At 41.3% G+C, this 72,089-nt stretch overlaps 1 protein-coding gene across 1 annotated transcript; it reads left to right on the forward strand.

The window, feature by feature from the left end:
• The first annotated feature begins 6,418 nt into the window (after nucleotides 1-6,418).
• Nucleotides 6,419-40,544, forward strand: LOC123960727 (protein crumbs homolog 1-like). Its single transcript, XM_046035649.1, has 13 exons — nucleotides 6,419-6,623; nucleotides 15,106-15,801; nucleotides 17,761-17,956; nucleotides 19,920-20,059; nucleotides 22,258-22,443; nucleotides 22,525-22,638; nucleotides 27,409-28,362; nucleotides 30,613-31,154; nucleotides 32,166-32,331; nucleotides 33,995-34,856; nucleotides 35,849-35,965; nucleotides 36,133-36,259; nucleotides 37,051-40,544. Exons 1-13 carry the CDS (start codon nucleotides 6,554-6,556, stop codon nucleotides 37,270-37,272), a joined length of 4,392 nt encoding a protein of 1,463 aa, XP_045891605.1. The 5' UTR covers nucleotides 6,419-6,553; the 3' UTR covers nucleotides 37,273-40,544.
• The last annotated feature ends 31,545 nt before the right edge of the window (nucleotides 40,545-72,089 follow it).

A 72,089-nucleotide genomic window follows, 5' to 3' on the forward strand; every position in this document is an offset into this window, starting at 1 on the left:
ACCATACAGTGCAGGTGTAAAGGAGAAGGCAAGTGTTAGCATCCTGTTGGTAGCTATAATTTTCCAGGTGTGAAGTTTATAATTGCTTGTGACTGTATTGTGTATTGTAAGCATGTTTGTTTACCCACAGGCCACTTAGCTTCCAACAGATCCCCCAGAGCACTTCTCCGTATGTACCATACGGGTATGGGTAAGCTGCAAATACTGAGGGACAGATTGGCTTGTTGTCTGTTAATCCGGACAGTATTTGTTTATACATGCGATGACCCCCTGTCATGGTTTGTCTGCAGCCTGGATGAAACTGGATTTATCCGCCCAACTGCTCTGACAGGAATACTCCAAGGATGGAACAGTCATCCAAGTGGTCGTGTGATGAGAATGAATGAATGAAAATGCAGGAATAAGGGGGTAAATCATTTTATGAGGATGAAACTTTGACAGATTAATTTAGACCAAATACATCTTTTTGCATATCAGTAGAAACCATCTTTAGGCCCAACAAATAAAGTCAGAACTTTTTTTTTCTTGCTTTATTGTGTTTTTTTCTACTGAGACATGAAAAATTACATTTGACTTTAGGTTAGCTACATATAAAATATATACCATAGCTTACCATTTTAAAGTCCTTCTCTCCATGCTTGTATTTTTCTCCTTTGTCACGGCTGTTGAGAGAGGATTGCACATGGTCTCCAGTTTAATATATTCTTTCCACAAGTGCATTTTGCTAAGCATGTATCATTCTGGACTTTAAGCACCCATTTGTAGTTTGGATTGAGCAACCACTGAACCGGTATTTGCAAGGCATTTTGTACAGTGCTCAAAGTAGTGGGAAAAAAGCTATTCCATTACTGTTAACAGGGGGAAGAATGGAGGGGTGCATGCTCTTTGGCCTAGCTTCAACGCAGAGACACTGAATACAATGCACAATGTTGATTCGTTTCAAGATTCAGACAACCAACTGAACCCAGCACAATTAGCTATAAACAATCCTTTTCTTACCTTTGTCTAGCTATCCTGTCCTTCGCTACTCATTTGTGTTTTCACACTTCTGACATGTCGTTTCACACAAATGTTTGTTCTTTATCAGGCACTCATAAGCTACACAAAAGTCATTTTATTCTAATTGAGTAGTGTACCACTGGCAGTTCAGCCACGACCAGTTCCAAAAACAATAATGTACTGGATTTATTTTATGCCAACATCAAGGAGGAAAGAAGGTGAGAAAGCCACGGGTCTGGATGGCATTATTTCAAGGTTTCTCAAGCCCTGTGCAGACCAGCTTTATGGGACAGTTGAGCACATTTTCAACCTGAGCCTGAAGGTCAGGAGAGCGCCACAAACATCCAGTGTGGTACCTGTACCAAAGACCCCAAGAACCTCAGCAGCTACAGGGCGGTGGCACTGACATCACACCTGATGTAGACCTCAAAGAGGATGGTCCATCACCTCTTCCTGGTGAGCCCATCAGTCTACATTGTGCCTACCATTCCCCAATCAGCCTGGCATTGGATGAACGTGTGCTGTATAGCATTGAAGGCACTCGAGAATTTGATGGTGTAGTTACCTTTTCTGGGTCTCTCGCACAGCACAACACTTCTGATGACTCAGATTCAGATTGTCTGACAGGAAAAACATCAAATTACAAAGATGACTCACTGTGGTAGAAAAACCAAAAACTCAAATATCAATTCCTATTGAATTTGACAAATAACAAACATTGTCAAATTCACATCCAGCAGTAAACATAAGCAATAGTGTTAGCTCGGCTACCCCTGTCATTTGCATGACCCTTGCTTTGCAGATTGTAGTAGTCCCTCGGGACTGTCCTCAGTAAATCGGAGATGTGGATGGTAATTAAAAGGTCAGTATCAAGGCTACTCTGTTTACAATGGAGACAGACATAAGTTAACTCTTTAACATTCAGGGAAAACATGGCAGCACAGTAAAGAAATTTGCACCTAACTTTTCCTTAACAGAAAGACAGACCAACAGACAACGGTGATACTGTCAGCATTCTCAGGCCTGCTCTTCGTGTGCCCGACCTGGCTGAGACTCTATGTCAGCCTATTTCTCTATTGTGTTGCAGCTTTAATGAAAGCAACAACCAGTCACTGAGGAATGTGGAGCTGTGACTCACTACTTTACACTTTTGCATGTCACTTGTTGAAGGCGCTGAAGGGAGGAGGCCTGTCTCTCCTTAATGCCTCCCCTCCCTCACCCCTTGCCGAGTGTTTAATTAAACTTTTTTGCTGTTATGAACGCAGCAGGTTGTAGCTAAGCCTGATGCTGGGCTCAAGGACTGGGTTTTCAGTTTGGGTTGGGGATGGGGGTGTGTGTGTGTGGGAGTGGGATTCGGGGTGGGGGTGAGTAAGCCATTCGTCTAGCTGCCACAGAGTCCTCAGCCAACCAGATAGGCGCTGGATAAGCTCCCTCGACCTCTTCTCCCAAACATGGGGGTGGAAGTTGAGGGGACTGCGGCAGCAACCCATTGATCCAAAGTTTACACTCATAATAATCCTGGACTGGAGTCCAAGTTTGGCTCAAAGGAAGCTTGTTGGTGGGTGACAGTTAGGAGTTTACATTTTACCAAAAGTGTTTTGTTAAATTTTCACATGAATGTATAAATGTATTAGTGTTGTTAGGTCTTATATAAGTTAAATGTTATAAAATTTTTGCTACTGTTGTTTCATTTATGTACATTTATGTTAGGTCAGACATCCCTCTCTCTCTCTTTTTATTTGGGCAAACAGACATTTTGACAGATTTGCTTGTGTGTCATCTTAAACTGGAAACTCCTGAGACTCCTGTTCGGGAGCAGTTAGACTTGGCGTTGGATGCACTGACTGCATGCTCCATCTCACAAACACTGTTCTCATGGTAGGGTTTCCAGGTTTGATGTTGTAGCCTAGCATAAGTGTGAACAAAACTCAGATAACGCTTTAATGTCATGTGATTAGACATCATTGTTTTGCAGTTGTTGGGAGGTATCCAGTACTTTTAATAGTAAGTAAAAGTAAGCTAGCCCCCTGCTTCCAGTCTCTGTGTTAAGCCAGGCTAACAATGTCCTGGACCTATCTTTGTACTGAATGCAAAGAGATGAAATATATTCTTAAATACTATTAGATAAGACTAAATTCTTTAACATCTTCAAATGCTTTAACATGTCATGTCTCTAAAGACAATCATATTATGGACTGTAGACAAATATTCCCACTTAGCTGACTAATAGTTCCTTGTGTTATCACAGTCCAACAACCTTTATCAAGACACATATAGGCATTCCATGTCTGACCAAAGAAATTTTGGAAAGAAAATTAAATCAAAGAAAAGGTTTCAAAGAGCAAACAAGGTGGTATCCTAGCAACGCATGTATCATAAAATGTACTTTTATGTGTTAATTAACACCAGAAAGTATTATACTTAATTTCTTTCCCCTACCATAGATTATGACAGGAACTGAACCAAATAGTGAAATAAAATAAAGCTTAGTTGAGTGTAGTAAAACAATCATAAAAGAGCCTTCATGCAAGTAATAATATTTAAACACACCTACATACAGTTTTTCCCCCAAAGCAATGCTTACATACTACTTAATTTAAGGCTGAAATGTGGACTAAATGAAAATCACACGTAACATCATGAGTAAAATCTCTAAATGTTAGTAAACACAGCCTCAACACTGCACTGTAGTGTGACAAGCAATACCACAGCCACACATAGTGACACACACCCTAATTATCAGATTTATGCATAGAAATAAATAAGATTGCAATGTAGCAATGTTAATACACTGACTTTACATGTCTGTTTAAGTAGCTTAATTTCACATTTACAACAAAAACAGCGAACATGCAGAGAGAATGCGTACCTTCCAGGGAAGTCCCAACACAAAGGGTACATCCCAAGTCTCTGGGTGCTTTTCGTTATGCTATTGTGTCTCCTCACTTCCTTTCCTCGCGTCTTAGCTCCTCCCACCGAGGATATGAGAGACAGAGGAGCCAAAGGTGCCAAATGAGCAATCCTTTGCATCATTCTTAAGCGACATCAGTTACTCCCCATTCGGGCACCTCTCAAACCTACTGGTACGAATCTCCACAAAACCCCTTATTTAAAAACGATTTCAAAACCTTACAGTATCTTATTATTATCTATTATAGATAAATGTGAAAGTCTCTTATAGGCCTATAAAAGCACTACATATACAAGAGCCCTTTATTCATTTAGATGTGTTTAACATTGTTGATTATTAGTAGTATATAACATTTGTTGATTTTAATCATAATTTAATATCCTTTTTGAATCTTCAAGTTTATGTACAGATTAATTGTGACTTCTTAGACTATTTAGTTACTTGCATTATTATTATCTGCACAATAACACACCAGATAAAGTGTTAGATTTATCACACACAGTGTGACGCTGCATTATATTGCATCTCATCATGTAACTGTGTTCTGTTATATTATCTGTTCACATGTGGATGTGTGGAGGATACAGGGTTCCTAGGAAACACCTGTGTTTCCTCGCTCTCATCATGTAACTGTGTTCTGTTATATTATCTGTTCACATGTGGATGTGTGGAGGATACAGGGTTCCTAGGAAACACCTGTGTTTCCTCGCTCGAAGCTTCTCCAGAAGCCTTCTCTCTTCATTTATGGGATGGGAATATCCTCCATGAAGGCAGATGGGGAATGACTTCCAGGTCACATGTGTATCACTCTCAAGTTTTATATTTGATTTGTTTTCTGATTCACCCTCTAGTTACAAATCTGTGTTCATTGCAAGTCTCAACAACAAAAGGACCACAAACAACTTTCTTGCATTTATTAGGAAGATTTTTCTTTTCATGATCGCTCATTCCCCCATTAACTTTTATTATGGATACAATTAAAGTCAGCAAGAGTTGTGTTAATTGAGCTATGATCAGCTGCCGTCGTGGGACGTCGCTTCACCTGACGCTTCAGAGAAAAGCACATCTCCTTTCTCTAAACACATATTTCCTCATTTCTTCTCTCCTCACATGGCTCCTGTGTGTCTCTCCATGTATCTCCAGTAGGACTGACTAAGACGCAAGGAAAAGAACAGGCAAGGGCAAGGTGACGCAATCAACACACTTGTACCCGAGAGGTACCCTGAATCACACTACATCATGTGGACCTTCCCCGTCCAAGTGAAATCAAAATAAGTTTCCTTAGCGTTGGCAACCAGCTAATGTGAGTATGGGCGGTTGTGGCTCAAGTGGTAGAGGTTGTTTGCTAATCAGAAGGTTGGTGTTCGTTCCCCAGCTCCTGCAGTCTGCATGTTGAAGTGTCCTTGATCAAGATATTAAACCTCCAAATTGTTCCTGATGGCTTTGCTGTCAGCGTTTGTGAATGACTGGTTTCTGTTTCTGATGAGCAGAATGCATATGTGTTGTTTAACTAGAATAGGACACATTACAGTTTAGAATGTTAAAATTTAAGTTCATTGTCACCTATATAAATCTAGCATGCATTGAAATTGAAGATTCACACAGTTGGACAAAATATTATTTCTCCATTATGCCATGGGACCGGTAGCAAAGAAGATACAGGACAATTCATTCAGTAAACAAAATGCATATTGACTGTAAGATGTGCAAGGAAGTCTAAATCTTGACATGTTTATTCAATTAGATTTGTATTTTATTTATAATTTGGTGACAATTTAGTACATTTAGCAAATAAAATCTGTTATTATTTTGCCATTTGAAATTGACCCTAAAACATGTAACAAATATTTGATTTCATTCTTTTCTGTAAAATATTTTTACTTATTTCTTTTAGCAGCCATCTGGAATATCAATTGCAGAAATGTCTAGAAGTGAAGCAATTAGTTGATTTATTGATTAGTGGATTGACAAAAATTTTTCATAATTATTGTTCATTATTTGAAAATGTAAAAGTAACAGCAACACTCTTAATTGTGAGGATATGCTTTTTTTTTTAGTCTTATGTAATAGTAAACTGAATATTCTTCTGTTATGGACAAGCTACAGTATTGTAGCTTGACTTTTTTTGTGTGTTTCCTGACATTTTACAGACCAAGCAATTTATCTGTTAATCAGTAAAATAATCAGCAGTTAAATCAAACATGAAAAGCTGTTAGTTGCAGCCAATATGTCCATGTGATTGATTGGAACCACTCTGGAAAGCCCTGACATGTAAATATAGAAATAATGGTAGTGAACAGTGAATCCAGTTTTAGACTGGTTTAGAGAGAAATAGGCACAGATACAATTGGTGAGTCCACTCCAGTACTCCAGCTCACATCTTCCCCCCCTCACTCTCTGTAAGGATGATTACTCTGCTTTACTCCAGCCCAGCTTGGTCCCCAGAGAGACTCACACACACTCCAAAACACAGGCTCACACACAGCGAGACCCAGAGTCCCATTGGTCAGGCATGGAGGTGCTGGTGCTCTCTCTCAGCAGCTAACTTGGAGCAGCTTGGATGGAGCGCTGCAGCTTGTTGGATGGAGAACCTGTGGACTGACAGCATTGGTCTACACTAACTGGAAACCTCAGTGTTTTACCATGGAGTTTGGAAGAGTTTGGTCCCGATATCAGAGGACAGTGCTGATCACAATGATGATGTTCAAATTGGGTAAGGCTTCAACATGTGCCATCACTGTACAAATGGAAATACATCAGCTTAATATATACATTTCTGCCATGCATCAGATTAGGAAAACCAACTATTCACAATTCCATCCACAACTGTAGCAGCAACCTTTCTTGTGTGTGAAATGTATGTGTGTACATGCATGACCATGTATTGATATGTGTGTTTAGAGTTACTACAGGACCATACTGTAGAAGAAAATGATAGTTTGGTAACGATTTATTTTACAGTTTCTTCCAGGAAATTTTCTGGAATATTAGGAAATTATGGACCCATAAAGTAAATCCATCAAAATCCATCTAACATCTTTTTTTTGTATATTACATTATATTGTAATCATGACAGTGTCAGTAACTTGGAACCAAGTGGAACCAACAAAACATTTAGTAATTGCTAAAGTTGTCTGTGTTTATGTATAGATTAGTCAGACATGCCACCACATTACTAAAATTGACTTCAGTGTTTACAACAGATAATTAACTAATTTAACAGGATCTAAGTAGCTGGTTTCCTTGCGACTTCCTTGTGTGATGAATCTGCAGCTGGTGCAGCACCAGTCTTGCGGTGTGTCTTTTGTGTGTGTGTGTGTGTGTGTCTGGGTGTGTTGGGGGGGGGGGGGGTTTTGGTTGACCTCAGCACCTTATGAAACCCCGTTGACCCATTTTTCCCGCGACCTTCGTTTGTGTGAAGCGTCTGAAACTCGTTTAAACGGTTGCGGACCAGCAGCAGGGATTTGCTGCGGGTGGCATTGTTAAAGATCACCATGGTAACGAGCTGAGCGTCCGGCTGCACTGCTGCACAGCTTTTTTGTCTCAGCTTTGAATGGTGGGAGTGAGGGGTATTAAGGAGCATGGCAAGAGACCTGGCACTCTGAGTTCTTAAGAAATTAAAGAAAAAGACAGCTGCCGAAAAACACAAATGGGAAGCAGGCAAATGTGATGATGGAATCGATGATGGCAGGGATTGCGATGTATGGTTTGCTTAGTTGGACTACTATATTCAAAACTTCATTATAAAAAAGTGCACAAAAAAACATCAACAGCATTTACCAACTAATGTACTAAGAGGAAACAGCCTAGTTGAGCAGTATAGGGATTTGGGTGGAAAAGGGCCCCAAAATAAAAACTGATAGCTTTAATGAAATCAAGCCTAAATAACAGCAACAACAGAAGTTATAGGAAAGAATAGGAAAGCATAAACACATGAAGAACCATCCTCTCTGGGCTTCTTAAGGGCTGCCATCTAAGAGGATTTGTTCTAATAAAAATTAGGAACTGGTGACCCAAAAAGAAGAAAGAGTCAACAGTAAATGTAGCACTTACTGTTGGTTTAGTTTCAAAATCCCTGGGAGGAGCCAGCTGATAATGAACTCCTCAGAATTGAATGACTCATACAGCTAATACCAGAAAAAAAACACACATTTATTTGTATTTCATTGTAACTGTAATGGCCTAGGCCTGCAATTCTTTGGATGTAGGTGGCTTTACGTTATACAAAAACCAAAACAAGGAAAACAAACATTTTGCCCCTAGACAAGACAAAAACATTGCGTTAGAAATGACGCAGCCTTTGCAGCAGCACAGACTGGAGACAAAAGGATGTGCATCTCTCACTCAATGTGTAACTGTGACTAATTCAGAGAGGATTTGTGCATTTTTTTGTTTAAAGCAAAGCAGCCACCTGCTGTGGAGTCTTTGGAACACAAAGCTGAACCCAGGCAGAGCTGCCAGTCTCTTGTGGTGATTCAATAAAATTCCTCTGAGCTCAACTTGTGCGTTTGTCAGGATCTTCCCTTTCTCTGTGATTCATAGCATTGCTGTTCCTCTGCCCTGCAGCGAGCCCCTCTGTTGACTTTGTGTTGCTGTTTTTGTGACTCAGGGTTAATACTTTCTCTTGCCCTCCCCCCTCCAAAAATCCAATCTCATTTATACATTTTTATCTCATTGGACATTATTTTAAGGCATGCAGATGCCTTTAAAAATCTTAAAATAGTCAAAATTGTTTTAGCAACATATATTCTTTCAGCATAACATATTCCTACATGTAGTTAACGCATTCTCATCTCAGTGCATCATTATCGATGGTTTCAGACAGCGTGACAAAGCATAATTAGTTGACACTTAAGGTACCCTTCAGGGTCTGTATGAAACGCCACTGTTTGCTATGCCGCAGAAACACGGCCGATGTGCTAGCAGTGCTAGCGATGTGCAGTCTGTACAAGACGCCCCAGAGCGTCTCATAGAGACACACCCGGGGCGTCTCACACAGACGCTGTAGGGTACCTTTAGCGTCAAATAACAACGCTTTGTCACTTTTTCTGAAAGCGCTGGTATTGGATGCCCTGAGATGAGGACGGTCTGTTCTGACACACAGATTGTTGCAAAAGCACACATTTGTGAACCATAAGCTTTGGGGTGTAAGTTTGGTTATGTTTAGTTTGAGGCTGTTACTTAATTTAAAAAAGTTGTTTCACTTAAATTACAGAAAAAACTTTATTTGCTTAGGTTTTGAGAAATGAAACAGAAATGTGTCTGGATGTTACAAAATTCCATGAAAGGAAAACTAACCAGCATATAGCTTGCCTCTGTGGCTCTTAGACCCAAGTCTGACATAAACTGCAAATTTAAAAAACACAATTGTGTGTGTTCATCCCATTGAAGGGTATTTTGTTAAATTTTGGGTGGAAGTTCAGCGTGTTCTTACTTAATGTGTCAGATATGTGTCTTATAATACTACTTCGTGTTCAAGTGCTTACACATGGAGGGACTTGTTGGGTCTCTGTTAACTTTATCACAAAGAGTACAGTTATTACCTGCTCTATACGAAAAGTGCAATGAGATAAATTTTGTTAAATGTATAAATGTATATGTTTGTATTTTTATATACTTTTTAACATACTTGTTTCTCTGTATAGAACACAATGTAAAAAAACGAAAAAACCTATCCACACTGGCCACAAAATAGTCATACAGATAATGATGAGGGGATTCTTTTAAATTTGTACTGACAAAGGTTTCCTGGAACAAATCCACACTAACTTAATAAAGTTGGGTCAATAAGGAATGAGGTTGGTTTTTCCAGCTTCTATATTTTCTTGATTGGTTTTAAGATACATGTAATATAACAAGAACACCCCCTACTTCCCATCAGAGGAAGTAATTTAATGTTAAACCAATCCACCAATCCCCTTCTGAAGAGAGGTGAGGTCTCTGGAGAGAATCCTGGGATCCTTCTACCTGCTAATAGTCAGCAGCTCTGCTCAGTGTTACTGTTAGTCTGATATGCTGGTACCAGTCACTGCTAGGGATCAACCCTGTTTAGCCATAACCATGATCTATGAATGGGGGTGGGTGAGGTGGGGGTTCTGAGTGTAGGAGGAGCTGTTATCAGCTCCCTGGAATGTGTGAGGGGGAGATTCAGTTTAGATGGAGGAGTGAAGAGTGAGAGACCCTCACTCTCTCTGTCAACCCTCTTCATGATTACAAGAGACTCATGAGATTACAAAAAGTGCGTGGTTTGGACTGAGACATTGGAAAGATGGTATAGCTGAAGCCATTCGACAATGCAACAATCCATAAGCACTTCCGATGGAGTATACTGGCTCCTTAACACTCACAGTACTCACAGAGTCAGTTGGTAGCATTGCTGTAGACTCTTAGTCTCGGTACACTGTTTATATGTCTTCAAATCAAAGAGAACTGTTTCAAAATTTAAGTAGTCATGAAATGGCAACTGTGCCTGTCAAAACAGGAGACTAATAGTGGGATCCAAAAACATACATTGGTAAATGAAATGGAACACTTTTAGTATGAATTTTGCAATTCAGCACAACAGCACTTCTGAGGATTTATCAAGACGGTGGCAAGAGAAGTGAGAGGCAGATGTGAGGAGGAAAACTCAGTGATAAGAGCAGATAAAGGAAGTGATAGCAGATGTATGTCAGAGGAACTGGTGGTGGATGCAGTGGGAAATGATGACTTGCTAGCAGAGGAACAGTGTCTGCCATTTTATCCAAAGTACCCTACAGTATCATGATTCCACGCATATCTAAGTTTAGGTGCTTGTGGTGGAAATCAAGCACCTTGTTGGGGGGACACAGGAGAAGGTGTCAGAATTGACCTGCTTGACATACATGAGATTCCTCAACCTTAGGGTCGAAGAGAAGAATTTTAAAGCCAAACTATGTAACTTTTGAAAGAAAAAAATAGCACAATCTTCATCTTATATAATAAAATCAGTTCCATAGTGACTTGTTTTGGGAGGCAGGTTCAAGTCCAGCAGGGAATAGTCAGTACGAAGTGTGGACTGGAAGCTGGAGAGGTGCCAGTTTACCTTTTGCTGAGGTGACCTTGAGCCCTAGTTGCTAGGAGCGCCTGACCATGTGGCAGCCTCATCACTGTGACAGGCATAATAATGCATGTCCTCTTTGTGCATGTGTGCGCATTTCACAGATTTCACAGATTAATAAAGTTTGTTGTTGCTCATCTACTCGCTCTCAATCAAGTCACCTAAAGAAAATTGAACATGCTGTCATCCCGTTATTGCCACAGATGCCAATGTTTAATTCAAGTTACATAGTCTTGCATTAAAGGTTCAGTGTGTAGGATTTAGTGGCATCTAGTAGGGAGGGCTGTGAACTGCAACCATCTGTCCAGTCTACCACTGCCCCCTAACTTTTCAAAGAGCGTAGGGCAGCTATGGTGGCTGACACAGCACAAAAGGTGTCTCTTCTGAGACAGCAGAGAGTAGCTCGTCAAGAAATGAGGGTTCTTTAGGAAGATATATTAAGAAATTATATTTAGTTAATTATTCAGTAAAACCATGTTATTGTGACTTGGCCAATGACCGATAACATGGAAAATATAAGCCAAGAGTGTGAAACACTGTCACTATTTCTGCACAACAGTCCATTATAAAGCACACAAAAAAAGTTTATACAAACATTGACAAGGGAAACATATTTATTCTCTCTGTGATTATGGACCCTTGCCAAAACTGCCTGCCAGCAGTAATATCTGGCCCGCTGCCAGAATATGGTGCTTTGATAGCGGCAAAAAATATAAATAATTCAATTCAATTTTATTTATAAAGCGCCAAATCACAACAACAGTTATCTCAGAGTGCTTTTCATAAAAGAGCAGGTCTAGACCGTACTCCATGACGTTATTTACAGAAACCCAACAATTCCCACCAAGAGCAGCACTAGGCAACAGAGGGAAGGAAAAACTTCCTTTTAAGAGGCAGAAACCTTGAGCAGAACCATGGCTCAGGGTGGGCGGCCATCTACCTCGACCAGTTGTAGGTAAGAGAGAGAGAGAGAGAGAGGACAAGAGAGAGAGAGGGCAAGAGAGGGACAGTGAGAGAGGGATGGAAAGAGAGAGAGAGGGGAGGGAGGCAGCCTACACAATATACACACACAGAGGTACAGACAGTAAAGGTGATGTTGCTATGGACTAAATGAAAAATGGTACAGATATTTATAGTACAGTTAATGATAACAATCGTAATGTTAATGATTATAATAACAATAATAACAATAGGACTAGTAACAATAATTGTAGCAGAGGGTGTCGAGCAGGAACACGGGGGCAGTACATACTTTGATAGCTTTGCTGAAATAAATCTCAGTCATGGCAGCAACAGTTACTGACATAATCACTTCCTCTTTAGTGGTTTTGCGTACAAAATAAAAGCACGAGAAGCTTGTTTACTGTAATGCAGTATTTGGAATTAAAATGAGCTTTTACTTTGAAAAATTCTGAACAACATTAAAAGAGCTCGTAGCCTGCTTGAAAGAGCTGTCAGAAAACGTGATTTCCCCTAAATGTCCTCTGTCTGGAGAGACTGGGGAAATGCAAAAGCATCTGTAGGTTGATGGATGCAGATCAAACACCAGAAACACAAACAGTGCAGCACATGCTGTGATCTGAGAAATATTCACTGCAGAATTCACTGTTGAAGTGAGAGAAAAAAAAGTTGTCTCAAGGTGGGATCAAACTCTCAACCTTCAGATTAACAGATTAACCTTAGAAACATGACAATGCAACGTGGCGACGTCTATGGAAGGGGGGACCCACGGTTTTGTAGATATAAATGGCTCATTCTAAGGTAATAAAAACATAATGGTTTATTATGTAAGGTCTTTACACACCACTGAAAGCATAGTAATGGATTTTATATTGCATTTCTGTCGATAGATCCTCTGTCGATAGAAATATTACACACTGAACCTTTAAATCTGTGTTACTTTTCTAAAGAGAAAGAAGATTATAAGTCTTCATAACACCCCATTTCACCTGGCAAACAACATTCTGATGGGCATTAGCAGAATTGAGGCAAAACTTTTTTTTGGCCATAAAATAGCACTACATCCTCATGAATGCATTAGCTAATGCATTGTGTAGTCAGAACTTATTGAGATGCTAATGTAAAGGCAATGTTGGTAGGACAATGAATAACCACAACTTATTCAGTAGCAATCCGGCCATCCATCAGATATCTTGAGTATGAAGTTGACATTTTGGTGTGGGGGTAGCTCAACAAGAAAGTTCATAGAGTGTCCCTGACTGGCTGACATCAATTCTTCTGAGGTCCCATCCATACAACTGCATTTTGGTTTAAAAACAGAGACATTTTTCTACATTTGCACCTCTCGTTAAGACTAAAACGGCAAAAACGAAGACGTAAACGGAGAAGGTTGAAAATGCTGCCACGTTTTTAATTTTAAAACTCTGGGTAGTGTTTTAGTGCGGATGGGCAAAAATGGAGGACTTTAGAAACAATGATGCAAACGCTCACGTTTGGTTCTCCGATTGGATCTCATGCAAGTAGAAAAACAATGCTACTTGATATTTTTATTATGTGGTTCTTCGTCTGTATTTCTTTATTCTTTCACCAAATGTTCTGTAACTACAGAATAGACCATCTGCTTCAGCTAAAATGCCTGTGTGGATGGAGACCGTATTCGTCTTAAAACTCTGTTTTTAAACAAAAAAGGAGTAGTGTGGATTGGGCCCGAGTCCTGCTTCTGAAAAAAATTACAGGAAAAAAAACAACTAAACAGTTAGTCATTGCATTTTTCAGATGTGTAATGTCACTATTGTACTACACATTACAACCTGAAGTACCAAACTGTGTACGAACAGTAGTGAGTAATACTTTCATTGACAACAATGACAGCTGCTAGCTAAATCATGTAATAAGTTTACTTTTAACACCATCTGTTGTGACCTTAAGTCCAGAGGAAAGAGGGGATTGTTACTCTTTATCACCAGATTGGTTTCTAAGCACACTTGAAGGTCAGAATTATAGGTAGCCCACTGTCAGAGGGGACAGTGTTTAGCTTATAGAAGTGCTAATCCACAATTGTGTACCTTTATGTTTTTCTGTTGGTAAAAAAAGTACTTACCATTACCTTTATTCTTGGGGACTTGTTCAACAGAATGTAAAAGGATCTGCGAGTTTATCTGTATTGTAGGCGTTTAGTGCTCATACTATTTTGTTTTTGCGCTTTATTTTACACTTACCAAGGTCAAGTGACTTACCAAGGTCACTTGTCAATTAAAAGGTGTACTGTATACTGATGTATTTTTCCTTGGAATAACTATCGATGAAGTTTGATGGCACTCTTGTTTTGTCCGCGCAGCCATTTTTGCTCATGCTTTTAGAAATGTAGCCAAATCCACATCCCGGAGTTTTACTGGCCCTTCATGTAGCCCCTCAGTTCATCATCTGTCTGAAACAAGCCATTTTAACTCCTGTCTCTTTAAGGTGGAGCTGAAGTAGCCTACATCAGAGGGAAAGCCAGAAAAGGCTGTGCGATTAAGATTTACTTTATTTAATCCCCAGAGGGGAAACTCAGTGTTTTCATGTTAGTATACACACAGGTCTGAAAGATACACACATGCACAAACACAACCCATAGCAACACACAGACAGATGTCAGAGTGAGGGGGCTGCCAGTCAGTAGGGTGCCCCGAGCAGTTGGGGGTTCAGGAGCTTGCTCAAGACCTCCTTTGGCAGTGCTCAGGAGTGAACTTGCACCTCTCCAGCTACCAGTCCACGCTCCACAACTCTAGTCCGCCCCAGATGATATATTGGCTTCCTGACATCCAACGATTGTGCTGCTTTTTTCTGTCTTATAGGTTGCGAGCTCAATGATGGAACGACCACTTGGTGTTGTGTTGTAAATGAAGTCTTAAAAAAACAAGAAAAATATTGGATGGTGGGTCCTGGTGGACCATGATGGGGCCAAGTGTCAGTCTGTTGTGTGGCAGTGGACACAGAAGACTTCTCAAGCATATAAATAAAACATACACATTATTACACACAGCACATACTTACAGAAAAAGGAAAAAAATGACAGTATCATGCTTGTATAAAATGTTTTATTGTGTATACGCAGCTTACACAAGAATTAGGTAGACAACATGAATTGAGTAATACCTCTCTTTTGTCTTCCCAGGTCTATTGTGCACAGCAGCAGCAGACAAGTGTTTATCATCTCCCTGCAACAATGGTGCCAAATGTCTTGACTACCTGAGTGACTACATGTGCCTGTGCCCCAAAGGGCCGGTGTGGTACATGGGCAAAAACTGTGATGAGCTGTATGACGCCTGTTTAATGGCACCTTGCACCAACTGCACCAGCAAGCCTGGGACTGACGAGTTCACTTGCCACTGCCCGGACGGCTTTGCAGGGCTCGACTGCACTCAGGATGTAGATGAATGTCAGAGCAACCCCTGCAAAGGCATCCAGTCTCATTGTGTCAACAGAGTCAGTCACTATTCCTGCCACTGCCCCCTTGGATTGGGAGGAGAGGACTGCCAGGATAATGTGACTGTTTGTTCAGAGGAAACATGCCAGAATGGTGGCACCTGTATGGACATCCCTGACATTGGGCACCGGTGCCAGTGTGCTGCTGGGTACCAGGGGAGCAACTGTGAGGAGAACATTGATGAATGCCTATCTGAACCCTGTCAGAATGGAGCCATCTGTAAAGATGGCGTTAATACCTACCAGTGTTTCTGTGTGCCTGGATTTCAAGGCTACCACTGTGACTTGGACATCAATGAGTGTGCCTCACGACCCTGTCAAAACAATGGCACTTGTCTGGATGAGGTGGATCACTACAGGTGTGAGTGCGTTCCAGGCTTCAAAGGTAAGACACTGTGAATGAGTTTTTGGGAGACACTTATGTTATTGAATCAGAGATTCTTGGTTAATGAGCAGACATTTGATGTTAATAGATTTAACCATTTTCAGTTTAGTTTTCAGTCACGTATTAGCTGAGGCTCACAGAGTTTTATTCATTTCAGTGTGAACTGAGAACTAAAACAGAAATTAAATTATGAATCACTGGCATCCTATATTGTATAATTCAGCAACAATACCAACATTCAGTGCCAATACAGTGTATGTGGTAAAGCAGAAAGTAGGAGTGTCCTGTCACAGAGTGGATTTTCTGCTCGCCTTTTTATGAACCGTAACCACAAGCTTTGTTGTGTTTAAGCAGCCAAAAAATAGCCCATAGTTTATTTGCCATAAACATGATCTTTCTGTAATCTTAACCACGCTGTGCTTCAGTCGTTCCCAACCTTTTTGACCTGCAACCTCAGAACACAAAGCTAAGCCTGCTTGGGACACCCCACAGTTCGCATTTATCAGTGGGTTTCAGTCAACTAAATTTTTCCCTCTAAGAATGTTTTTATTGGAAACATTTAAAGAGAACCATATGAGTCAATTTGTCCAATAATACATAACAAAAGATGCCAAACAAAATTAAAATATATATTAGCTTTTCTTTTCTGCCTTCGTATTCTGTTACACATCTCTTTGCCCCACATGTTAATCTTGCAACCCCTTTGCCCTACGCTGATATTGTAGAAAGCATTTTTCTATTAAAATGCTGGCATTGTACATTGAAAAAACAAACAAAAACACTGTCATTGAACATAATCAGGGGTTTTGTAAAATCATTTAATATCAGTGTTTTGGTCTCTACCTGATGGGGGGGAGACTGAGGGAGAGACAGGCACAAATACTGCGTGAGGTGAAAGGGGCAGTTGCATACCACATTAGTTCTGAAGACAACGGGATGTTAGTTACTGTAGTTTGGCCTGTTCCCCAACACAGTCAGTTGGAGCTGCAGCAGTGATTGTGACACACAGCTCATGGATAATAGTAAGGAACTTTAAAACCTTTAACGCCCGATAGCTTATTTGTGTCATCCTACTGCTTCAGTACTTCTTGGCGTAATACCTCAGTCAGATCTGAACTGACATGATACAGTATTTTGGATTTAGTGTGACTTACACTTCCTGAGGATTTCTTAATGTACTGTATCACAATACACATTCATAAACCCGCTCAGAAATCATAGAAAAAAACACTCCTTATGACTCCAGAACTTGCATGAGAATCATCACTATTTTAGGTTTTCAGCAATATCAAGGTAATCCAGTGCATCCATGGGTACCTTACAAACAGGAACTGCTATTAGGTAACAGCATACTTTTAATGGTGCCAGTTGGCAAAAAAACAAATATAGGCTAGGCTAACTCACTGACTCCATGGCAACATTGTACTTCCTGTTTACAGTCCCCAAATTAGGGGAACTGTAGTTCCACAAATTAGAGCATTATTTTGGGAAGTGGATTGGTTTCATTTCTGCCTCATGGACTGACCCACAGTGTCAGACTTGGACAACCCTGTGGTCAAGGGGGTTAATCCTACCCTGTATAAAATTGTTTTGGTGTTCTTTTTGGTGGGCCTGGTGTATGGTCAAAGAATTACTTTCATTCTGTTATACTGTATTTTGGGACAGTAATCATTGACTTGAATTTGATAATTTTAAGGATGATTCCAAAACATCACAAAATCTGTGAATGAAAATACAGAGAAGATAGTATATTGCTTTATTTTGTATCTTTTTATACCAGTAACCAGGTTGCACGGCTTTGTTTAAGTAGCATTAGTCTGTGTAGCTGTTGTCTGTCTGCGTCTGAGCTCTTGGCAGCTCCAGTGTTATTGTGTTGCATCTGTACGTGTGGTAAGATAATTAGGTGTGTTGTCTACTTCACACTTTGGCTCCCTGCCATCCCTGCTCTGTCCCCTGCAGGGATTAACTGTGAGGTTGAGATCGATGAGTGCGAGGTGCATCCCTGCCAGAACGGCGCCACCTGCCGAGACCACATCGCCACATACACATGTGAGTGCATGGCCGGCTTCAAGGGCCAAGACTGCGAGGTCAACATTGATGAATGTGCCAGCATGCCCTGTCTGAATGAGGGCAAGTGCATAGACGGGGTCAACAGGTAGGATTACACTCACACACACGTCTTTATATTGTCTGCACATACCCACACTAATTTTAGTGGAGTTAGAGTGGTTTGGGTTTTTGAAATACAATAAAACCTCATGGCTAAACAGTTACACATACTGTGGACTGTGGTATAAATGAGGTCTGACAAACAGACCTAGATATTTGTGTTTTTGAAATAACAAGATGTGAACCTAGGCAGTTGAGGTTGACAGACTTGTCAGCTGGTGTTGATTAATTACATGAAACTTAATATTAGTAAAATGAAGGAGCTTTGATGCTTGAAAAGGCACAATTGCCAAATTTTGTCTGCAGGCTGAAATGTCTGCTATGACCTGAATTGTTTATTTTATTTGCTTTTGTGAGTGACCAACGTGGTTTATCCTCTGTGGATATTTAAGTTATAATCTAGCAGGAGCCCGGTAAATCAAGTGGTTATAAGCAGTAGGCTATTTGTTCATCTTTAACAGGGGTCAGTTCCTTTTGTTTATCTGCCACTAGCGAAACAGACTAATGAGCGACTCTTTTGGTTTTGTGTGTTTTAATATATAAAATGGTAGTATGTTTAGTCATTTTGCTCACAAGGGAGATGATATCCCCCTCATCCAGCCTCAAATTGCCTACTGGATATATGCAACAACTAAACAACAATACACATGTAAACTGGTATCGTCACCCTCTGTCAGTGTTTCCAATGATAATTTAGTTCAGAATTATTAAGGTCCTCAAAATAAAGGTTTTCAGAATAAAGCTTCCATTAGGCAACAATAATAATCAACAATAATCTTTATCTTTAGTTTTTCATACATTAGACACTAGAATGATGTCTTTGATGAGATGTCTGAATAGGATTAAGGTGAACTTTGGTGGAATCTGATCATATTCCCAGTTATAATCAAGCTTGGACCCATACGTTGAGCTTGACTGGTGGCTGTAAGTAATCTCTTACATATGCGTAACCAAAATACACAATTAGTGTCATTTTCAATCTGACTTTCTATTTTCTTTGTCTGTGTTTATATTCCCTCTCATGTTGAGCCTATAAGGCCGATGTGTCATCCAGCAGTGTGTTGTGTCCTGAGGCTGCATGGCAGACATTAAAGTTGACCAGGGATAAGAATTAATCCACTTACTGTCAGCCATTGTGATGAGTCATTAGATGGCTGGAGGTGGTAAGAATACCTGGTAGTAACACCGATTGGAACAGCAGGGAGTGAGGAAGATGGGGGAGTGAAGGATCTTAGGGACAAATCAATCAATTAATCAAACAATCAAACAATCAGATAATGAGTCAATCAATCCATTTTATTTGAGTGTTTTAAATCACCGTGCTTTAAAAGGTCAAGTACATTGAAGAGCAAATACAGGTTCTGTTTATATTCTATTGTGTGAATCAACTGAAATAATCTTGAATGTCTTTGTTTTTTAATGTTAGCAAAGTTTAGATAGATATTGTTGTGTAACTGACACAATTACACTACACACTAGTTCCACTATGACTCTTCTCTACCACTGACAAATTGTGCTATGTTGCATCATATCATAGGTAAAGATTTCAGTGATTTTATAACTAAAGTAAATCAAGTGCAACTCACCTCACCAGAGACATGTTGTTTTCTGCTTCTGGCCCCATTCCACTTGCTCTTAGTCAGGAAGCCTAATGACGATGTCTTTACTGACTTTACTTTTTGGGAAATGAAGGGAAATTCAACACGTCATTATCCTGTAATTGCCACTTGTGGCCACAGTGGCTGCTGCTCACCAAAATATAATAGCCTTGCATTACAGTTTTGTTGACTATACAATCTTTTTGAAAAACTGAGCCATTGGTTTAGAAAATTATATTACAGAACGTGCAAAAAATCTAGATAAAATTATCCACCTCATCTTGTTGATACTAGTCTAATTACTATTACTACTAATATACTTGTCTAATTTGTGTCTCTGCTCTTTTCTAGCTATGAGTGTGACTGTGAAGGGACAGGCTTTGTAGGCGACCACTGTGAAGAGGATATTCCTGAATGTGCTTCTGACCCCTGTCAGCATGAAGCCACTTGTTTGGAGGGGATCAACCAATACAAGTGCCTCTGTTGGCCAGGTACACCATTACTCAGAGCACCAACTCTCAGTCACTGCCACAGTCACACATAAACCCACTGTTAAGCATAGGTTATTACATTCTGTTACAGTATACATATCCATTACATTTGACTCACAATGTGAACAATTCTTTTTGTTTTGAAGCAAGAGGGGGCTAAAGAGCAGGGCTGTGCTTTGCACCATTCACTATTTAATGTAGAGCTATATAAAGACAGCAGCATGGCACTTCTTAAATCCTTCAGGGTTGTTATGAATTATGAAAAGTGATGTATAAGCACATTGTGACAGAGAAAGATGCAAACGTCAGCAGTCTTTTCACTGTCATAAATGTGTTTGTGAGAGTGTATGTGTTGTGTGCACATCCTTACGCAGATTTCTCCGGTGGATTTAAAGACTTACAGGATAGGTTCCAAAATTTTCAGATAGGCCTTAATACAATACTCACATATCATAAGTATTGTTTGCTGGAAGAGATATTAGTCACTGTAATTATTCCTTTTGTCCATACTGGCTATAAGCAATTGTGGTCAAGCCCTGGGGACTAAACCCACAGTACTTTTTAATCTTGCTAACTGTTTTCTATGGAAAGTAGCTAAAGTCTGTTTGAACAGTAGCTAAATGACATCACATACTAATTAAAATAATGAATGACATCATAGCTTAAACATTATTATTTTTCACAATCCTATAATTCCATCTATATACATCTGTAAGGCTTTTGTATGGACTCTGGACAGAATAAACACAAAAAGGTCTATCTAAAATGTAGCTAGAATTGTCACTAGGCTCTTTTTGGGAAAAGTGGCTGGGTCTAAATAGTATTAGTAGAGAAGAGTCTCCAGTTATAGTTGAGAAGCCCTTTGCAGTTTCCCCCTGCTCATTTAATCAAATTTCTTCACCTATACTCACTGATATGGTAATGAAAATAAAACCCTCAACCTGTCCAAGGAAGGTTAAAATCAAGGACTATTGGACTTGGTTGAAGATACTTGAAGACGTTTTGCCTCTCCTCTTCAGTTCTAAGTGACTGGGAGGGAGTCCCAGCTATTAACCTCTGTGGGGTTGTTATCAAGGTGATGGATACAGGTTGGTCCGTTAGTACTCCTGGCTGTTGTTACAACTGTTGTTGTGGTTGTTGGAGTTACATGAGGCCAAATGTGAGTGTTTGTTAACTTGCCTGGAAAGCGATGAAAGGCCAGTATTGTAGGTTGGGAATAAGTGGTGTCTCAGCCTTCCTCCCTTGTTCAATGATGGTTTCTCTGTTCAGGTGTGAATATCCCCTTTTACTCCTCTTTCAAGCCACCTGTCCTCCCTATTCAAAATATGTCCATGGCTGTTTGTGTAGTGGTTGTTTATTTTCCCCAATATACAGGTCTGTGCTTTCCTCAGTACATTGGACAGCATACACTAGATTGCTTTTCTTGTGTTTGGGTGTGCAGTGTTTCGGGTTAACTATACTACTATGTCTCAGTGTGTTCTTTAAAAAACGTGTGTTCTTGGGTAAAAAAATAGTGGAGTTTGTTGAAAATCCTCCTGAGTTTCTCTGATACTGATGGAATCACAATGTAGTTATGTTTACTCTTCTTTTCCTTATCATCCGTATTGTTGGTTCTTGGATGTGGTCTCACGTGACTCCGGCAACAGCCGGGAGCACTAACGACCCCACCATCACCTTGATAACAACCCCACAGAGGTTAAATTGCTGGGAGTCCCTACTAGTCAGTCTGAACTAAAAAAGCGTCTTTGATGAGAAAAGAATTGTCTAGTATAGCTGCCCTTGATTTTAGCCTTCCTTGAATAACTATGACCTGGATGACTGAGAATCTTCAGAGACACCTCAACTTTCCTTTAGATATTCTTTGTGTAAAATTTCTGGAGGATGTTTTTAACACAGTGACCCCCTCTATTTTGCAAATTTTAAACTACTCTGTCAGCAGGTTCTATTCCTGAAAATGCCCTTGTTCAACCCCATTTAAAAAGTCTGTCTCTTGATTCTTCTGGTCTTAACAATTTTAGGCCCGTTTCTAAGCTCCCATTTTTAGCTAAGGTTTTACTTTATGAAAGCATCTATCTAAGCTGTGACCCTACAAACAACTATCAGAGGGTGCCCTTCCAGTGGAAGTGGAGAACACATGAGGACGTGTCTTCCAGGGTGCCCTTCCAGGCTCAAATGCATAATCCCATGTGTGTTTTCAGGTTACGAGGGAGAGAATTGCCAGGTTGATATAAATGAGTGTGAGCAGCATCCCTGTGAGAATGATGGTGAGTGTTTCCAGCGCTCAGATATCCTGAGCTACGGGAGGCTGCCTGAACTCAGCAAAGACAATTTCAGCTATGAAGAGGCAGCTGGCTTCATCTGCCACTGTCTGCCAGGATTCACTGGTAAGTTAGCTCACAAAAAAATTAACACATCATGAAGTAATGAGGACATAGTTTATAGACATTAATATGTTCCATTTGCAGGAGACAACTGCTCTGTCGATGTGGACGAGTGTGTGTCTGCTCCATGTCAGCATGGGGGAAGCTGTCAGGATCTGGTCAACTCTTATCAATGTGTGTGTCCAGACGGCTTCACAGGTAGGAGAAACCTCTCATCTGCTCTTCTACTCTTATCTACTGACATAACAAAACAAAATTGAGCTGCTCTTCCCCCAGAGGCACCCAGAGACTTTTATCATGTCCCTTTTCTGTTCATCCTCACTGACTGCAGAAGTCAGTGCAAGGAGAAGCACTACCTGAAATTCACACAGCAGTTGTTGCATGAGCTTGTGGTCAGTGATCCTGTACAGCTTTGACTCTGACTTACTGAGGCTGAACATTACTACAGCTGAAGACATGACTCTGGAGTTCAGACAAACATTACCTGCACTTTCCCAGACTGTTAAAGGATAACAGTGGACAGTGTACCTTGATGCATTGATGATATTGAGTTTTGACTTAAATACTGAGGCTAAATATGGTAGAAAGGGGAACAAAGTGGTAACTGTGTCCCAATACCATACTACATACTAGCAGCAGCAGCCAACCTTGTCAGGTGCCTAGTGGCTATTGTGAGAAATAATTCATGTCATTTTACTAGCAGAAATGTCATTCATTCTCTGGCTGCTTCTCCTATAATTTTCACATATTTTAATTCATCCTCTGATTAATAATCGCTACGTTCAGAAACCTTGTACACTAAATCTAATACGTTTGATTATTTTTATTTGTCGCGAAAATTCACAATACAAGACACAATGGAGCCATCAAGCATTGAGGATGATTCTCTGGACAGTTCTGTTCTCTCTCATTTCTTCCCTCTCTTGTCTTGCATTTGACACCGTAGCTACCTGAAGGGTCTGAGCTGTCTGTGTGCTGTCCTTCACCCTCCTCCTCGTCATCATCATGCCCCTGAATATTACTCTATGGCTCGTTCGTCTTTAGGCCATAAAGTATTGGCTATCTGAGTTATGGACTGATGTTGTGCCTTTGACAGAAAAAAGGCAGAAAATTTAACCTCTTTTGAAAACTTTAATGACAATTAAATGAAAGCTTAGGATTCATATTTATTTTAAAACTAGCAGTTAAACTAAAAGTTTATTTTAAAATTTCATTTTGTAGGACATTTGCTTATCACATGGACTTGGTGTTATTTATACTAGATTAGATTGGACTTTATCACTATGTTTCATTGTTTTTGTACTGATTTGCCTCACTGCAAAAACAAGTTCCTTTTGAGACCCAATTTAGATAGTGAAGTGAAGTGAAGTGAAGCTCTGCAGAAGAAGCCAGTGTAGAGAGATACCCTTTGCGCCAAACAATATAGGGTTAATCTTCTGATCATTCCCCATGGCCAGCCAAGGTATTAATTCCTCATTAGAGGAGATTTGTCACTGCATCACTCAAAACAGGAGGAACTGCACCAAACGATGACCTTGAAATGCACAAGCAAGACTTAGAATTGAGGAATTCAGCCAAAAGCTCTCATCAACAAAATGAGAGGCAAGTGTATAATGGCCATGAGATGAGGAGGCCACGACAGAGCAGAGGATAGGAGGGGATGAGAGGGCATATGGTATGGAGGAGCATAGCAGTAAACAACAAAGCCAATAAAAGGTGCCATATGTCAGCCATCCACCTTGGGCATTAAATCGGGGTCTCCTAAGAAATGTGTCAGGGGGAGGGGAGATTACAGCAAAGCTGCTTATGAGCCTAATTAAAGCCTGATGAAAAACAGATAATACAACATAGTAAGCAAAACAATGGGCATTTTCAAAACAATCTGCACTGCATACTTCGGGTATGCTGCACTGTAAACATGTCACTATTGTGCAACAGCAAGCAAAGATAGAGGAAACTCCATATGGCTCAAACATATGACCCTGTTAACTTTGTATAACAAGTGTGTAAGAGGTTGACTTTCCACATGCATGAGGTGGTCATCACTGTAACTGGCTGTTAAGCCGGTAGAGATGAACCCCTCCTGTTCCCTTCTTATTGCACTTGACCACGCTTAGAGTTAGGAGCCAGACTTTTAATGAGTTTTTTAAGGCTGATGCATTTGAAATATTTGGGTTATAGTTTTTTGTTTGGTCCCAATTTACAAATCTGTGCATTTACACTGTGTCTTCATCACGTCACGACTTTTAACTGTTTTCATGCCAATGTATAAATCCCATAATTGCTGATACATTTGCAGGGTGTTTCAGAATTACATTTGTAAATGTGTTTCTTTTGAAGGGTTAGGTGAAAACCCCCTTTAAAACAACATTAATATCACAGAATACTGTGGGAATAATGTGAGTGCTGACATTTTTGAAGAAGTGAATAAGTTGGACAACTGTTGTTTGAAATGAAGAGAACACATCATTCAGACATAACACAGCTGTATCCAACAGCGTAGGTTTCATTTCAACATTGTGGGGACACATATTAAGTGGGAGTCTGGGGGAAACATTTGAGCATTTAACACTTCCTTTCCTGGATTCTCGTGAATTTTTCTGTACCAATTTCTACCTTTTCTGCATCATGATATTTTGAAAAAAAGTCATAGGCTAGTAAGTATGAGAATAAAGTTGTGATTTAATAAGAATAAAGTCATAATATTTAAACAGTCTGACTGACGCAGACCCTGTTTGGGACTGTGCTGAATGAGACAAGTGCACTGCTCTTCACCGGAGGTAAAAAACTGAAACTAAATGAAAACACTTCTGATCAGGCATAAATCTCACCGCAGATCCATACAAATGTTTACTTCATCAACTCCAGTAAAGTGCATTTTATGCTGCAGTCCAAACTTTCACAGTCTAAGTAAATGTAGACTGCCAGGAAATACTAAAACATGCACATCTTACTCGAAGCGACCTATATTTTGTTTTTTGTTTTACTTTTTTTTTTTTTTAACTTCACTACATACACTGCCTACATAACATATAAAGAACATGGCTCAGAACAAATACAGCCATTTTGTGGCCAACTGACTCCCAACAAAAGTCAGCTACAAAAATACTTTGGACAGCAACTTGAGCGTGGAGCAACATGTAAAGAAAGTAGTCCAGTCGTTTTTTTATTAACTGAGGAATGTCTCAAAAATTAGATCACTTCTGTCCTTCAGTAACAAAGGGTGAATGAGCCCTTGCAGTATTGGCTCCTCAGCTCGGGGACGGCCTTCCACTGAGCATCAGATCAGCTGACTATTTTGGTGCCTTAAATCTCGTCTAAAAACGTACTTTTATAGAAAGGCTTTACCTAACAGCTGAAACTTTGAAAGCGCTTATTGCTTGAAACATGCTCTATAAAATGATAATAAAATTTAATTTAATGCCAAATTGGAATTCAGACAATCGAGTTTGATCTAAGATGTCATTATTGACTATTTGCAATACAATTCCAAAGTTATAACCTTTGAGTCTGCCACTATTTGAGTCTGCCACTAATCTTCTTTCTAAGTCACTGCTAGTAATACCAGATCATACTATGACATACTAGTGTTGAGTCTAATTAAATTGTCTTTGAATTAGTTCAAGTTCAAGTCTTCCTATAGGCAAGAATTCTAATGTGATATTATTAAACACAGTGGTGGATGAGAGTGACTAGCTGATATGCAAACAAAAACAACAATATGGGTTCTATGTATCTGTCCGGTAATGCTCAGGTCTGGCCCACCTGAAGCCTTGAACCTGCAGCACTTCCTGTGAGTTTGTTCTAGCAGCTCTTGCCGCTAGTGGGCATCCACAGGGCAGCACACGGAGCAGGGAGGGGACTGCAGCACTGCATTCCTCTTGTCAAACACTGACAGGAGCCAGCTGGAGGCTGGAGGCTTACCACTCTGCTAGGGCTGGGTTGTAGACAGGAGAGAAGCAGGGGGTGTGAGGGAGGGAAGGAAAGGATTCAGTGTAGGATGGTGGAGGGAAAAAGAGAGGGAGGAGAAGAAAAGGTGGGAAGGGCTGGCTAGTAATCAGTCCGGGCTGGTACAGAGTGGAGGAGTGGAGGCACTTCTGCTTTGTAAGCTAAAGAGAGAGAGAGAGAGAGAGAGAGAGAGAGAGAACCTGGTTGTGTTACTTCTGTCATCCAGCGGTGTGAGGAGTGTGTTGGCTCGGTGGATCATGGGGGGAAGCAGGTTGATGCTGCTGCTGCTGTGGTGCTGCTGTGGGCACTGGTGGCTGACAGGTACAGTATGGTACAATACTTTAATGCTACATTAACAAAGATGAAAGTTGCGAGCTTGTGTATAAGGGTGGAGTCTTGGCACAGAGAGGACAAACAGCTTTAGGCTTCCTTGGGTGTAGAGTATACTAAAGGACTATGTTAATGCAAGTTGACTGCTGCTGTCAGGGCTTACTGCTGAATTTGGTTTGATGAGGCAGCTCTGACTACTGAATCCAGGCAGATTGACTGTAATTCTGGCACAGGGTGTGTGTATGTGTGCGGCACAAGTATGTCTGACGAGCATACAGTGCAATATTTTAATGTCTATCTGATACAGTGAGTATGGCAGACACTGGTTTAATTGTGCTAAGGAAATATATGCAAATGTAATTATTATTATTATTATTATTATAATTATTATTATTGACTATTTCCTCCAATCATTTCCTCATCTGCAAAAGACACAGATGCCTCAACCAAACCTGCCTGTTCATCTGTATGGGAACATGCTTAACTGTGTCTAAGTCATTTACTGCCTTTTGACTTCCTAGGCTCCCAGTACAGTCCCATTGTTGTTTAATTAATTAACCAGATTTATGTGGTTAAGTTATTAGATTAAATATGACTTACATTGTAATCCATGTGAAGAATGTGTTTTGGCTGCTAAGGAGAAGTTAAATCAGTGTGTAGTACACTAAACGTGAATATCTCTCCTTGCAGGCATACACTGTGAGGTGGATATCAACGAGTGTGACAGCAATCCCTGCCAGAATGGCGCCACGTGCGAAAATGCTGCCAACTCCTATAGGTGTCACTGCCCTGTGCCAGAGCCTGGCCAGGAGCCATGGGGCGGGCGAGACTGTGATGTCCTTCTGGTCGGCTGCCAACAGCACCAGTGTCAACACGAAGCAGAGTGCATCCCTGTGCTGACTGATGATGGAGAGCACAGCTACACCTGCCTGTGTCTGCCTGGCTGGACTGGAGAACACTGCAACACCTCCACCACCTTCTCCTTCAACTCCGAGGGCTACGTCCACATGCAGCTGCCCATTTCCAAAAACAGGACCAAACGTGAAACTAAAGACCATAACCATGGGCTCCACATGCAGCTCCGATTCAAGAGCACTCTGCCAGACATGGTGTTGTACTACCGGGGCACTATGGAGCGCTTCATCTCACTGGAGCTTGTTGGAGGCTGCCTTCAGGCCAGGGTGAAGTCAGGGAAAGTACTGCAGGTAATTTACTCTGGCCCGGTCAATGACGGGCAATGGCACCAGGTCACCGTGACCATGGATGAGAGGCTGGTTCTAGTTGTAAAAGGACCCGGCTGTGAGGACGAGTGCCAGGTGAAGAACGAGGGCTACAACTATTTGATCTTCCTCCAACCCAGCTCCTTGCAACAACTGTATGTTGGAGGGGCACCGGAGGAATATTTAGCCCATACGTCCAGCAGAAGGGGATTCATTGGCTGCATGGAAGACCTTCAAGTTGACCATAAGCTGCTTCTACCTCAGGATCTCATCAGAGAGGAGAACCAGGGTTTGGAAATGGGATGCGGCAAAAAAGACTGGTGTCAGGAAAATCCATGCATGCAACGTGGTCAGTGTGTGGACATGTGGGTTCGTGCCAGCTGTCTGTGTAATCGGCCATACTATGGTGAAAGCTGTGAGAAAGGTAAGAGTACTTACAGCATGACTTGTAGGATTTCTTTTTGTGTAATAATCAAAGCTTCTCAAAGTGAGGGTCTCTAAAACTATTAACTGTTGTTATTCTTCTGTTGGTGGAATTCTTACGCTATAGCCATACTTAAGACAATCACACATTTGTATCCCACTCAAAGCACAAACTCAAAGCTGTTTTTGGTGAGTGTGTGACAAATCTAAATGTATGAACAATATCTAAACTCCCTCCTAATGAGCACAATGAACACTGGATGTATTAAAGTCTGAGCTGTTTTACTTCCTCTACCACCAAATTTGTCAGTTTGTTACAAAATTAAAAAAAAAACATATAAATACCCCATGTAAATGTAAATGTGAGAATACAAAAACTATGCCTTCTAGTCTCAATAGTGTTTACATCTCTGTGTTTCTTGTCATTCTCAAATCAGCTCTTGCAAATAAAGAGGCAAGGCAAGTTTATTTATATAGTTTCTTTCAACAGTAAGGCAATTCAAAGTGCTTTAAGACATAGCGTATGTCTTGAAAATGCTTTTCCAGAGTTCCACAGGCTAAGTAGTACCTGCTGACTGAAACTGATCATTCATTTAAAGAAAACTAAAAAAAGGCATAGGCATAGCATAATACTAGTGTGTTGAAGATTCAAGCTATAAGGTTACTTTCTATTGCTCCTCTGTAAAGCTAAGAAGAACTTGCCACGAGAATTTCACTTTCTTAACAGACACCTATTCTGCTTTTCCTTATTTTCTCTGAAAAAAAATGTTGTATGTTCATATTAAATGTGGCCAAAGTTTCAAATAATGAGGTAAACGTACAGAATGTAAAAAAGAATGTGATGACACACAATGTCACAGTCCCCGTGAGCAAAAAGCAGGCTTCAGACTGCTCTGATTTCCAGTGTTTATTTATACTTTCATAGCCATCTGACATCAACTTGCCTCAGAAGTGTGGAGATATGTCTAGCTATGCTAGACTACTCTGCTCAGAACTACTCTTTAAGTTAAGTTTTTGGAGGTTGTTCAGTGGGGAAAGTTCTTTTTCAGTTGTGAAGGAAAGTCAGTTCCTTGATGGACGGATAGCTTTATTTGCCAAAGTTACCGCTAATGTTTACTAACCATAACTACTGTTAGCTCATTTAGCTGTGCAGCAGGGCAATCAAATTAGCTAGCTAACTGGGAGCTTGTAGCAACACTCACTTGGGGCTCTGAGCTCCCAGTAGGGGCAGTTAGCTGAGCTAAAAGGACCACTAGCTGCACAACGAACTGTGATAACTAGCCAGTGACAGCTACAATAGCACTTTAATTTAAAATTATCTGTGAAAGTTTTCTCTCCATACAATATGATCCAGTTTCACAACCACTCAGTGAATAAAGTTATAAATGTTGTGTGTTTTTGTACAAAAATCAGTGAGGCCTGGCCAGAAACACACAGCTGGTCTGATAAACAGTAAATTCTTCCAATTTAGCCCCATGTCGCAGTTTTCCAAGCTAAGTTACACTATGCCATTGCTGTCAAGCTGTAGGATCACATGCTGCGTTCCAGTTGTACTGGGAAGTCAAAATTTCCAAGTTCTCAGTTGGAAATTTTAACTGGAACGGGCCCTTAAGTTGGATTTCCAACTCGAAAAGTCGGGAGAGCTGACTACCCCCGACTTTGTGATCCCAGATGGCTGCTTCATGTATCAACAGTGAAAGCTGTAGTTTATACTGTTTATTAGCATTTCTGTGTATTTGTGTCCCATATAAATTTTTTTCATTCAACTTTGGTGTCATTCCCAGCTCCAACTTCTGATTTCCAAAGTAAATGGAATGCCAACAGCCAACAGCATTGGGTGTATAAAGAAACAGCAGCTCACAAGCACTGGGGAAGCTTCCATGAAGTAGGCCCATTGGGACAAAGTGGGCTTTTAGGAAAGGGGACCTTAAAGAGACAGGAGCTAAAATGGTTTGTTAGAGACAGAATGAACTGAGGGCCTGCATGAAGGCCAGTATAAGGGCCAAGATCCATAAGGATTTATCTCTGAATCATGCAAAGCTACTCTATGGAGTCCCAGAATCAAAACATTGAGCTGGAAATGACCATAATAGGTCCTCTTTAAGAAATACAGTTGGTTCTGAGCTTTCTTTACTAGGGTGGAGATGTGTAATGAGCTTACAGCACTAGAGAGGAGGAGGTTTAACCTCCAGTAAAAGACAGTTCTCTGTTTGTGATACTGATAACTTTGTGCTTCTCACCCCCACCACAGAGTATCTGTCCTGGACCTTCGGTCATGAGAACACCACCAGCTACGCTGTCTTCAACATCTCGGAAAACCATGGAGACAACTTCACCATCTCCTTTTTAATGCGATCCCTCAAACACAACGGTCTGCTCCTACAGCTCCGTCGAGAAGGAAATCCCTACCTGACAATCTATCTGAAGGAGGGAACTGTTGCTATCTACAGCCCTCACACCACACTGCTGTCTGAGGCTATGTTTGTCACTGATGGCAACAATAATTTGGTGACTGTAGAGGTACACTATGGCCATGTAGTCTTCCCCAAAGCAGGCAATCATCGCGCCTTAGGGAATGTGAGTGTAGAGGCAGGGGATGTGGCATATGTCGGAGGACTCCCAGCAGGCAAGAGCATAAACGCCTGGGGAGGAATCTTCAAGGGCTGCCTGCAGGACATTCGGCTGGACCACAAGCATCTGGCCACTGAGGATCATGAAGAGGATGTGGAAGTTTACCAGGCAAGCACAGAGGAGAACATGCTGCCAGGATGCCAAAGTGATGACACATGCAAGGTAAAAGAATATATAGTCTGCTGTATGATCATCACTTAAACTACAGCGTGGACAAAATGTATGATCATGGGAAATGTGCTGAACTGATATTAGGTTAAAAAAATCTAATATCAGACTGACACATATGAATGATCTTTTTGTAGTTTAGAGCAGTTAAGATTATTTTTACAGAAAAAATATTGCATAAGTTCCTATAGTAATCCAATAAAATTTAGGTCAGGCGTCTTTTGAACCCAGTAAGCTAGAACACTACATATTTTCACTACTGCTACTACTATTTCTACTACTGCTCAGCCATCCACCTCAGTGTTTTCTATTTCTATTCAGCACATTTTTCTGCTACTACTGCTTCTGCTACTACTACTGATCCTACAAGCACTACAACAATAACTATAACTTCTTAGGGATTTGGTCCTTTACTGTATCCTGTCATGAACAATGTCGTGAACATGTGTTAGAGGAGTGGAAGATTTGAGCTGTTGGTGGCGCCATATGTAAAGTCAGAGGATCACCAACATCATTAGAATTCATTCTATGGAGTCTGTGCCAAATGGAATTACAGCCCATCAAATACTTTTTGAGAACTTTTAATTTGGACCAAAGTTGTGGACAGAAACACTGACCAACCAACATTGCCATCTCTAGAGTCAAGATAGCATGCTACATTATGTAATTAAGCAGAATGCATGACGTCTAACATATCAGAGATTGACAAATATGTCTGACAATTCAGTTTTACTGAAATGTCCCAAAGAAATGCTATTATTATCTGCGAGTGTTTGGCTCTAAACACTGAACCCATGCTAATGGTTTTAGCGCCTTGCAGTGCTGTGTGATAGCTGGGCTGTACTGTTTGGCCTCAACTCTATTAACACTGATCTGGTTGTGAATCCTCTTGATCTGTAAGTTACAGCTGAGTCCTCTCTGCAGCTTTTACATTAGCAGTCGCATCAGGTGAGAGACTTTACAAGTGATCTTCTAATCCATCCATCTGTGTTTGTCTGTGCATAGGATGAGCCCTGTTTCAATGGCGGACAGTGTCAGGTCACCTGGAATGACTTCAAGTGCAACTGTTCCATTAACTACTCAGGCCGACTGTGTGAGACACGCTTGTGGTGCGTCGACAACCCTTGTCTTGAAGCAGTGCCCTGTGCGGACCTACAGGATGGTTATGAGTGTGAGTAATTGATTGGCAGTGATTATCACCCTCTTAATTTCTTAATTAGACTTACAGTCTTGTAAAGAACCATTTAACATCAGATGGTAAGGGAAACCTGCTAATCTTAGGCCCTCACTGACATCAAAGGAAAAACTCCCTAACATAGTAAAAGAGAGGGAAGCAAATCTGTGACCTTAAGAATCTGACTGCAAGATGGTCTGAGAAGAAAGATTACCCAACAACATACAGAAATACAGAAACAACAAATATATGGTTGATGCTTTTTTCAAGGAGCAGTAACAGGGAGCAACAGAGACTCATGGGAAATGTGATACTGAAAACACAAAGCATATAGAGAAGCTACCAATCATGTTTACTATTTGTTAATCAAGGCATAAGGTATTAATAGGCCTACTTGCATTGAGGCATTGTTCCTTCTCAAATGAGTGTGGCAATCCAGATATGGGTTTACTATGAATATTCTGCTGACATTGTTTATGCATAACTAATGAATTACCAGCTGTGAATGCCAACTGGTAAACAAATCTGTAGTATTTTAAGAATCTCTGAATCGGAGCTGCAATAATAAGCTGCAGTAAAAGTGAGTGGATACACTTCTATGCAATTCAAGCTGTCCCTTTAAAATTATCATACTGATACCATATGAGAAAACTAAAGTAAATGGTGAGTAGCTACAACAGTGGCTTCAAGTTGATTTGCTGGATTTTAATACTTTAAGAATGCACGAGAGCTCTACTGTTTATTGTGAAGATGAAACTTTCATGTTATCATCTGGTTGCTGTTGTTTACTTTCACCCCAGATGCAAATTCAAAAAATCCACTGTGGAATGTTTGGGGTGTATATGAGTAGCCTATGTAAATAACTGTATATACTGTTTTATTTTATTTTATAAATGTTACCATATTTTAATATAGCCCTACACTTAAGATGTTGTGTGTGTAGCATGAAGGAACTACACAATTCGTTTCGTTATGCAACCTTGTGCTGTATAATGACTAATAAACTATCTAGTACCTTGTACTGTACCATTCCAGCAACAACAGTTTATATATATATACATATCTGAACCTTATACCGAGGACTAGTTAAGATACTAAAAAAAAGTTTTGCTTTCAGGGACAGCAGACCAGTTTGTGGTTTTTCAATCAATACACTGATCAAGTAACAATAATTTAATTAAATTTCATTTATATTGCGCCAATTCATAACTGAAGTTATCTCATTGCACTTTTCATATAGAGCAGGGAGAATGAGAACACACAGTAACTAACACAATGCAAGTTCCACATAGTGATGTAAAATAAAATTACAGTAACGGTAGTGATAATAATACAAATATCAAAAAGATATTAATAGTTACAATTACAATTATAGCAGTAATAATGATAATGATAAAAAATAACAATAATAACAGCTTTGGCAGCGGGTGATGAGCAGTGCAGTGGGTGGGTGCAGTAGGTGACTTGCAATTATAGATCCACACTCTACAGCTTTGACAGAAGTAGAGAGGAGAGAGACAAGAAAGCACAAAACTATGGGAGAGGGAAGATTTTGTGCTAGTAACATGCATTAATGGGAAAACACACTATGTTTTGAATCAGCATGTAACTTGATTTCAGTAAATCTTCAAACTGCTCACATGATCTTCTCCTCCCACAGGTTTAACTGAAGCCATTTTTCAGGACAATGCTCTCCAGTATGTTGCCAACAGCTCCCTGCTGAACCCTGTAACCAACATCACCATGAATATACGGACGAGGGACACAAACGGGATATTGTTACGGGCCGCCAGCAGAGCAGAGGTCTTCTGCCTGGGTCTGCTCAACTCCTCCCTGCTGGTCAAACTGGATAGCGGGGCGAGCTCAGAGCTGCTGGCCTTCACAAGTGAAAGGGTCATTGCGGACGGAGCATGGCATCAAATCCAGCTGACCATGCTCGATCCCACGCAGTTAACATCCCGCTGGTGCCTCACTGTGGATGGGCAGAGAGTTGGTGGCAGCTTTGGCGTTGGCGGCAACCTCAACTTCCTTAATGACACCAAGATCTGGTTGGCGGAGAAATACACAGGATGTTTAGGGGAGGTGAGAGTGGGTGGAGTCTACCTGCCACTCATAAATGTACCAGACCCCCCTCAGATGAGCCGATTCTCCAGACTGGGAGGGCACGAGCCAATCATAGGATGCCAAGGTGTACCGATTTGCGAGTCCCAGCCCTGCCTCAACCAGGGTGTATGTCAGGACCAGTTTAATGAGTTTAACTGCAGCTGCAGCGCAGGATGGGAGGGGGAACTGTGTGAGACTGAGATAAATGAGTGTTCTTCAGGTCCCTGTGTCTACGGTACATGTAAAGACCTTCTGGCAGACTACCAGTGTGACTGCGAGCCTGGGTACGCAGGGAAAGACTGTCAGGACGAGGTTGATAACTGTCTGGAGTTCACCTGTGTGAACGGAGGAACATGCGTGGAAACAGTGGGAGCTCACACATGTTCATGTCATCCTGGCTACGTCGGCAAGCGCTGCCAGTGAGTACAGACTTTTCTGTTTCTCTACAGTTTCAGCTGTTGCTCATATTCATGACATGATTAAGCTGCAGTGTAATAACAGGTAGGCTGAAAACACCTTTTTTAACACAGGGTTGTACAATGATGAAAATCTGACAATTTCAAACCTGCCAGCAGGTTGTGGGGGTCATAGGTTTAAGCTGATCTAGCAATGTGGCCTCACACATGGTGGGGCACTCCTGCTTGTATTGCCTGTGACGGTCTGGATTGCTCGTCACATATCTTTGGTGATGTTGGTGTTGAGGTCTCTCTCCAGTCTCTCCTGATCACAGTCACCCTTCAAGTGTAATAGCTCAATCCGGGATGTTGTGGTGCAGCCAGGTCTCAGTAAAGATGAGGGCACAACAGTCTCTGATTTTTTGTTGCTGAGTTAGCCTGAGTCTATGACATTAGCCCGGAGTAGACTAGGAAGTGGTATAGCCTTAGGTCCAAGCTGGGTTATCTTAGCTCTTCCCTCTCTTCCATGGAGCGATCGTGCCACGTGCTATGATATTTCGCCCGACTGGTCTGGCTAAGTGGTGGAAGATGCTGTGGGCAGTTATTGTCTCAAGGCACTTAATCCAATCCCTGTGTACCGTGTTAAATTTGGTAAAGTTGTTTTATTGCTAAAAAAATATAGATTAAACTACATTAATCATAACAATGCCATATCAGCATGCAGCCAAACAATATACGTTTACACAAAAGTTGTTATAAAATTAGACTAGCAGGTTGATTGTGCAATGAAACGGTTATGACTGGTGGGACAGTTGAGTACCTGATTTGATGTCGCACAAGCCACTATTAGTGTCAAATACACAACTCTCAAGTTCAAATAACTGTGATATGATTGTGGGATTAATTGTGAAGCTTTTAATTTCACCCCAGCTGCTTTCTGGTCATAATTTAAGGTCACCTAATTGTATGACAACAAAATGATTAGAGTGAAATGAGTATGTTTGTGTGTGAAATAGGTGGCGTTTCCCTCCCGTGGCATGCGATGCAAACATAGAGTGTCTTAATGGCGGGGTTTGTATTGGAGGTGACTTCGGAGGCAACTGCACCTGCAAGCCAGGATACACTGGTGCCAGGTGAGAGCAGCACACTGCACATTCCTCAGCACACACCTGCTGCTCATGAGAAAGTGTGTCTAAACCATATCCAAGTGTAAAGGTCAGGAGAGTGTGTGTGTGTGTGTGTATGTGAGGTACTTCTCTGTCACTCAGCATTCTGTTAAAACCCTGCTGATGTGTTTCAGGTGTGAGACAGAAATAGATGAGTGTGAATCCAGCCCTTGTCTCAACGGTGCCACCTGTCTGGACAGACTCAACCACTTCCAGTGTGTGTGTGTGCCGGGTTTCAGCGGCACACTCTGTGAGAGCAATGTAAGTGACGGACAGATCCTTTCACTGACACTGGCTTTGAGTTCATTCACTTTCACAGCACATGTGCTCAATTAGAACCTGAATATGAGTGATGGGATTCAGGTTCCTGTTAGCTGCCACAAAAGCCATGATCTAGAAATGTGAATTATAGTAATTAAGGTTTCCCTGACAACAGCAATAAACAATCAGATAAAACAGCGTACCACTTTCTGATAAGGTGCCCTTTATAACAGGTGTATAAGATATAGCTAATGGCTTTATCAATGTTAAGAAATATTTACAGATGACTTATAGAGCTGTTATTAGACAAACATAAAAATAACTTTTGGGTTGCCATGTTGAGTAAAAATACCTTTGGTTGGTGTTTATTGATCCTGATTTTCAATCAGATAAAGGGGTCCTAACTTATGGAACTCCTTTTCCCATTTGATTTTTACTTAAATATAACTTGGGCTTCCTAAAGATGACTCTTGCCTCTTGTCTTTTAGCTCTTAAGTTTCACTGCCAGCACCTCTCCAATGAAGTTTGTCTCTGACGCTTTTTAAAAAGTGATCGATTATTGTAAAAACAATGTATTAACAACTTTTATAACTGACTTATTACAAAAGGAGTTTGTGTGAAATGTTAATATGTTGTTAATAAATGGATTGTTGGAGAATAAACACTACTCAAAAGGATTTCTCCAACCTAAGTGTTGCTAATAACATATCTATAAAACATATGCCATATTAAAAAGTGGTACCAACACAGGAATGGTCATTTATACATACACTCTTTCTATACTCTTGCAGAAAGAGGAGCATAAGGAGCGAGTTCCCTGGCTGGCAGTGACCATCCCCCTAACCACACTGTGCGTGTTACTGGCCATACTGGTGGTGTTTTTCCTTATCATGACAGCACGGAAGAAACGTCAGTCAGAGGGCATGTACAGCCCTAGCTCACAGGAGGTGGCTGGTGCCAGGCTTGAGATGGGCAGTGTCCTCAAAGTGCCCCCAGAGGAGAGGCTGATCTGAGGCCTGCAGCCATGCCTCACAGCCTTACTTCCAGTGGATCTATCTATGTACAGGGTGATGAGAACATAGTCTCTGCAGTGTCACACTGCTGGGTCCTCCTGCCCTACAAGAAACTGATGGAGGATAATTCAAAGACTGATCCTCCAACTGGACAAAACTATTGAGGGTGAAGCCTCAGAGGTGTACAGCTAAAGACCAGAGGCGGAGAAAGACAGTCTCCTGACAACTCAGGCTGTCCCGATGGGGAGAGTGTGGCCAAAGGATGCACTGACCCTGGACATCCCATTTAAGAGTTAGGTCTTGAGGACAATCTCAAGCTTAACTCGCATGGGACCAAAAGTCATATGAGGACCACCTGTACTAAAGAAAAGTCCAAAAATCTGTGGATATTAAGAAATGTATTCACACAGGCTGAAAATCATTGAAACTGAAATTCTCCGATGCACTCTAAACGGTCTTGTAAGGGCAAGTAATTCCTCATTTATGGTTTAGCAAAGCAAAACATTCAAAACCTCCTTCTGCACATCGCACTGCTGATCTTGTTTTGCATGACAGTGGAAAGAGGAATGTGTAGGAGAATATACATTTGAAACAAATTATTTCTAATTAGAGTTGTATTTGAATAAGTATACCTTCACCAACATACTTCTTGTAGTAGTATTACATTACAAGAGGGTGTCTGTGAAGAGACTTTTTTGGAGACAGACACTAATTTATATCTTGGCTTTATCTTGTTAGCGGTCCCTTGGTAACGCTAATCCTGCATGACCTCAGCTCTTCTGCCATAATGGGTTTTGCCACCTGATTTCTCCTTTTTTTCTCTCTTTGTGATTATAATTTTTTTTTGTCTGTCAAAAAAAATGCAAGCAGCCGTTACAAAATCAGTTGAAGTTCATGTTCATGCTCATGTTCTACTTTGCTGAATCAGAAAGTTAATTAGTGACTCTGAAGTAACCCTGTGAATGTGAGTATGAATGGCTGTTTTTTCTCTATGTGTCCTGTGATGAACTGGTGACCTGCCTCCCTGCTGCTCCTTGCAACCCTTCAAAGTATAAGAGGTTATACATAATGGATGAATGGATGGCACCAATGAAAATTACTTTCTAGATTTCAAAGTTTACTTTGACTTTATTTCATTTGACCTTGTGCAACTTCCCCAATATTGTGCACATGTGGCACAGATTAGATTAACTATATGGCCAAAAGTACTGTATGTCACTTTTGGGTGTATTACATCATTTGGTCTAAGCCCCATTAGTTTCCAATGAAGTCTTAATTTCACAGCATACAATGACATTTTAGACATTGTGCTTCCACCTTTGTGTCAGTTTGTGTATTTCCCCCTTCCTGTGGGGGGAAATGGTTTTCAATTTGCAGAGAGCCCTGACCTTAACCCCATCCAATACCTGTGGGATGAGCTGGAATGCTGACTGTGGGCCAGACCTTATCACTCAACATCATTGGTCACCTCACTAATGCTCTTGCTGAATGGGAGATAATCCCTGGATCCAGGTTGAAACATCTGGAGGAAAGACTGAAAGCAGGAGAGTGGAGGCTGTTATAGCAGCACATTAATGTCCATGGTTTTGGAATGAGATATTTGGCAGTTAGATATAATGTTCAGGTGTCCACATACGCCTGACATGTGTATTAGTGAAGCATAAAGGGGCCGGATCTGCTTGAGGTCAGCGCCCCCTAAGAACATATAAGAAGCCCTCCAGCATCTGCGCTCCAAGTCTTCCAAGGTCTTCAGAAACAGCCCTGTGAAAAACCTACCCAAATCTGAAGTACATGCATACATTTTTGAAAAAGAGACACCCGGTCCCACGTGCACTGATTTCCTCAAATATTTTTTTCAGTGGTGATTGTGAGTAGAGCTGATAGTACCCTCAGATTCATTCAGATCCACTTCAATATTAGACATGGACACTGGCCTGAGACCAGCAGCAGCAAAATTAGAACCCTCCCAGCCCGAGTATAATGGACCTGGTCTGACACTGACAGAAACATCACTGTAGACTTGCTCAAATATTCAAATGTTATTATTACAAGCATTACGGTATTGTACAGTCAAACAGTGTTATACAGTGCTGTGACTTAATAACAGAACATATACAGGGGAGATAAGTTCCCCAGCTATGTACCGGTCTCGGTTCCTCCGGGCTTAGTGGACCTGTGAAGGCCTCTTCTCTACATCGACTCACCCCAGACTTCATTTATTATATGTGGATTGACTGATTGATTGCAGATAGCTATATGACTATAGTTTAGTCGTATGAGTTATGTCTATGTTTTGAAGTGACAATAGAAATAATGGTTATACAGGATATTCTAACCTGACCTCCCAGCACACTGCTGCTTCTCTCACTGAGTACGAGGTTGTTGTTGTTCCTACCGGCAACCTATGATGTTTAATTAAATCACTTAATGTTCCTATAAAAACAGCTGCAGGGAATGTAATGTACGTGCATAATGAGATGATAGTATGTGCCTTTATGTTCTCCTGCATCCATGAAACACAAGAATCCTGTGGTCTGTTTTTATATTCTGTGTTGAGACAGATTAAAGCCTTTGTGTAGACTGTACTTCAAATGATTCAAAGAAGAGTTCACTGACAGAAACATCGCTGTGAGCAGTGCTCACATATTCAAATGTTGTTAAAAGCATTATGATATTGTACAGACAAACAATGTTAGACAGTGCGGTGACTTAACAGGACATATACAGGGCAGATAGATATCCCAGCTATGTACAGAATGGTAGTGATTTTTACACTGGAGCTGTCTTTACTAAAGCTGTACCATGTACAGCACAGAGATCAGTACATAACGAGTTCTATTCCAAAATATTTTATATTCACTTTAGGAAATAACAATCATTAACTAGAGTTGTTAAAAGACAGGATTCAGTTTGTGAGTGATACTAACGGATCAACCCAGGATTTGTACTGTAATTCACCTACTAGCACTCATCTAAACATCATTTAAAATTTGCTGTTTCTGGGTTGCCTGTGGTTTTTAAGTAGTTCCCCTGTTTTCTGAAAGGGAATATCTCATTTTGGAATAAAACTTATTCATTTGTACTCAGAACACTTTTCTGTGTGGGGGATTTTATGGTTTGTCTGTAAAGTAAGATGTATACTTCCAATCCAAATGGATAGTTACACTGTAATTGTGTGTATATAGTAGGAAATTCCACTTTAATTGGATTCAAAGTTGGTGTGTATATGTCTTAAAAAGTGTTCAAGGAAAATAAAACACAAAGGAAATGAATAACCCTGGAAAAATGTTTTTTTATTTTGGAAAAAACATGCCAGCATTAATGCTCTTTGGTGACAATATATACAAAAACTCTTTGAATCACCAAAGATTGCCAACTACGCATCTGGTTTTATCTCTCATGTATCCTAGAAAATCACATAATGGTGATATACTGTATATAGTCCCTCATTCCAAAATTTCATGTGGTAGTCAGCACTCTAGTCAGACATGCATGCATCTCCAAGATGTTTACCCCAGAAGAAAAGGCATTAAAGCAATAAAGATTTTTTTTATTGGTAATTTGGAAAAAGAAGCAAATTTGTCATTTATGTAAAGGTCAGATATGCAACAGTCCCTGAAGACAAGAAAACCTCCATCCATCAAGGATGAAAGGAGTGAAGGGTATTGTTGAAATTTGTTCAAAATAAAATATATTTCTTTGCTAATAAAAATAAAGAAAGAAAGGAAATATACCAGCAACAATTGCTCTCAAAATAGTAACAACAAACAAGTCAGAACTAATGAACTGCCTTCAAAGAAATAATAAAACATTGCTTATTTGTACTGTTGAACAGCCTCCACATCCCCCCTCCTTTTTAAAAACATCACTTTTCACTGCTCCCCCTCCCTGTCTCTGCCGCCTCTCCCCTCTCTTTGAAGCTGTAACGGTGCATTCCTTTGTTTCTCTGAGTGACTCCCATCCAGGCTGGCTTCTGGCTGATAGCTTGGTCAGTGCTTCTCCTCCCTAATGATGGCAAGTGAAGCAGGACAAGCATCCTCCTCCTCCCTGATCCCAGTGTGAGGGAGGAGGAGCCAGGAATGCTGCCATGAGACCTTGAGATCATTCTGCTACTCGAAAGCAAGCTAGAATAGGCAGAGGAAGTGTTTTCAAAAACTAAAGAAACACATACCTAATGAGTCAGACTCAATGGAAATGTTCTGCTTTCACTGAAATATCTAAATTTGGAAACTCTAAAATGATGTAACAAACCGACAACAAATTCTACTGTCATGAAATTCCCAACCTTGGCCGTGTTTGTTGGAAAGACAGACATTGCTGAATAATTTAACTTATTTACTTATGTAACTTTTCAGTGTTGTGAGCTCCACAAACTAAATCCCATTAATTTCCATTGTGTTGAGGTGGAGGCAGAAATCTCAGAAAGACGTGGAATGTGTACAAACAAAAACAAATATCTGCATGGCTAAATACCACTGGGGGTAAGTAAAAATTTGTTATTTGGGTGAATACACCCTTTAACCATACTGTGTGGCAGAGCTTTTCAACCTCTCTGGGCCAATGAGCGTCAAAGTCTGGCAACTTTGTTGCCAAGCTTTAAAGCTGCAATAAATTTTTTAACCAAAACTCCAAATGTCTTCTTGGCCTCAGTGGGTCTGCAACAGGGATGAGTGCTCCATCCTGAATAAGTGAGCTGCAGGAAGTGATAAAAGTGTCTCAAAATGAAATAGTTTTAAGTGGGCAAAAATCTCTCTCTAAACAGCTCTATAGCATCTCTTAACAACAGCTCCATGGAAGTCAGTCTCTGCTGCCATTCACTTCTTCTTAAAATGTCGATGGTGGACGCTTGCGAAGGTGCCCAGTAGTAAAATTGTTTACAATATATTTTACAATAAAAGTTCCTCCCAAACAATTGATTATTGCACAGTAAGCCATACTGTACACCACAATAACAGAATATGGTAGATACCCAGTACGTAAAAAAACTACACTCTAAAAAATAATGCACTGGCTCTACTTAAAAACATTAAGGTATCAATTTGCATTGATCTTTTAAGTAATTCCAACTCAAGCCATTTTTGAGTATGTCTCATGAGTCTTTTATAGTTAGACTAACTCAATTAGTTTAATAACCAACATGATTTGCTTTGTCATCTACATAGCTTAATTAAGTTGAACCAACTTAATTTTATTGATAAGGATTTGGTGTTATTAAGTGGTCGGAATATTACATTTTAAGTTATTCAAACTTCTTTGTTTTACTTTCAATCTACTCAGAAATGTCAATGCAACATGTTACCTTAATTTTTTAGAGTATAATCAACTTATTTCACTTAAGTCAGAATAAATTACACATAGCAATTGTAGTTTCAACAAACTTTATTGTAACCAGTACCAACTACACATTACAGCTGCTGTATTTTGCTCAACAACACACAACATATAACAGGTGCAGCCTTTTCTTGTGGTATTGTTAGGACAGAAGTTTACTTTTTAGATAGGCTACATTACCTTCAGACTGGCTTTCAGACCATCCAGTTCAAGGAATATCTTTTGAAACTTTTCAAAAGTTTTTTTCAGTTCTTTTGATATGGTGTTTGGAGTGCATATATCAGCCCTATTAGAAAGGCACAAGCTCTGGGTACATCCAGGTCTTTCAGGACTTCTGTTCCCTCAATCACAATTGAAAAATTACAAAAGGATGAGGCCTGGGCTGTTTCAAATAATACATTTTAAAGAAAGCCATTATAACTACTTAGAATGTTGTAATGCCAAATCAAAAAAAATCTCCAAAATAATACAAGATGATTCAAATGTTCAAACTTACAGATAACTAGCACACACAGGACAAACGCACATGTTGCAACAATGGCGTTTCTAAACCGTGGTGCCAGCTTTACAGCCCACCTTTGCACAGCGCTGAATCCACTGAATAAAAACTAAACAAAAACTGTGGCTCAATTAATCAGTTTAAACCTCACTGAAATATTACAGCTTAAACAAATAAATGAATAAAAAAAATGTCACACCGAAATATGTGGCGTAACCTATATTGTTTAATCATGAATGTAAATTGGCACCCCCAATGGCTGTTGCAGACCAAACGTGCATCAATGTAAATGACTGTCTATTTTAAATTAAGAGCAAGCTAAATGCGTATTTGCTAACCTTTGCAGTGTTACAACGAATGCTTAAGAGGTTCAATGCCAATCAATGCCTTTGTGAAACAAATCACAAAAACAACTGGGACTTAACTAGTAGGAGCTAGCTAAAACTCTACCATCTTTAACACTGAATTAGTTTAGGAGAATAATTCAAATTTTAGCGTTGTGAAAATACAGTTTTTTGACATGTAGGCAGTTATTAATGTTAGCTATTGCTGATAAAACAAGTCAAAAATAATACTTACCAAGTAGCCCACCTTTATGTCATGAAACGCAAAGTTGCTTTCTCCCACACTTCTGTCTTGTGTGTTGCAGGCTTGGTGTGGTGGCAAAACAAGTCCGCTGGACTTACTAACCCCATGAATCATTTCTTAGAGTGTAGTATAAATGATTTTTGTGAATGTTAGTTTCTTTCTGATGAGCAGTTGGCACCTTACATTACAGCCACTCGCATCATTGTATGAATATGTGTGTGAATGGGTGACTGTGACATTTAGTGTAAAGCGCTAAACACAGCTTTCACTACCACCCCCTTCACCATATCATATTCATAACAGCAGCAAGGAGTAGGCTATAAAGCATATAGCCTAGGCCTAACGTTTCTTAACACCACCCGCTGAAATAAAAAAATTAAGCAAGTAAATCCCAACTTTTGAACTACTGTTTTTCTGCACATGTAGCCTATTAATAAGAGCAGTTACAAAACATTACGTTCAAATCAGATGTGGAATTGATCACTGGTTGAAAGCTTTTTGCTGGTACAGAGTTTACAATAGCCTCTCTCCCGCGTTCTCCTTTCTACCTTTAGTTTTTGGCTATCAGTAGAAATGAACAACAGAAGGTCCGGTGCCGCTGACCTGCCTGACAGTGGTGGCTCTTCTCTCAGATTACTTCTTATACTGCAAAATATAATCCATTCCATCATTTAAATGTGATCAAGATCAGTAACAGTAATAACACAACTCAAACTAATTCTTTGAAACACTCAAACTCAACCATTGTAGCAGTCCTACTACATCTTTTCCCCTGCCCTTCCAGGTCAGTGGTTGTTCACTCTCCTCGTTTACTCCTCTCACAGAGAGCGAAGTATCAGAACTCTTGACCCGTAGCCGTCCAACTACATGCCCACTGGACCGGATTCCTACGAATCTCCTCCAAGCCATATCTCCTACTGTGGTCCCGACAATCACTCATGTGATAAATACTTCTCTGGCTTCAGGAACCTTCCCGACCACTTTCAAAAGGGCTCGGGTTACACCCTTGCTCAAAAAGCCCTCACTTGACCCAATCGACCAGCGTCTCTTCTACCTTTCTCAGAATTCCTCTCAGGGAATGACCTCCTAGATCCATATCAGTCTGGTTTTAAGAGTGCCCACTCTACTGAAACGGCTCTTCTGTCTGTAACAGAAGCCCTAAGGTCAGCTAAAGCTGCAGCCCAATCCTCAGTTCTTATCCTGCTTGACCTATCAGCTGCCTTTGAAACAGTCAACCACAGGATCCTGCTATCCGCTCTCTCAGCAATGGGCATCTCGAGTAAAGCACTCCTGTGGTTCGAATCCTACCTCTCGGGGCGTTCCTACAATGTTTTGTGGCAAGGACAATTATCCTCCTCCCACTGCCTCTCCACAGGGGTTCCCCAAGGCTCAGTGCTTGGGCCCCTTCTCTTCTCAATTTACACCACCTCACTGGGGCCGATCATTCGCTCGCATGGCTTCTCTTACCACTGCTACGCAGACGACACGCAACTCTACCTATCCTTCCTGCCAGGCGATCCCACTGTCTCGGCGCGGATCACGGACTGTCTATCAGACATATCCGCATGGATGAAGGCTTGCCACCTTCAACTAAACCTCTCTAAGACTGAACTCTTTGTCATTCCAGCCAAGCAATCTATCCACCATAACATCAAACTACAAATTGACTCCGCAACCATCACTCCAACCAAGGTGGTGAGATACTTGAGTGTCATGATTGATGACCAGCTGTCCTTTTCAGACCATGTTGCTACTGTCTCTCGGTCATGCCGCTTTTCTCTATACAACATAAGGAAAATCAGGCCCTACCTCACTCAATACGCCACCCAGCTTCTGGTACAGGCCATGGTTATCTCTCGCATCGACTATTGCAATGCCCTCCTTACAGGCTTATGCGGTGAAACCCTTACAAATGGTTCAGAAAGCAGCAGCAGTCTGGTTTTTGATCAGCCCAAAATAACTCATGTCACTCCATTGGGGGGGCGGCTGTGGCTCAGGAGGTAGAGCAAGTTGGCCGTTAATCGGACGGTCGGCTGTTCAATCCCCGGCTCCCCCTGGTTGCATGTCGAAATGGTTGCATGTCGAAATGTCCTTGGGCAAGGTACTGAACCCCGAATTGCCCCTGGCGGCTGTTCCGTCAGTGTATGAATATGTATGACTGGTGAATGCAGATGTAGTGTAAAAGCGCTTTGAGTGGTCGAAAAGACTAGAAAGGCGCATATACAAGTATTACTCAGTGACCTCCACTGGCTCCCCGTGGCCTCCAGAATCAAATTCAAGTCACTAATGCTTGCATACAGAGTGACTACTGGGTCTGCACCCATCTACCTAAACTCCATAATATTCTCCAAAATACTCCAAAATTCTCGGCCTCTACGCTCCTCCAACGAACGCCGCCTGGCTCTGCCATCCCTTCACACAAAGCAATCCCAGTCCCGGCTATTCTCTTCTGTGACACCACAATGGTGGAACGAGCTACCACACGCCATCCGATCATCCGTCCCTCTCTAACTTCAAGAAGCTCTTGAAAACTCATCTCTTCCGAGAACACTTTCTCTTATAACACCTCTAACTCCTAACCTCTAACATGCACTTCCTGTGCTCTTCTTCTTCTATCCCCTACAATGATCTTGTATTGATTGCACTTTTTGTTTTGATTGCACTTTTTGTTAACTCTTACTTCCTTCCCTAGGTATCTACCCCATTGATGTGATATGTACTGTGAGCTCTTACTAGTATGTATTGTCAGTTGTAGATCCATAGTTGATGCTCTGTTGATGCTTTTATGTTGTTCCTCAAATGTAAGTCGCTTTGGATAAAAGCGTCTGCCGAATGAGTAAATGAAAATGTAAATGTAACACATAATTATAGCTTCTCAACTTCTGCCATGCTGCTCAGCTTTGAAACACTTCGAACATGTGCTTCTGTAAACACTTAATTGGTTTCTAGTAATGACAAAAGTTGGCAACAATTAACTACTGGCTGCCCTCCCCTATTAACTCTAGTGTCATTTCTATGAACAAACAAATTCTTTGAGGTAAGATGGAGGATTCCTAATTCAGGCTGGGAAACATCTCTCTCATGCTGGAGTCTGCTGACTGGCTTCACACTGGGCTCCTGGTCTGACAGGAGTGTGTGTGGCGTCAGGAACAGTGCTCACTGGTGCTGGCTCAGTTGAGTTGGCAGGTTTTTCAGGAGCCACAGGGGTTAGCGAAAGATGGTATCTGTTTCTTTGCAGAGTGCCCCCGGGCGTCTTAATGATGTAGTACCTTGGCGTGCCGGCAGTAGACACTACAGTCCCACTTTCCACTGTGTCTTTGACCCACACATGATCACCGGGGTGAAGGTATGGCATGTCACGTGCTCTGTGTCTTTGGTCATAGTTGGTCATAGTTCTGTCGCTGTTTTTGACTGTACCTTTGTTCTGTCCTTTTCAAGTTGTCCATGTCTGCGCACCCTGGCTTGAACTTGGATGGAATGACAGGAACTGGTGTTCTTATTTTCCTTCCCATCAGAAGCTCAGTGGAGCTATATCCATTTGCCAGAGGAGCAGCTCGGTGGGCCATCAGGGCGAGATAAGGGTTGCTGGATTTCTTGAGGAGACTTTTGATTGTCCTCACAGCAGGCTCAGCCTCCCCGTTGCTCTATGGGAAATGAGGACTGGATGTCACATGATTGAAGCCCCAATCCTGTGCGAACTTTCTGAAGGTCTCGGATGCAAACTGCAAGCCATTGTCTGAGTGGACCACTTCAGGTATACCATGACATACAAATATAGACTTGAACTGATCAATCGCAGCTCCAGATGTTGTGGATGTCAGTTTGGCCACTTCTAAATATCTTGAGAAATAGTCCACAATGACCAAGTATAGTTTGTTTTTTATCTGGAACAAATTTGCTCCTACAGTAGACCATGGCCTTGGGGGAAACTCAGTAGACATCATTGTTTCTCTGAGATTTAATCTCTCACGGCTACACACATCACATTTCTCTATCATTTCTGTCAGCTCTCTGCTGAGGCCTGACCACCACACTGAATGTTTAGCCTGCTCTCTGCGTTTTGTTATTCCCAGGTGGCCCTCATGCAGCTTGGACAGCATGCCTGCCCTGATTGATGCTGGGATGACTATCTTGCTGCCATACAGTAGTAGACCATTTTGGACTGTGAGCTCACCTGAAAATGGCAGATAAGGCTGGAACACTCTTTCAAGAGAACTTGTCTAGCCATCCTTCAACACAGAATTTCTTCAACTGCTGGAGTGTGGCGTCGTCGTCCTGGTGTCTCTGAATTTCTCTTAACCTCTTTTCTGTAGCTGGGAGACTCACTATCACAGAGTCAACATAGAGGTTGATTTCCTCCTCCTGCAATCCTTCTGCAGTGTGACAGGAGCTCGGGACAGCACATCCACAGTTGCAATGTCTTTGCCAGCCACATGTGTGTAGACACTGTATGCATGGTGGAAGTTCATCTAAGCTCTTTGAGCCTAGTAGAAGAATCAGGGGCTTGTGGTCGGTTTCAATGTGAAAACTCTTCCCAATGAGGAACTCTGCAAACCTCTCACAGGCCCATGTTGATGCCAGCGCCTCCTTCTTAATCTGGGAGTATCGCTGTTCAGTGCTGCTGAGGGCTCTTGAAACATACTGTAGTGTATAATATATGTGCATTTGACGCATAACAGTTTAAAATAGCACTGTAGCAGCTGGATAGAGGGTCACTGACCTCTTAAGGGGAGAGCAGTGATTAGTGGTTGTGTAGGGACTGAACCCTTCTATAGAATTTGACCTCTGACCCCTTGTTTTGTTACCTCAGAATAGCACTGTACCCTTATATGGGTTGGAGCTTTATTTTGCAGACTCAAACCCTTCTATGGTACCTAACAGATACCTACACATATCCTATATAAGCTATGTTTGATGTACAGAGAGACAGAGTGGTCATCGGGCTGGGTCACTCTCCAAGCTGCTGCAGAGCTTGTAATTGATGCTGAACTCCTTGATGTAATAAACTTTTATGATAAAGAACAGTGTCAAGCGGATTTCTTCTCAACACATCATCGCAGTATTATTGTTCGGACACCACAATACGCCACAGGTTTCCACTCTGTCTGCTTGCCGCTGGAGAAGAACGGCGCCCATCCCATATGAGGATGAGTCAGTGGAGACAAGCATTTCAGCGTTAGGGTCATACATGTCATGTAGGGATGCGTGACATGTGTTTCTTGAAGTGTTCTGGAGCTAACGAGATTCCAAAGCACAGGCGATTGTAACAGAACCGTCCAAACGGAGTTATGAAAGTGGTTAGCAGAGATGACTCTACCTTTACCTTGGAGATAACTCCCTGCTGTTCCATAAGGACCAGCTCCTCTTTGACTTTCGGCAGGAGTGGAAGGGACATGCGCCTGGGAGGGAGAAAGGCTGAATGCCTGGTTTCAGTACTATGCTGTACCTCCATTTTGCCTAATCCACAGAAAAGCTTTGGAAACTCCTTTTTTACTGTGTCTTTGGAGTCCAGGCTGATGTTATTTATTCTGGTGACCAACTGCTGTGCCACTGCAGCAAGCCCGCCTAGCAGTGGTGTGCACAGCCCCTCTACAACATATATTTCCTCTTTAGTACTCTTACTGACTCTTTCTGAGGGTGGCTGTGAATTTGCCCTTCACATTCAGACGAGTCCCTCCTGGCCTCAGTAGAACCTTTGTCAGCCTCTCCAGCCTGCTGAACCTTCCCTGGTTGTACAACGCTTCAGGGATTGCAGTGACGTCTGCGCCAGTGTCGATTTTGAACCGTGCGTTATCCACATCTATGTTTGTCATCCATGGGCTGCCATTTGCAACCGCTGAGCTGTCAGCTGACTCACACATTTCTTGCTTTCTCTCTGATTAAACTTTGCCCTCTCGAAGATCACATTTCTACGTGTTACAAAGTGAGCATCCAACTTCCTCTTGACCGTGTCGTACTCACTCGCTTCCTCTGAGCTTTCACTTGATTTTCGTCCGTTTGTGTCTCTAATCCAGACGCAATGCGGAATATTTTGAAGCATTTAACAGTCTTGTGTTGTTCAAAGAACGTTTCGTTCATTTGACCTAATCTTGTATGTGACTCAGGAGGAACGGGTTTTCTCAGTGAGTAATTCGTTCATTTTAACGCATGTGTGAATAGTCTTGGACTCTTACGTTCACTTGTTACACAGCAGCTGCATGGGCTCCGTCAGCACAGGAAACAGAATTGATCAGTTCACGACTCTCAGCTGTCGTTCTCTGGGTTTGAATCGTTCATTTGTCACGTGAAAGCTGGCTATAGGGCTGTGGTAAGCAGGGAGCACAGGAAACAGAATTGATTAGTTCACGACTCTCAACTGTGAGTCTCTAGGTTTGAGTCGTTCATTTTTCACGTGACAGCTCCTACTGTGGAGCAGGAATGAACTAATCGTTCAGCGCTCACATGGGTCCTCCTCGGAGTCTGTCTTCACTCGGCAGGCTGACTTACTGCCAGCACCGGGGAATGAGAGGCAAGTCTGTTGTCAGGTAACAGTCACTGGACTGACATATATCTAATATCTATTTTGATAATTTTGTGACATTTAATAAAGCATAACGTTATTACAGCGCAGCTACATTGGGCTAAGTTATAGTTTTAACACAGCCGCACCGTAACTTTAGTCCTGCTAGTGTTTACAGCTAACAGCTGATGAGAGTTATTCTGGGTCTGCTCCACTTCAGTGACCTGACAGGGTTCTACCGGGAGCTGAATTACCACAGAGGTCGTCTCCTCTCCAAAACAAATGGAACGGCTCATTAAAACATTAAAACACAGCCACGTAGCAGCGTTAGCCCTGTGGTTAGTTTACAGCTAACAGCTGATCCGGTCCGCCAGAGAACGCAACGTAACTTTTACTTTTTCTTTATCGATAGAGCCGTGCTGTTGTTTCACAGCTCGTGACTAGTGAACAACCTGCAGTGTTTGAGATTATTATTAAATTTGTTAAATTTTAGTGTTTTTTATTCATCTTGTGTGTCAAGCTTATTACTTCAATAATATAGATTTTACTCATGGATAGGTGTTAGGCTACTGTATGAATGAGCACTTTAGAGATATAGTGATCCATCCATCCATCCATCGTCAACCGCTTATCCTGTGTACAGGGTTGTGGGGAGGCTGGAGCCTATCCCAGCTGACATTGGGTGAAAGGCAGGGTACACCCTGGACAGGTCGCCAGTCCATCGCAGGGCCAGAGAGATATAGTGAAAGTAATTATAATTATATATATGGCTGCTCTGGTTGTATACTCAGGAAAGATTGTGAAAATGGACGGATTTAGCCGGAGTAGTGGCTTAATTGAATATTGACAACATATTTCTGTGGTTTTTATATGATTTGAATTTGGTTGTGGCTCCATGGGGCTTTATAGAACCATGATAGAGATAGATCAAGAGGTGAATTTGTGCATTATACTTTGTCAATTAGAACAAGCCAGGCAGCCTTCTGTGTTTGAGAATTGCGCTGTTATTTTTAAATTGCCCACTAGAGGGCTGCAGCGCCGCAATAACCAGCCTAGTTAAAATGAACGAAATTAACGAAATGACACAAAAAAAGATTGGTTCATTTTATTGAATGAGATTTGGTGACTTGAGTTTGTCAAAATACGACTTGACTTTTCCCATCACTAGCATTTAATCCACTTAATCCAGTCTTCGGCTTTATATGTGAACTTCCCTCGTGGAGAAACGGTTTAACCCGATACTACATCTCCGACTACAGCGACAACACCGCAGCTAATAACATGCACCCCACTAACACCACAAAACAACCGGATTCCAGCACAACACAGGCTCCAACATTTACTTGACGTAAGGATACAAAACAACAATAAAGTAGGGCTGTCCCGGACTAAGGATTTTACAGTACGTAGCGCCTCTTTAATCTTGAGAAGCTGCAGAGCTGCAGTGTCTATTCATTCAATTTACACTGTAAATTTACAACTAAACTGAGGTTTATTGTTAATCCTCTCTTTCCCTCTCTCTTGCCTGTCATTCACCTGTCTTGTGCAGAGTTTTGCGTGCATTCTGTGCTGGGTTAGGGTTACAATTTTATTACAATTTTATTCACGCACATTTATTGAATGTTTTATTCTTTTTACATGTTTATTTACAGAATTAAACGTTGAAATGTATATTGTAATAGGCTGTATATTAACTTATTGGGAGAAAACTGGTAGTTCTATGTAAAATCAGACGTTGAGCACCCCAAAATTCTTTGTTTCACTGCGAAGCTTCAACTGTGAGATAGACAGTATACAGAATCAGGCTCCGCCCATCAAAGCATCAAATCAGGATCTCAGGATAGGATCAGCCCTACAATAAAGTTTTACATTCTGAAGCCCATCAGACCAAACGAGATTCAGATGATGTCAAGTGAAAACACAGTGAACATCAGAAAGGCTGAAGTCCCAGAGAGAGTAAAGTTAGCTCGCCAGCTAACGCCAAGCAGTTGCTATCATTTTCTGGTGCAAATTTGTATCGCTTTCCAAATTACTTCACCAACTAACACGACCCATATTGCTATCCTAGCCTGCAAGAAAGGATGTAATGGTAAAATGGTAAAAAGCAAATGTGGAGCGATTTGTTTACTAGCCTATAGTGATGCAAGGCACACTAAATTAGGTCGGACCTTCCGTTCTTCTGTTGGCTTTGTAACGTTCAATTTAGATTTATTGTGGTTTTATTGATACTCTGGTACACAGCTTCTCCACCGTCTCAGTCGCTGTAACTAACGTGACCCACATAACATACAATAGGCTACTGCAAGAAAATGGCGACAACAACACAGAGGAAGACCCATCCACTACCGTTACAGTAATGTTACTTACTGCGGTCTAACTGTTATAAAGTGTAGCAACAATCTTATTTATAATATTTAGTCCAGCTCACTCACATTGCTGAGCCTCCGGTGAAAGCTACACAGAGAGTAATGTTAGTTAACATTACTGAAAATCAGACAGGCAAGCTAACGATGTAGTACAGGGGTATTCAATTAGAATTCAAAGAGGTCCAGTTAGAAAAAATTTCAAAGGAAGCAAAGGTCTGGAACATCATAACGACTAACTTGCATTATCATTCAGTACCATAACCTCTAGTTGTATGTTTTAGTTAACCACGGACTGTCAAATCAAATAATATTTCAGTTTTCACATCAAACTGGAGGGAAAATAAATAATAACTACTCTAATAATAAATTCTAAATTTAAGTAAACTAGAATAAAGTGCCTAATTTTTTTGAAAAAATGAAATAAAAGTGTAGCTTGAAGTGATGAAGTGCAGTCTTAACCAATTCTATAATAAACACTCAACACATCATAACAAATGAACAGAGTTTCCTGGTCTAATTCCTGGAACCAACAGTCCTATTTCGAGACATAATCCTTGAACCTGACAGGAGTTTTAACTGCTCTTCCTGCCCGTTTCCTCTTTGGAGTGGAACATGGGCTGAGGGGACTTGAAGGAACTGGGGTGGCATGGGCACCAGGTAAAATAGGAGAGGGGCCCGTGTCACAGTCCTGGCTCATGTCACTAGTCTCTTTCGCAGCAACCTGCAGTGATGTCTTTGGCACTTCCTGGATGTGTCTCCTGTTCCTACGGGCAACTGTGCCCTGCTCTGTCTGCACATAATAAGATCTGGGTTCAGGTGTCTTGGCGATGACTTGTGCAGGAGTTTTCCAGCCCTTTTCTCCATCCAGTTTGATGTTTACACACTGACCCGGCTGCAGTGCAGATAAAGGTCTCGCTGAATGGCGTCTGTTGTAAAAGAAGCGGTAGGCATTCTTGGCCTTCTGGTCCTTAATCCTGACATTCTCATGGTCAATAGGACTTTGTTGCAGCTGCGCTAGTAGGATGGGGACTGTAGTCCTAATCTGTCGATTAATCATGAGTTCAGCAGGGCTCAGTCCTGTTGCAGTGATTGGGGTGGCTCTGTTACTCATCAGAGCCAGGTGAGGATCGGGTTGACGCAGAAGTTGTTCAGCTGTAGCAACACACCTCTCAGCTGCCCCATTGGCTTGTGGGTAATGAGGACTGGACGTGGTATGATCGAAGTTGTATGCCTCGCAGAACTGATTGAATTCTGCTGAGGTACACTGGCTGCCATTGTCAGTCACCAGCTCCAATGGGATCCCCCACCTGAAAAACATGCTTTTTAAGCGATTTATGACTTGCTGACTGCTCATAGTGGGCAAGTGTGCAATCTCAATCTCACGTGAATAGTAATCCACCACCATGAGGTATTGCTTACCATCCTGTTCACAAATGTCTGCTGCAATCTTCTGCCAAGGTCCATGTGGCAGCAGCGTGGTTATCAGTGGCTCTCTCCTCTGAGTAGGTTTGTTCCTCAGCCACATGTTTTAACCATCTCTGTGATGTCCCTTCCAATCCCTGGCCACCATACAGACATGTTGGCCCTTCTGCGACATTTAGTGAGTCCCTGATGACCTTCATGTATCTGAGTGAGGACATTCTTCTGCAGTGGGAGGGGAATGACAATCCTGTCGTCATACAGAAGGAGTCCCTCAACTTCTGACAAGTGAGCTCTGGCAACATAGAATTTGTGCAGAGCATGTGGTATTTGTGATAACTCTGCAGGCCAGCCTGTGTGAGTGTAGCAAACAACTGCCTGAAGGTCTGCATCCTGGCTGATAGCCTTTCTGATAGTATCCAATCTGTCACCAGTTACTAGTCTTGATGATATCACCACCTGTACATAGGCTTTCACATCGTGGTCTGTGTCAGATGTACTTCTGTCCTGCAGAGGGTTGCGAGACAAAGTATCAGCCACAACGATGCTTTCCTGGGACATGGACAGCTTCGACATTGAACTTCATCAGACGCATTAACAACCGCTGGCATCTCACAGGCGCTTTGTCTAGGTCATATGAGTTTATCAAAGGGACGAGCGGCTTATGGTCTGTTTGCAAGCGGAACTTTACCATGCCTTGTATTTATCTCACAAACCGCTCACATGCCCAGACGATTGCAAGGCATTCTTTCTCTATTTGAGAATATCGTTGCTCTATTTCAGTCAGTGTTCGTGAACAAAAGGCAACTGGCCGGAGTCCATCCCCCTGCTCCTGATACAGAGTCCCTTCAAGAACATAGCTGCTTGCATCAGCACTGACCACTGTTGGCTTTGCTGCATCATAATATGCCAAAACAGGTGCTGTGGTCAACATGGTTTTCACTTGCTCAAACGCCACACTGCATTGTTTTTCAGTAGACTGTTAATGGGGTACATGACAGTTGAAACTTCAGGAAGAAACTTGCCCAAGTAGTTTATCATCCCGATCATCTGGTGTAGCTCTGTGACATTAGTGGGGCTAGGAAGTTCTGTGATGGCTCTGACTTTTTCAGTGTTGGGCTTGATGCCATCTTTCCCAATGATGTGTCCAAAATACTTGATTTCAGATTTCCCAAACTGACACTTTTCCTTGTTCAGTTTTAGTCTTGAAGCTTTAATGGTTTCTAATACTGCACTGAGGTTATGATCGTAGTCCTTTTTGTCTTTGCTGAAAACCAAGACATCGTCCATAACAACCACAGTGCCAGTGTGGCCTCTTAGGAGGGTGCTCATCTTTTCCTGAAATATTTCAGGAGCTGATGTAATCCCAAAGGGAAGCCTCCGGAAACAGAAACGGCCCGCCAGTGTAATAAAGGTTGTGAGCTTCCTGCAGCTAGCATCGAGTGGTATTTGCCAAAATCCACTTGATGCATCAACTGTGGAAAATACTGTTGCACCAGAAAGCTTCGGTGCAATGTCCTCAAGGGTGGGCAGGATAAACCTCTCCCGTTTCACAGCTTTGTTGAGCTTAGTCAGGTCCACACAGATTCTGGGTTTCTTGTTCTTTTTAATCACCGGCACCATGGGTGCACACCAATCTGTAGCTTCTTTCACTTCCTCAATGATGCCTAAGGACTGCATCCATTTCAGTTCTTCCTCCACCTGAGGCACAACGGGAAAGGGATGCGACGCGGTATGGCGATACTGTAGGGTTGAGCATCCTGCCGGAGCTCAATTTTCACTGGAGTACAGTTCAATAGTCTCCAAAAACATCCTCAAATGACTCAAGTCCATCCACTCTGTGTACAAGCCCCATTTCAGTTGCTGTTCCTGCCATCACATATATCCAAAATGCGTATTTCTGTCCATGTCTCACACAATCAGTCAGGAATTTGCTTTTGCAAGTGAGCTGCCCACCAGGACTTGTGAAAACAGCTTTAGTGCTTCTCAGAAGTGGGCGTTGGGGCAGGCTGTAAGTCTGTTCTGATATTACTGTAATATCTACGCCTGTGTCAATTCTAAATTGCACAGTGGTACCATTGATTAGCAGATCTGTGACCCACTTGTCCTCATTGGCATCTCTGTCTTCTGAAACTGCACCTAGGAACCATGTACTGCCCTCATCACTATCAGTATCTGTAGTTTTCACTAGCCCCACAAACTTAGTCTTACACATAATTTCAAAATGGCCAGTCTTATTGCACTTACAGCAGCGTTTCCCTGATGCTGGACAAGTTCCATGGTCGTGCACTCTCCCACACCTTGTACAACTTTTTTCATGTGGTGATTATGATGCTCCTTTAATTTGGTGGTTTTCTTTGAATTTAACGCGTCTCTTCTCAAATGGCTTAAACTGCTTGAATTTGCGTGTAACTGCACTTACTTCGCCTTCGGACCTGACCCCGGCGATTTGTACTTTGACAAGTTCAGACTGGCGAGCAATGGAGATGGCTCTTTCCAGGGTTAAATCCGGTCCCAGTTGTAGCTTTTGAGACACGTCGCTGTCTGCGATTCCAACGACGATGCGATCTCTTATCTGTTCGTCCTTAGTACTTCCAAAATCACAATGTGCTGCCAGTTCATAAAGATGCCTCACAAACGCCTCCACACTCTCCCCCTGACGCTGGGAGCGTCTCTGGAAACATGCGCGCTCATGTATAGTATTCCGCTTAGGCACAAAATGTTCATCAAACTTGGCCACTACAGCGTCGTGCTCTGCTATCCCAGCTGACATTGGGCGAAAGGCGGGGTACACCCTGGACAAGTCGCCAGTCCATCGCAGTATAGAGCTACATCTAAATCACAAATCACATCACAGTTCCTCCTCTTGAAGACAATGAAAAACATGTTAGACCCACAAAGAAAAGCAAATTCAGTATATTGTGAGGTGTATTGTAACTTGCAACCTGTAGTTCCAACTAGTGGGGTTTCAGACTTTTGGTCATGATTATCCATCCATCCATCCATCGTCAACCGCTTATCCTGCGTACAGGGGTGGCCGGAGCCTATCCCAGCTGACATTGGGTGAAAGGCGGAGTACACCCTGGACAGGTCGCCAGTCCATCGCAGGTCTTGATTATCATAAGTGTTTCACATCTGTTTTTATCCCTTTTTGTCTCCTTATTGCTCTACATTTTTATTATTTTATGAAAATAGTTTTTGCATCTGTTTGATTGTGAATGAACTGGGTGATACCCTAGTTTATAATCATCATTAGGTAAACATACTATTTGTGTCACCACATTAAAATGTCAACCATCGCCCACGTCTCTTTCAAACACTATGAGTTATATTGACATTTTGCAATACAAATAAACTTCATTATAGTCTCTCCCATCCGGCCCTAAGAGTAGGCTGGATGGTGCACCTCCCAGCCTGCCCCCCCACCTCGAGCACATTCTCTTCCACCCATCTGCCCCTCACTCTCCCTGCCTGGCTGGCTGGCTGGCAAGTGACAGGACTGACAGACGAGGCCTGTTCCTGGGTTAGTATCATGTCGGCGGGGAGCGAAGCCTCCCGGCGGTGTCAGCCATCATGGTGCCAGCTCCAGGTCTAATGAGGGAGGCTGCCGCCTCGGCATTCCCTCCCCAGTGTCAGGAATCGGCCGACAAATCAGCAGTGCATCACGGGCCCAGCACAAATGATATGTTGACAAATGCAGATATTTCACTTTTAATTGACACTAAGAGACGGAGATGATCCGGCTGCCAGGGCTTCTGAGGAGACAAGGACAAGACAAGATGGGAGAGAGATATGGAGAGGGAGAGAGAGAGCAGTGAGGGGGGTAAAACAGCGTTAGAGAAAAGAAGATAATGGAATAGGCCTTGGAAGATGTTTAATATTTGTGCAGGGTGTCATTTTTTCTGTGTTATGGTTGAGGGGTAGAAGAAAGGGGGGTTGAGATTAGAGGTGTGTGTTTCTGAGACTTGTCAGCGCTGACAGCCCCGGTATTATACTGCAGCCTCACAGCCGACTGACTCTTCTAAACCCTGACAACATTGCCTATTCATTTAGCCAGGTGGGCTTTCTCTGTAAAGTCTCCTATCTCAACTCTGCCTGACAAAGGCTGGATTATGGAACACTTGATACTATAGTATGTGTTTTACTCTTGTTGTCTGCTTACTAATTAATTTTGGGCACTATGAAGGCATTTCTTTAATAAGTCATGCCATTATTCATAAACTATAATGTACACACAATACAATGTTTATATTTATGATTATAACAGCGTTTTTGTATTGTGTCATGACACCACAAGTGAGTTTAACCAGATCCCGTATACTGTGCATAAATTTCAAAACAAAACTACAAAGAAAAGAAGAAATACCATTTACATAATTTCCATTCAGGTTTTCAGACTCAGGGCTATATTATTTTTAATATAGAAATGCATCATAATCTTGGTTTTGGTAGGATATTTTCTGAACATTTTCTTCAAACATGCATAAAAACCTGCTTATGATGGTGTAACAGTACATCATAGTAAGATATTCCTATAGATAAGGCCATCAGCTATTGATTAAAGTTTTTTAGCCTATACAGAATTGTGTAATTAACTCCAAAGAGAATCTTCTCATTTAACCTATCCTCTGCCATTCTAATCAATCAGTTCTGCAATTCCACAGTTGAGTGGTCTGAATAAGGTGTGAATCAATGAACCCTCAGAAAACATTGTGCTACCCTGTTCTAGAGTAGCTTCTGCAATTGTGGATTAATGTTCCCCACAGAATCCTACTGACTTTGCACAGGTAAAAAGGCAAAAAAGAAAACGGGGCTGGCTGAGAAGACCTTTATGCTTTTTACATGACAGGCTGAGCTGGAGGTGAGGCCTCTTAAAAGCTACTCACCATGCAGCTCCAACTTATTGAAAGGACTGGATAAGGTTCAACTTCATAGCCCTGATTATGTGTTTTAGAGTTCTTCTAATCTTTGAATGATGAATGAAAGATTAAAATGAAGTCCCAGTCTGATAATCAGTTAATTGTGTTTTATTTAAAACTGCTGATGGGGTTCTCATTCTTTGGGTACAAGCCTGAAAATGGCATACCCAAAATAAAATGGTAACTGTTCTTGACGAATTTTGATTAAAGTCTGTTCACTTCTAAAAGTTAACTATTTGGAGCTTACTATCAAAAAGTCTAGAATTAGTTAAGTAATACACATAAAAATTCACATAGGCACAGACATGTTTTTTGGCATTCAGTCTTACAGTTACAAAATAAACAGCTGACTTTTAAAACGGTTTACACAGATTTGCGTGTGATTTGTGAGAATTGTGTGGCTCTGAAACGATGTATGGGTTATCAAAGTTCAGTTACAATTCAACCATCTCAAATAAGGTAACAAGGTAACTCTTGACCCATATTCAGGCCACGGAGATAATAACTATTCGCAAGTATTCGCAAGACAGATTTCTTTTAAATAGCAGCAGCAGAGGCCAAGATATCCTGACTTCTAGCTGCAAGTATAGTTGAATTTTCAAAAAACTGGCAACATTACTGTATACCTGCCTTATGGTGGCCCAAAGAGCTCAATAACTGAACTTGAACTGTCAGGGCCTCATGTCTTCTGTCTTCTTGTTCTCTTCTGTGTCCCGTGTTACAGTTCCCTGTAATGACCACCAGAGGGCAGACACAAGCTGCAACTTCAACTGAGCACTGACAAGCAGAAGGAGAACACCCAAGTTTCAACGTGTTTATTTCACATCCTTGGGCTTTGCTCATCAGATCAGTTTAAATAACTAACCCTCCCAGCCTCCACATCTCTCTCATGAATAAAGCTGTGGCCCTTAGTGGTGCCTGCACTGTCTCCTGGCAACGCTAGACTGCTCTCTGAAGCTTAATACACAGTCACTCACATAGACACACACACATGAAAACCCTCAAACACACACACACACACACACACACACAGACACACACACACACACACACACACACACACACACACACACACACACACACACACACACACACAATCGGCATGGGTAATAGTTGCGGGTCACAACAGAAACATCATTAGATATCCAGCTGTCAGCCACTTTCTTGGATTCTAAATTGGACGAGCGGGTAAGAGTGATACAGCACAGCCGAATAATGACTCAATTGCATATTGTCTGATCTGTTAAAAAAACAGTGTCTTCTCACCTTTAAGTGTCTGCTGGAAGTGAAGGCAGACAGACTTAGTACCCCAGGAATCAAGTCGAGTCTGGGCTGAATCGCTTGACTCAGTGGGGGGAGGGGAAGCGACTGCAAAGGGCCCACTTTCTCACGGAAGTTAAGAGTTTAAGAGAGGAGTAAGTTTCACACGAAAGCAAGAGAGAGTATTTACTCTGCTGATGAATTTGTGGTTAATTGTGAGTGTTGGTGTGTATGACTATGTGGGGGGAATGTTAATGTGTACCCTTGGGTAGGGCTGATAGAGAGGGAGACATCCCTCATTAAAGTAATTAGACCTGCAGGAGAGGATCCCCGGCCCAGGAATAGATATGCACACACCACAAACACACACACACACACACACACACAACTATGACACAAACATATTCATGCATGCATGAACACCCTAAACTACACACATTTCTTCAAAACCACATATACCACACAACCTAATCCAGTTGGCCTCAGACCCTTACAAATGAATCCTGAAGAAATGATTGGAATGAATATTTAATACATTCTACAAATACTGTTTATAAAGGATAACTCGATTCTTATTTGGGTCTGACTGTCTAACTGCATGTTGTTCCGATGTGACCATTTTCCCAAATCTTACAAATTCATTTAGTTAATTAAATTTTAACTAACAAACAATAAAGATGTGGTTACATATATTGTTGTACACTCGCCTGAATCACAGTCTTGGTTTTTGAATCTACTTTAAAAAGTGTAATGAGATTTCCTTCATTTTTATTTCATAATGTTTAACTTTGTTTGAACAAAGGTGTCATTTCTGGAGCATCATATGCAGACAAGATGTTTCAAGTTGATTAAGGCCTATTACAACTACTACACAATAAGAAACTACAGATGAAGAAGTAATTTATTGGTACAGTAGCGTCTTGTCTTGCTATTGAGGAGGACTTTGAGGAAGTCTTTGAAGATCAGGACATGCAACGGAATATAAATAATGGCCACGAAGCTGCTTCACTTTCATCGTCCTGGTGCATGCTGGATCAATGTCACACAGTTGTGGAAAGTAACTAAGTATTAGTATTAGTAGTAGGTATTCACTCAATTAAGAGTTGAGATACTTGAATTTTATTTTAGTATTTCTGTTTTATTGTACTTTACACTTCTGCTCTAACTATGTGTCAATGGAAATATTTAACTTTTACTCCATTAAAATGGAATGACAGATATAGTTACTAGTTACTATACAGAGACTATGAAAAACACACGTATGACAATCTTAAACATAAAATGCACCGTTAAAGATTAATCCAGTAATTCTCAACTTGTTATTGCTCCTTGCAGGTTGTAGCCCCTGGTCTCAGACTTTCCCCTCTAAATTTCTCATGTAATTTCATTTAAACAGTTTGAGGCCCTTAAGAAACAAAATTATCCAATGTCTGGCAACAATTTGAGTCTGAATGCAAATGTGTGTAGCAGAGCAGTATTTTTTTTCTTCTAATCCCATTAATTATATCACAGCCCACAGATTTATCTTGTGACCCTTTGGAGGGGCAAGAACGCTGTTGGGAACCACCAGACTAAACTGTATATAAGGTAGTTACACCTAGCTCAACCTTGACCAGCTATAACAATATTCCATCAATCCAATCATTTTTAACATATATGTTTACAAAAATATAAGCTGCCATTTTTCTGCAGCATGAGCTTTGATCCATTAGGTTTATTTTGCTGGTAATTTTACTTTAATTAGGGATCTGTATACTTCTTCCACCACAGTAACCTGTCTCAACTGTACCAAAATATGCAAAGTAAACTCTGATGTATGAGTCTGCTGGACAGTATGCACAGCCAGAAAACGTATGAACAGTCTTAGGTGGGGGGTGGGGGGCTAGATTCAGTCAGACTTTGTTCACAGCTGTATTATAGAGGGGATGGGGAGTTGAACATGAAAGCCTAGTGCTGTTTGTCTGTACTTGAAACAGAGGGAATCTGGGGAGGAGGAGAACAACAGAGCTAATTAGTCAAGAGGAGCTGACAAAGCCCAGCCAAGTGGCTCAGCGCCAGTCAGAGAAGGGGGGGGCAGTGGTGAGGGCATGGACATCAGGGTTACACAGAGTTACTCATTTATTGGTTTGCAGGTGCTAGACTTTTATCAAATATCACATATTGTGCAGCTAATCATTAACTGCACTGAATTTAATGTGCTTCATTATTGTCTCTACTATTATTATCCAGTGGTTTTAATACGGTTAAAGGAGATCCCTTAATAATTACATCAGCTATTAGCAGCTAATAGTAAAGATAGTCTAAGGAATAAGAGAGAAAGCCAGGCTAAAAGAAATGGATGAAGAGGAAGACAAAGAGGATATGACTGAAGGAGGATTTAAGGCTTCAGCCTCTTTCAGACAAAAAGTTTGTATGACGTAGTACAACCACATCCAACAGCAAAGGTTTCAATTTTTTCTGAACTCCAAAAACCCAAAAGCTGGCTGCAGTGGAATCTTCTGATGGGATCACACCAGCCACGAAAACTGTTTCAGTGGTAGTTCCCGCTACAGGAGGTACGTGCAGGACCACATTTTGCCATGATGACAGCCTAACCCTAACCTTAATTCAATAATTAATCATTTATTGACATGTGTCATGAGACATGTGAAAAGTCTTTGGTGATCAGAGCCCATAATGATGATGTGGAGTCAACTCAACACAACTCACTATATATAGTGGTTATGTGGAGAATAAACAGTAGGTGTACAGATTCTAAATCCACCCTTCGGAAAAGGGGTTTCCAACTCTGTCAAAAGCCTTAAAAAAGGCAGTTTTAGAGAGAGACTCACAGACAGGCTGGCAAGGAAGAATGGAGTCAATGTAGAAAGTAAGATGCGAGAAATGAAAGCTTATTTTATTAAGCTGAAGCTGAAAGAGCCCCTGCAGACCAGCTTGTCAGATAAGCCCGGCTTTCTGTAACTTGTAGCTGTTATTCACCCTGGAAACATTTGCTTATGTACTGTTCTTCAGCACACACTCTTTTTTACCATAAGTGGCAGCTGGCCAGCTTCACAGTCTCCTGATGGACACTAGTAGCATCTTGGCTGAGATATTTGAGGAGTTATAAGAGCACTTAAAGGTGCACTAATCAATATTTAAAATTGGCAGATATTCAATGAAATGGCAGTGTGCTCTGTAGATTGTCCTGAGTATAACAAGACTGTAGCTGTGTCCCAACTCCACACTACATAATTCTATACAGTATCTACTAATTGTCATATTGTGCTGTTTGTTAGTGAACAAAAATCAATATACTTAACCACTTTATACTAAATTACGCAATACATGCAACGTCAGATGTCTATCATACTGGGACTTTGGAATATGAATAATATAAAGTTCAACTTATGAATAGAAAGCAATGTGTGACTAACTTATTGTTGCTTATATTTCTGGAGTTGTTTCTCTACCATCCATAACTTGTTAAAATATTTTGCAGCTGTGAGCAGCATGGATGTATCAAGGGGAACTGGTTACCAGTTCATGAAAGTTGCTCACTGGGTGCATATCTGCCCCTCCTCCCATCTGAGTAGTACAATTGAGAATGAAGGTTGAGTGGGCACAGATTAACATGCTACAACTGATAACTGACTAAACTAAATGTCATTCCATCAAGCAAGTTAAAATGGTTTTTCCTATTCCAATTATTATTCTGTGAGCTGTGTTATAAAAAACATATTGCTTATACCTTGTACAAACTTATATGTGTTCATAAGATTAAAAACTAACAAATTAGTTCTGTTTAACATTAGTAATTATTGTAACTGTGGTTTTGAGATGGTGGTTAGGAATGGTTATTATATATATTCCTAAATGAACATTAAAGGGATATTATGTAGTTTTCAGCGGCCATTAACGGTGCGGTTTTAAGATTGCAACCAGGTTTGTGCTCGTAAGCGTGCTCGCTTGAACTCATGAGCAAGCATTATCCGAAACACAACCACTTTCATACAGAGATCTCACAATAAACGTGGAAACACCGGCATGCAGCTCTGACTTTTCACACAGACATGTTCAAGCTCTATTCAACGTCCCAGCTCAGAGGCAGATCAAGACCGACTCCGTACCTTTCATACAGCGCAGTGAGCCGCATATTGGCACAATCCTCCTGGAAAAAAAGGCAGTGTGACAGTGGCTATAGACAGACAGGGAGACAGCTTCACACAACATGCTGGAAACTCAGGTAAACTCCCACTCCAACGTTACAGTAATATTTTTATCAGCTTGAGGTTCAACTAATCCATGCTGGTTTCATGATAACAGTTCCTTTTTCTGCATTTAGCTGACACCATCGTCATTAGCTCTCCTGTCTGCTTTTCAGTAACTAACATTACTATTTGTATGTCTTTCACTGGAGGCTCAGCAATGTGAACACAGCTAAATGTATTGGATGATAACAAAACATTTAGTGAGCTGGACTGAATGTTATAAATGAAATTGTTGGTTAGACTGCAGTAAGTACGGTTACTGGAGTGAATAATGTTAGTTCTTCCACTGTGTTGTTGTCCTGCGCCATTATGTTGCAGTATTGTATATTATGTGGGTCACACAAGTTACAGCGACTGAGGGGTCAGGGAAGCTGTGTACCTGAGTATCAGTAAAACCACAATAAATCTACATTGAATGTTACAAAGCAAACAGTGGTGGATCAGTGCTAGCTGGCTGCCCCCGCCTTGCATTACTACAGACTGGTGTAATACATACTTTCTTGCAAGCTAAAACCAACACTTTGACATAATACCGGTGGTACACAGGATAGTAATATGGGTTGTGTTTATGGGTGAAATAATGTGAAAGTCATAATGTTACAACTATAGTATTTTGCACCAGATTACGTTAGCAATTGGTCGGCGTTAGCAACTGGTCAGTGTTAGCAACTGGTCGGCGTTAGCCGGTGAGCTTTGTTGACTGTGTTTTCAGCCGACGTAAACTGATTCTCTTTTGGCCTGAGGGGCTCCAGCACATAAACCTTTATTGTTGTTTTGTATCCTTATGTGGAGTTTATGTTGGAGTCTGTGTTGTGCTGGAAGCCAGTTGTTTCGTGGTGTTAGTGGGCTATGGTGTTGTTGCTGTAGTCGGAGAGAGACTTGGGAGCGCACACTGGGCTACATCCGAATATAAGTGGCTGTTCCACAGAGAAAACAGGCTTGTGGTTCATTTCCAAGTGAGGCTACAGCCCATTGACAAATAGGAAGTAAAAAGTGATTTATTAATAAGTAATTTCATTGAAAAACAACATATAGCCCCTTTATTAATTGGGCTACTTTTCTGATGACTAGGCATGTTCTATACTTTGTGACAGGCCAACTTGGCAACACTGATCCCGACAACAAGTCCTCATACCAAAACGACAAAATAAGTAAATTGTCAGTCACATATATGAGAATCCAGCGAAAGGCTTACCAAATGTGAAGTACTCTGTGTTAAACACATGGTTGTGAACAGTTGCAGATTGGTTAGATTTAGGCAACAAAACTACTTGGTTAGGTTTAGGAAAAGACTGTTTAGGTTAAAAAAACTATGTTATGTAACACACATGACCTAGGTTACATAAGTCATGTGACTTAACTAACCTATGTAACCTATGTACTTAAAACTTTAAATCATTTCACACAGGACTAAAACCTGATTGACCTCTTTGAAAGTCCTGTATTTGTTTGACTCACCCATCCACCTCCTTACGCATGGGAACTTTCTCACTCTTTATACTATGTCACCAAACTTAATTTGCTCCCATCATACTTACTATGGCCACTAGGGGTTGCGGCCTAACTATAAGGTAAACTCCAGGAGGAGGGTGCATTTTCAGGATGGCAATCATAGGAACGGAACTGCATAGGACACTTGTTTTCCTTGACATTGCCAGCTAGCTAACTAGCTAACTATGTTACTCTTGACAGCCCCCGAAGGCTATTACCCTTACCCTAACCACCACAGGGGTGGGTGCCTATATCTTAATAATTGGATCAGCTATTGATTGTATGCATGTCGACCGGTTAACCCTACAGCTGTGCACATCTAGCAGCATGTGTTGCTGTGCATTACCACCACCAATCCACTATAGATGGCGCTGTCGCAAAAGAACTATGGTCTTAGAAATCCGGCCCCAGGACATAAATGTCAGGCCTGATTATGCTATAAAAACACTTCTTTGGTCATTATTGTGATAATTTGGTAACAAGAAACATTAAAGTTTCACAAAGACATTGGTTATTTCCACGAACATAAAGCTGTGTGTTTGCATATTACGACGACCCAGATAAAAACATCTATAGACGTATATTGGGCTACCATTTTACGGCAGATGAATACTTTTTGGCAAGACATCGGCAAGCAACACAGTATAGCAAATAGTCTTCTTAGCCTCCTTAGCTTCTTAGCATCAGCTAAGCTTGGTAATGTCAGGCTATGCAGGCATGGTTTCAGCAACCAGGCAACTCAGCTCCAGCTACAACCTGCCTCTTTGCCCATTTTTGGTTTTTCGGGAGTGTCGTTCTGCCAAGATGTCTACGGCTGGCCATTCTAAGCTTCGAAACTGCTCTTCAGAAACCTACGGGTTACGTCATGTCCATTTTTTTAATACAGTCATGGTTGGAACAAGCTGCTCGACCTATACGGTCGTTTTCTGGTGAGGACAGGCTGGTTCCCGATAATGATTTTAATTGTATAATATCTGATTAACTATTACTTCACAGCAGTAATAAACATTACTGAATAACCGTATTGAGGAATATATTATATATTTTGTAGCCCAGCAAATGGCTACAAAATCCTAATGTCAGAAGTGCTGCCTGATCCCCACCTGCTGTGACAGATAAAGGAGTGGGCTTTGTGCATATGAAAAGATTCATACATATTGAAACCACAGCAGGTCTGACCCAGCCTTCATTCATAATCCATATTCCTTAAGAGCCTCAAGAACAAAATACCTCTTAGTGCTCAGCTTTGGCATTCATTACGAAACATTCTCCCACTGTTGCCTGGTTTGGACTTGACTGAATGTAGAAAAGGGTTAGACAGAATAAAACTGTGTGGCCCAAATATAATGTGATTATACATGCAAGGCATAATGCATTTGCTACCAGGGAGGCTTTTTTCAATGGGCAGATAAATATGGTCAGACGACATAGGAGAATGATTGGCAGATGGTGAATAGAGGCACCACAGTTATCTGGCTATGCTGCAACATGCACTGTATGGCTGATGTTGCTTTTCCCACTTGGTGTCCATTTACACCCCCTCACCATACCCCCCAAATGAACTGAAATAATAATTTCTCAAGTTTCTATTGCCTTTTTTGTCTGACCACTTTTCCATGATCATTATTGTAGTGATCCCCTCTGTTTCCCCAAATCTTTTTTAATAACCCATAAAGTGGCTGTTTGAGGGTGATTTTAACTTGCCTCTGCCAGACCCTATTATCACCACCAACCTATCAAAAGGCATCAGAAGAGATTATGAAACACTAAGACCACAAAGTAGACTTGTTTCCAGGGATATAGTCTGATACAAAATAAGATGTAGATTAAATAAATTAAACAATGACATATCAGCATTGTGCTAAACTCCTAGACTGCTGGTGTAGTTAAGCGTAGTTATAATTGTAACTAGCCACAGTCTTATGCTGCGTTTATGTCATGTACTTGGCAATCGATTCTGGACTGCTTCACTCCTATTTTCCTGCAAGACCATGGATCTGGTGGGAAGTATGAAACCTTCCTCACACCCTGTATCCATTTTATCAACTTCCATGCTTAAAAACATACTTGGTATATTGGCTCATGCCTGGGACTGAGAAATAGCTACTTGAAATCTGTTTTTGTCCCATCTTATTTAAACATGCAGTTGTGTAGTCTCTAATGAAAAAAACTACTTTGATCCATCTCTTCCCAAGAACTATAGGCTTATATCTAAGCTGCCTTTCATTTTAAAAAAAATCTAGAGAAAGTTGTTGCTACACTGCAATTTTGACTGCACACAACATTTTAGATATATTCAAATCTGGTTTCCGTCAGAAGCATTCCACTGAAACAGCTTTTCTCAAGGTCTCCATTGACATAATGATGTCTTCTGATACGGATGACTGCTCTGTTCTGGTGCTGCTGGATCTTAGTGCAGATTTTTATACTGTAGATCATAGCATCCTGATTCAAAGGCTTGGACTGGTTCTCCTCCTGTCTCTCAGTGAGGAGTTTTTTCGTGTTGCTTGGTCGCTACATGTCTGAAATTGCTGCTCTTTCCAGTGGTGTGCTTCAGGATTCCTTCTCGGGCCCTATATTATATCAGATCACATCATTCACAAATTTAAAGACTTCTTTAAACTGGCTGTTTTGCCCAGTAACCTGACTGCAATTAATGACTGGATAGCTAAAAACTTCTTACAGCTCAAATAAGACTGAGTTCCTTATTGTTGTTTCAGATAGCAGAACTTCCAAGATCGCTCAGGGTATTGGGTCGCTTTCTACAGCTGTACAGTTTGATCTCAGAAATCTCGGTGTTGTATATGATCAACATGTCAAATCGTTGACCCGTACATGTTTCTTCCATTCAAGAAACATTGCCAAACTCACATGTTGTATCACAACCTGAGCTACAGATGAGCATTCATGCTTTTACATCATCTTCTGCTGCAAGGCTGTTGACCAGGTCCAGCAGGACGACTCTGTTACATTTGTCAGGTTTTAGACCCTGAAGCAGGCTTCAGACAAGGCAGTTTGCGAAAAGGTAAAAGATATTTATTGTCAGGGGAGCGGGGTATGGAGAGGCCGAGAGCTGAGGATTTGCTCAAGATGCACAGAGGGATGCAGGCAGTGGCAGAAGTGATCATAGCAGGAAGGATAGTTGGAGTGGCCATAACCATGACAGACTCACATCACACCAATCCTATCATCTTTACATTGGCTTCCCATCAGGTTCAGGATTCATTTTAAGGTTCTTGTTTTCACGTAGAGCCCTGCATGGTCAGTACCTGTGTACATCTCATCAGAACATTCATAAAAAAATGCATAATAAAACCCAAATACCATTGCAGGCCAGGCCAGAGGCCCTGTGTGGTCGCACACTTTGCACAGCCTATGCAATGGTTTGGGTGCATGGGAAGCATCTGACCCATATTTGGACCACTGGGTACAAGCTTTATTGAAAAAAAGTCCTCTCAGATATAAATTCTCATATGTGTACAGTATTGGGCAGTAACACGTTAATAATATTACCTTTCCCAGTAACTAAGTAGTGTAACTAATTACTTTTCTAAAACGGTAATATTGTTACTAGTTAAAAAGGCATGTAACGCTGCGTTACTCATTACTGAACACACCATCTTTGACGTAAATCCACGACTGTGCGGCAGGTCAGCGGCACCGGACTTTGTTGTTAATGTCCGCTGATAGCCAAAAACTAAAGGAAGAAAGGAGAACGAGGGAGAGAGGCGTTCTTTCCACCGCTTTAAGTAGCTACTGCCATTATTGTGTCACAGTCTAAGATGCAAAGAACATTGTCATCTATTGTCAACTCTGTGCGAGCAGCAAATAGCTTTCAACCACGAACATTTCTACATCTGATTTATTGAAGCATCTGCAGAAGCAGCACAGCAACGTGAAACTTAAAGAAAAAAACTCCGGCAGCTGCTGTCACTGATGCTGAGAATGGCGTTAATGTAATGTTTTGTAACTACTGAATATTATTAGGGCTATTATAAATAGGCTACATGTGCAGAAAAACTGCTGTTTAAAATTTGGGATTTACTTGCTTTATTTCTATATTTCAGCCTCACTCCCTCTTTCTGTCTCACTCTCTGCCTCTCTCTTATGAACACCGCTGCACAAACCTGTCGAACATTAAAATCCCCCCCCCCACCACCACCACCCCGCTGTCATACTATGGGAAAAACTGGAAATTAATGTAACTAGTAACGTAACTAGTTACTTTTATCACCCAGTAATAAGTAAAGTAATAATATTACTTTTTTAAAGGAGTAATAAGTAACTAGTAATATATTACAATTTCTGAGTAGCTTGCCCAACACTGTAGGTGTAGCAGCTGGAGTCTGGTTTTTAGCCATGCTGGCTTTGAGGCTCTGCAATCCCGATCCACCCACAAGTGAAATATATCATCAACCATTTTATGCCATGAAACTTTGCACAGATATTTTGCAGAGAATTCATTCTACTGACTTTGGTGATCTCTTCGAACCTTAATGGTTACTTTGGTTTATATGAAAACACCTGCAAAACTAATCACATCCCATCTGCCTCAACTGTACTTTGTGTTTAGTGCTATATAATTAACAAATAATAGCATGCTTCCACACTAAACTACGATGCTGAACATGATTAACATTAGCATTTTAGCGTTGTCATTGTGAGCATGTTAGCATGCTGACATTAGCATTTAGTAAAGCCTCACAGAGCTGCTAGCATGGTTGTGGATTCTTAGAACATTTACAGTATCAGTTTAAAATTATCTTTGTGTCGTTACTGTTAAGAAACGTTACTGTATACATGAGAATATATATGTGTGTGCACATTTCTTCGTGTGAGTGATGGAGGGATTTGTATACTCTGATTCTGATTCTGAGAGCTCATTAACAATGGTAAGCAGCCGAAAAAAAGGCTGTGAAAAACACACCGCATGCAAATGCGTTTGTCACTCTGACAGTATGTCTCAATTAAGGCCCGAAAAGCCGAGTAGAGACGGTCTGAGCTGCCAGCTTCACTGACCCCCACCCCCAAACACACACATACAAATATTATGTCCACACACTTCCTTACAGCATAGCGAAGAACTGAAAAGAACAAAGAAGAAAGAGAGAAAATTGAAGGGAAGGGGAAAGAGGAATCCTTCAGCGGTTTGACAGTGGGGGAAATTCTTGAGAGGAGCCTGTACGGTAAATTGACAACTGGAGAACCACGGCGGGATGGTAATGATAAGACTGGCTGGAGCACACACACCACTGATGCCAGCGCTAGACGTAATGACAACAATAATGGCAAACAATAAACACTCAGATCCGACATCCCACCACAGCCCCCCCACACAACTGATGGTTACTGTGGCACAACTCTCTACTGGAGCACGGTTTATCTTGCAGAAAAGACACACGTGTAGAAAACACACCGGATAAACTGAAACACACACAATACACACATTATGTACATATATAAGCAAACAATGGACACATACATTCACACCAAACACAACAAATGCAAAAACTATAATTGGACACACACATTTTATACAACTCTGCACACACACTCAAATACAAATACCATAAAATTTATTTCCTGCTCACAAACACACACTTATATACACATATGTTCACACAAGACAGAACATGCAATGATGCACACCACACACTAGCACAAAAAATGTCACTGTGTGCAGCTGTGTACAACTCACCCATTAAAATACACACCCAATAGGACACACACAAAGCACTGTATTCAATAGTGTGTGTAGCTGCATGCACATGGACAGACTATCACTCTCTCCAGCATCACTGCAGCAGGGAGGTGATGGCAAGGAGAGGCTGACGGTGGCTGATGTGGCAGTGGCTGGCTGGGTAGCCGTTTAATTAATCTCCAGACAGACAGTGGCATCAGAGAGTGGGAGAGAGTGAGGGAGAGAGTGGATAAGGAAAATAAAGATAGAGACACAAGCAGCGACAGCCACACAGAGGCGGTGTCTCTCTTTCTGTCAGCCCTGAGGAGACATCAGAAGACACACTGCAGGAGTCTCTGAAAATTTGCAACACGCAGAATCTCTGAGGCCCGTCCCTGGCTCAGTGGAACAGTCCCAAGTCTTGGTTTATAGAATATGGAGGAACGGAGGGACGGGTTGAAGTTGAAGAGTGGCTTGATGGCGGTGCAGTGAGTTGTGTGTGTGTGCGTGTGTGT

Source organism: Micropterus dolomieu, linkage group LG21 (genome assembly GCF_021292245.1).
Source record: "Micropterus dolomieu isolate WLL.071019.BEF.003 ecotype Adirondacks linkage group LG21, ASM2129224v1, whole genome shotgun sequence".
Lineage (NCBI taxonomy): Eukaryota > Metazoa > Chordata > Actinopteri > Centrarchiformes > Centrarchidae > Micropterus > Micropterus dolomieu.

Bases quoted from the DNA above. Each gene is read 5' to 3' on its own strand.
- LOC123960727 (XM_046035649.1), top strand. From the start codon at position 6,554: ATGGAGTTTGGAAGAGTTTGGTCCCGATATCAGAGGACAGTGCTGATC. The intron at 31,155-32,165 runs GTAAAAGAATAT...GTCTGTGCATAG, and splicing joins AAAGTGATGACACATGCAAG to GATGAGCCCTGTTTCAATGG. The intron at 36,260-37,050 runs GTAAGTGACGGA...ATACTCTTGCAG, and splicing joins GCACACTCTGTGAGAGCAAT to AAAGAGGAGCATAAGGAGCG.